The sequence below is a fragment of the Strix uralensis genome, unplaced genomic scaffold, assembly GCF_047716275.1.
Source record: "Strix uralensis isolate ZFMK-TIS-50842 unplaced genomic scaffold, bStrUra1 scaffold_41, whole genome shotgun sequence".
Taxonomy (NCBI): domain Eukaryota; kingdom Metazoa; phylum Chordata; class Aves; order Strigiformes; family Strigidae; genus Strix; species Strix uralensis.
The window spans coordinates 291,835-361,681 of record NW_027436712.1 but is presented as its reverse complement, the minus strand read 5'-3'; positions in this window follow the sequence as shown (position 1 = coordinate 361,681).

Below are 69,847 nucleotides of genomic sequence, written 5' to 3'. Positions count from 1 at the left end.
AACAGAAGTGTTCCCATTGCTTCGCAAAATCGCTTTTGTGCAGAAAACAGTAACACTTGTTCAGAACGAAAGAAAGCACAGAGCCCCAGATTTTATGTTGTCCTGGAGAGCTTGCAGAGCACTGGGGAAAGGCAGGCAGAGAATTCTCTGCTAGCACCTTCTCTGTGCCTGGGAAGCAGAAGTGTTCACATTGCTTCGCAGAATCGCTTTTGTGCAGAAAACAGTAACACTTGTTCAGAACGAAAGAAAGCACAGAGCCCCAGATTTTATGTTGTCCTGGAGAGCTTGCAGAGCACTGGGGAAAAGCAGGCAGAGAATTCCCTGCTAGCACCTTGTCTGTGCCTGGGAAACAGAAGTGTTCACATTGCTTGGCAGAATCGCTTTTGTGCAGAAAACAGTAACACTTGTTCAGAACGAAAGAAAGCACAGAGCCCCAGATTCTATGTTGTCCTGGAGAGCTTGCAGAGCACTGGGGAAAGGCAGGCAGAGAATTCCCTGCTAGCACCTTCTCTGTGCCTGGGAAGCAGAAGTGTTCACATTGCTTCGCAGAATCGCTTTTGTGCAGAAAACAATAACAGTTGTTCAGAAGGAAAGAAAGCACAGACCCCCAGATTTTATGTTGTCCTGGAGAGCTTGCAGAGCACTGGGGAAAAGCAGGCAGAGAATTCCCTGCTAGCACCTTCTCTGTGCCTGTTCACATTGCTTCGCAGAATCGCTTTTGTGCAGAAAACAGTAACACTTGTTCAGACGAAAGAAAGCACAGAGCCCCAGATTTTATGTTGTCCTGGAGAGCATGCAGAGCACTGGGGAAAGGCAGGCAGAGAATTCCCTGCTAGCACCTTCTCTGTGCCTGTTCACATTGCTTCGCAGAATCGCTTTTGTGCAGAAAACAGTAACACTTGTTCAGAACGAAAGAAAGCACAGAGCCCCAGATTTTATGTTGTCCTGGAGAGCTTGCAGAGCACTGGGGAAAGGCAGGCAGAGAATTCCCTGCTAGCACCTTCTCTGTGCCTGGGAAGCAGAAGTCTTCACATTGCTTCGCAGAATCACTTTTGTGCAGAAAACAGTAACACTTGTTCACAACAAAAGAAAGCACAGAGCCCCAGATTTTATGTTTTCCTGGAGAGCTTGCAGAGCACTGGGGAAAAGCAGGCAGAGAATTCCCTGCTAGCACCTTGTCTGTGCCTGGGAAACAGAAGTGTTCCCATGGCTTCGCAGAATCGCTTTTGTGCAGAAAACAGTAACACTTGTTCAGAACGAAAGAAAGCACAGAGCCCCAGATTTTATGTTGTCCTGGAGAGCTTGCAGAGCACTGGGGAAAGGCAGGCAGAGAATTCTCTGCTAGCACCTTCTCTGTGCCTGGGAAGCAGAAGTGTTCACATTGCTTCGCAGAATCGCTTTTGTGCAGAAAACAGTAACACTTGTTCAGAACGAAAGAAAGCACAGAGCCCCAGATTTTATGTTGTCCTGGAGAGCTTGCAGAGCACTGGGGAAAAGCAGGCAGAGAATTCCCTGCTAGCACCTTCTCTGTGCCTGGGAAGCAGAAGTGTTCACATTGCTTCGCAGAATCGCTTTTGTGCAGAAAACAGTAACACTTGTTGAGAACGAAAGAAAGCACAGAGCCCCAGATTTTATGTTGTCCTGGAGAGCTTGCAGAGCACTGGGGAAAAGCAGGCAGAGAATTCCCTGCTAGCACCTTCTCTGTGCCTGGGAAACAGAAGTGTTCACATTGCTTCGCAGAATCACTTTTGTGCAGAAAACAGTAACACTTGTTCAGAACGAAAGAAAGCACAGAGCCCCAGATTCTATGTTGTCCTGGAGAGCTTGCAGAGCACTGGGGAAAGGCAGGCAGAGAACTCCCTGCTAGCACCTTCTCTGTGCCTGGGAAGCAGAAGTGTTCACATTGCTTCGCAGAATCGCTTTTGTGCAGAAAACAATAACACTTGTTCAGAAGCAAAGAAAGCACAGAGCCCCAGATTTTATGTTGTCCTGGAGAGCTTGCAGAGCACTGGGGAAAGGCAGGCAGAGAATTCCCTGCTAGCACCTTCTCTGTGCCTGGGAAACAGAAGTGTTCCCATTCCTTCGCAGAATCGCTTTTGTGCAGAAAACAGTAACACTTGTTCAGAACGAAAGAAAGCACAGAGCCCCAGACTTTACGTTGTCCTGGAGAGCTTGCAGAGCACTGGGGAAAAGCAGGCAGAGAATTCCCTGCTAGCACCTTCTCTGTGCCTGGGAAGCAGAAGTGTTCACATTGCTTCGCAGAATCGCTTTTGTGCAGAAAACAGTAACACTTGTTCAGAACGAAAGAAAGCACAGAGCCCCAGATTTGCTGTTGTCCTGGAGAGCTTGCAGAGCACTGGGTAAAGGCAGGCAGAGAATTCCCTGCTAGCACCTTCTCTGTGCCTGTTCACATTGCTTCGCAGAATCGCTTTTGTGCAGAAAACAGTAACACTTGTTCAGAACTAAAGAAAGAACAGAGCCCCAGATTTTATGTTGTCCTGGAGAGCTTGCAGAGCACTGGGGAAAGGCAGGCAGAGAATTCCCTGCTAGCACCTTCTCTGTGCCTGGGAAGCAGAAGTCTTCACATTGCTTCGCAGAATCACTTTTGTGCAGAAAACAGTAACACTTGTTCACAACAAAAGAAAGCACAGAGCCCCAGATTTTATGTTTTCCTGGAGAGCTTGCAGAGCACTGGGGAAAAGCAGGCAGAGAATTCCCTGCTAGCACCTTGTCTGTGCCTGGGAAACAGAAGTGTTCCCATTGCTTCGCAGAATCGCTTTTGTGCAGAAAACAGTAACACTTGTTCAGAACGAAAGAAAGCACAGAGCCCCAGATTTTATGTTGTCCTGGAGAGCTTGCAGAGCACTGGGGAAAGGCAGGCAGAGAATTCTCTGCTAGCACCTTCTCTGTGCCTGGGAAGCAGAAGTGTTCACATTGCTTCGCAGAATCGCTTTTGTGCAGAAAACAGTAACACTTGTTCAGAACGAAAGAAAGCACAGAGCCCCAGATTTTATGTTGTCCTGGAGAGCTTGCAGAGCACTGGGGAAAAGCAGGCAGAGAATTCCCTGCTAGCACCTTCTCTGTGCCTGGGAAGCAGAAGTGTTCACATTGCTTCGCAGAATCGCTTTTGTGCAGAAAACAGTAACACTTGTTGAGAACGAAAGAAAGCACAGAGCCCCAGATTTTATGTTGTCCTGGAGAGCTTGCAGAGCACTGGGGAAAAGCAGGCAGAGAATTCCCTGCTAGCACCTTCTCTGTGCCTGGGAAACAGAAGTGTTCACATTGCTTCGCAGAATCACTTTTGTGCAGAAAACAGTAACACTTGTTCAGAACGAAAGAAAGCACAGAGCCCCAGATTCTACGTTGTCCTGGAGAGCTTGCAGAGCACTGGGGAAAGGCAGGCAGAGAATTCCCTGCTAGCACCTTCTCTGTGCCTGGGAAACAGAAGTGTTCACATTGCTTCGCAGAATCGCTTTTGTGCAGAAAACAGTAACACTTGTTCAGAACGAAAGAAAGCACAGAGCCCCAGATTTGCTGTTGTCCTGGAGAGCTTGCAGAGCACTGGGGAAAGGCAGGCAGAGAATTCCCTGCTAGCACCTTCTCTGTGCCTGGGAAGCAGAATTCTTCACATTGCTTCGCAGAATCGCTTTTGTGCAGAAAACAGTAACACTTGTTCAGAACGAAAGAAAGCACAGAGCCCCAGATTCTATGTTGTCCTGGAGAGCTTGCAGAGCACTGGGGAAAAGCAGGCAGAGATTTCCCTGCTAGCACGTTCTCTGTGCCTGGGAAACAGAAGTGTTCCCATTGCTTCGCAGAATCACTTTTGTGCAGAAAACAGTAACACTTGTTCAGAACGAAAGAAAGCACAGAGCTTCAGATTTGCTGTTGTCCTGGAGAGCTTGCAGAGCACTGGGGAAAGGCAGACAGAGAATTCCCTGCTAGCACCTTCTCTGTGCCTGGGAAGCAGAATTCTTCACATTGCTTCGCAGAATCGCTTTTGTGCAGAAAACAATAACACTTGTTCAGAAGGAAAGAAAGCACAGAGCCCCAGATTTTATTTTGTCCTGGAGAGCTTGCAGAGCACTGGGGAAAAGCAGGCAGAGAATTCCCTGCTAGCACCTTGTCTGTGCCTGGGAAACAGAAGTGTTCCCATTGCTTCGCAAAATCGCTTTTGTGCAGAAAACAGTAACACTTGTTCAGAACGAAAGAAAGCACAGAGCCCCAGATTTTATGTTGTCCTGGAGAGCTTGCAGAGCACTGGGGAAAGGCAGGCAGAGAATTCTCTGCTAGCACCTTCTCTGTGCCTGGGAAGCAGAAGTCTTCACATTGCTTCGCAGAATCGCTTTTGTGCAGAAAACAGTAACACTTGTTCAGAAGGAAAGAAAGCACAGAGCCCCAGATTTTATGTTGTCCTGGAGAGCTTGCAGAGCACTGGGGAAAAGCAGGCAGAGAATTCCCTGCTAGCACCTTGTCTGTGCCTGGGAAACAGAAGTGTTCACATTGCTTGGCAGAATCGCTTTTGTGCAGAAAACAGTAACACTTGTTCAGAACGAAAGAAAGCACAGAGCCCCAGATTCTATGTTGTCCTGGAGAGCTTGCAGAGCACTGGGGAAAGGCAGGCAGAGAATTCCCTGCTAGCACCTTCTCTGTGCCTGGGAAGCAGAAGTGTTCACATTGCTTCGCAGAATCGCTTTTGTGCAGAAAACAATAACAGTTGTTCAGAAGGAAAGAAAGCACAGACCCCCAGATTTTATGTTGTCCTGGAGAGCTTGCAGAGCACTGGGGAAAAGCAGGCAGAGAATTCCCTGCTAGCACCTTCTCTGTGCCTGTTCACATTCCTTCGCAGAATCGCTTTTGTGCAGAAAACAGTAACACTTGTTCAGAACGAAAGAAAGCACAGAGCCCCAGACTTTACGTTGTCCTGGAGAGCTTGCAGAGCACTGGGGAAAAGCAGGCAGAGAATTCCCTGCTAGCACCTTCTCTGTGCCTGGGAAACAGAAGTGTTCCCATTGCTTCGCAGAATCGCTTTTGTGCAGAAAACAGTAACACTTGTTCAGAACGAAAGAAAGCACAGAGCCCCAGATTTTATGTTGTCCTGGAGAGCTTGCAGAGCACTGGGGAAAGGCAGGCAGAGAATTCCCTGCTATCACCTTCTCTGTGCCTGGGAAGCAGAAGTGTTCACATTGCTTCGCAGAATCGCTTTTGTGCAGAAAACAGTAACACTTGTTCAGAACGAAAGAAAGCACAGAGCCCCAGATTTGCTGTTGTCCTGGAGAGCTTGCAGAGCACTGGGGAAAGGCAGGCAGAGAATTCCCTGCTAGCACCTTCTCTGTGCCTGTTCACATTGCTTCGCAGAATCGCTTTTGTGCAGAAAACAGTAACACTTGTTCAGACGAAAGAAAGCACAGAGCCCCAGATTTTATGTTGTCCTGGAGAGCATGCAGAGCACTGGGGAAAGGCAGGCAGAGAATTCCCTGCTAGCACCTTCTCTGTGCCTGTTCACATTGCTTCGCAGAATCGCTTTTGTGCAGAAAACAGTAACACTTGTTCAGAACGAAAGAAAGCACAGAGCCCCAGATTTTATGTTGTCCTGGAGAGCTTGCCAGAGCACTGGGGAAAGGCAGGCAGAGAATTCCCTGCTAGCACCTTCTCTGTGCCTGGGAAGCAGAAGTCTTCACATTGCTTCGCAGAATCACTTTTGTGCAGAAAACAGTAACACTTGTTCACAACAAAAGAAAGCACAGAGCCCCAGATTTTATGTTTTCCTGGAGAGCTTGCAGAGAACTGGGGAAAAGCAGGCAGAGAATTCCCTGCTAGCACCTTGTCTGTGCCTGGGAAACAGAAGTGTTCCCATGGCTTCGCAGAATCGCTTTTGTGCAGAAAACAGTAACACTTGTTCAGAACGAAAGAAAGCACAGAGCCCCAGATTTTATGTTGTCCTGGAGAGCTTGCAGAGCACTGGGGAAAGGCAGGCAGAGAATTCTCTGCTAGCACCTTCTCTGTGCCTGGGAAGCAGAAGTGTTCACATTGCTTCGCAGAATCGCTTTTGTGCAGAAAACAGTAACACTTGTTCAGAACGAAAGAAAGCACAGAGCCCCAGATTTTATGTTGTCCTGGAGAGCTTGCAGAGCACTGGGGAAAAGCAGGCAGAGAATTCCCTGCTAGCACCTTCTCTGTGCCTGGGAAGCAGAAGTGTTCACATTGCTTCGCAGAATCACTTTTGTGCAGAAAACAGTAACACTTGTTCAGAACGAAAGAAAGCACAGAGCCCCAGATTCTATGTTGTCCTGGAGAGCTTGCAGAGCACTGGGGAAAGGCAGGCAGAGAACTCCCTGCTAGCACCTTCTCTGTGCCTGGGAAGCAGAAGTGTTCACATTGCTTCGCAGAATCGCTTTTGTGCAGAAAACAATAACACTTGTTCAGAAGCAAAGAAAGCACAGAGCCCCAGATTTTATGTTGTCCTGGAGAGCTTGCAGAGCACTGGGGAAAGGCAGGCAGAGAATTCTCTGCTAGCACCTTCTCTGTGCCTGGGAAACAGAAGTGTTCCCATTCCTTCGCAGAATCGCTTTTGTGCAGAAAACAGTAACACTTGTTCAGAACGAAAGAAAGCACAGAGCCCCAGATTCTATGTTGTCCTGGAGAGCTTGCAGAGCACTGGGGAAAAGCAGGCAGAGAATTCCCTGCTAGCACCTTCTCTGTGCCTGGGAAGCAGAAGTGTTCCCATTGCTTCGCAGAATCGCTTTTGTGCAGAAAACAGTAACAGTTGTTCAGAACGAAAGAAAGCACAGAGCCCCAGATTTGCTGTTGTCCTGGAGAGCTTGCAGAGCACTGGGGAAAGGCAGGCAGAGAATTCCCTGCTAGCACCTTCTCTGTGCCTGTTCACATTGCTTCGCAGAATCGCTTTTGTGCAGAAAACAGTAACACTTGTTCAGAACGAAAGAAAGCACAGAGCCCCAGATTTTATGTTGTCCTGGAGAGCTTGCAGAGCACTGGGGAAAGGCAGGCAGAGAATTCCCTGCTAGCACCTTCTCTGTGCCTGGGAAGCAGAAGTCTTCACATTGCTTCGCAGAATCACTTTTGTGCAGAAAACAGTAACACTTGTTCACAACAAAAGAAAGCACAGAGCCCCAGATTTTATGTTTTCCTGGAGAGCTTGCAGAGCACTGGGGAAAAGCAGGCAGAGAATTCCCTGCTAGCACCTTGTCTGTGCCTGGGAAACAGAAGTGTTCCCATTGCTTCGCAGAATCGCTTTTGTGCAGAAAACAGTAACACTTGTTCAGAACGAAAGAAAGCACAGAGCCCCAGATTTTATGTTGTCCTGGAGAGCTTGCAGAGCACTGGGGAAAGGCAGGCAGAGAATTCTCTGCTAGCACCTTCTCTGTGCCTGGGAAGCAGAAGTGTTCACATTGCTTCGCAGAATCGCTTTTGTGCAGAAAACAGTAACACTTGTTCAGAACGAAAGAAAGCACAGAGCCCCAGATTTTATGTTGTCCTGGAGAGCTTGCAGAGCACTGGGGAAAAGCAGGCAGAGAATTCCCTGCTAGCACCTTCTCTGTGCCTGGGAAGCAGAAGTGTTCACATTGCTTCGCAGAATCGCTTTTGTGCAGAAAACAGTAACACTTGTTGAGAACGAAAGAAAGCACAGAGCCCCAGATTTTATGTTGTCCTGGAGAGCTTGCAGAGCACTGGGGAAAAGCAGGCAGAGAATTCCCTGCTAGCACCTTCTCTGTGCCTGGGAAACAGAAGTGTTCACATTGCTTCGCAGAATCACTTTTGTGCAGAAAACAGTAACACTTGTTCAGAACGAAAGAAAGCACAGAGCCCCAGATTCTACGTTGTCCTGGAGAGCTTGCAGAGCACTGGGGAAAGGCAGGCAGAGAATTCCCTGCTAGCACCTTCTCTGTGCCTGGGAAACAGAAGTGTTCCCATTGCTTCGCAGAATCGCTTTTGTGCAGAAAACAGTAACACTTGTTCAGAACGAAAGAAAGCACAGAGCCCCAGATTTGCTGTTGTCCTGGAGAGCTTGCAGAGCACTGGGGAAAGGCAGGCAGAGAATTCCCTGCTAGCACCTTCTCTGTGCCTGGGAAGCAGAATTCTTCACATTGCTTCGCAGAATCGCTTTTGTGCAGAAAACAGTAACACTTGTTCAGAACGAAAGAAAGCACAGAGCCCCAGATTCTATGTTGTCCTGGAGAGCTTGCAGAGCACTGGGGAAAAGCAGGCAGAGATTTCCCTGCTAGCACGTTCTCTGTGCCTGGGAAACAGAAGTGTTCCCATTGCTTCGCAGAATCACTTTTGTGCAGAAAACAGTAACACTTGTTCAGAACGAAAGAAAGCACAGAGCTTCAGATTTGCTGTTGTCCTGGAGAGCTTGCAGAGCACTGGGGAAAGGCAGACAGAGAATTCCCTGCTAGCACCTTCTCTGTGCCTGGGAAGCAGAATTCTTCACATTGCTTCGCAGAATCGCTTTTGTGCAGAAAACAATAACACTTGTTCAGAAGGAAAGAAAGCACAGAGCCCCAGATTTTATTTTGTCCTGGAGAGCTTGCAGAGCACTGGGGAAAAGCAGGCAGAGAATTCCCTGCTAGCACCTTGTCTGTGCCTGGGAAACAGAAGTGTTCCCATTGCTTCGCAGAATCGCTTTTGTGCAGAAAACAGTAACACTTGTTCAGAACGAAAGAAAGCACAGAGCCCCAGATTTTATGTTGTCCTGGAGAGCTTGCAGAGCACTGGGGAAAGGCAGGCAGAGAATTCTCTGCTAGCACCTTCTCTGTGCCTGGGAAGCAGAAGTCTTCACATTGCTTCGCAGAATCGCTTTTGTGCAGAAAACAGTAACACTTGTTCAGAAGGAAAGAAAGCACAGAGCCCCAGATTTTATGTTGTCCTGGAGAGCTTGCAGAGCACTGGGGAAAAGCAGGCAGAGAATTCCCTGCTAGCACCTTGTCTGTGCCTGGGAAACAGAAGTGTTCACATTGCTTGGCAGAATCGCTTTTGTGCAGAAAACAGTAACACTTGTTCAGAACGAAAGAAAGCACAGAGCCCCAGATTCTATGTTGTCCTGGAGAGCTTGCAGAGCACTGGGGAAAGGCAGGCAGAGAATTCCCTGCTAGCACCTTCTCTGTGCCTGGGAAGCAGAAGTGTTCACATTGCTTCGCAGAATCGCTTTTGTGCAGAAAACAATAACAGTTGTTCAGAAGGAAAGAAAGCACAGACCCCCAGATTTTATGTTGTCCTGGAGAGCTTGCAGAGCACTGGGGAAAAGCAGGCAGAGAATTCCCTGCTAGCACCTTCTCTGTGCCTGTTCACATTCCTTCGCAGAATCGCTTTTGTGCAGAAAACAGTAACACTTGTTCAGAACGAAAGAAAGCACAGAGCCCCAGACTTTACGTTGTCCTGGAGAGCTTGCAGAGCACTGGGGAAAAGCAGGCAGAGAATTCCCTGCTAGCACCTTCTCTGTGCCTGGGAAACAGAAGTGTTCCCATTGCTTCGCAGAATCGCTTTTGTGCAGAAAACAGTAACACTTGTTCAGAACGAAAGAAAGCACAGAGCCCCAGATTTTATGTTGTCCTGGAGAGCTTGCAGAGCACTGGGGAAAAGCAGGCAGAGAATTCCCTGCTAGCACCTTCTCTGTGCCTGGGAAGCAGAAGTGTTCACATTGCTTCGCAGAATCACTTTTGTGCAGAAAACAGTAACACTTGTTCAGAACGAAAGAAAGCACAGAGCCCCAGATTCTATGTTGTCCTGGAGAGCTTGCAGAGCACTGGGGAAAGGCAGGCAGAGAACTCCCTGCTAGCACCTTCTCTGTGCCTGGGAAGCAGAAGTGTTCACATTGCTTCGCAGAATCGCTTTTGTGCAGAAAACAATAACACTTGTTCAGAAGCAAAGAAAGCACAGAGCCCCAGATTTTATGTTGTCCTGGAGAGCTTGCAGAGCACTGGGGAAAGGCAGGCAGAGAATTCTCTGCTAGCACCTTCTCTGTGCCTGGGAAACAGAAGTGTTCCCATTCCTTCGCAGAATCGCTTTTGTGCAGAAAACAGTAACACTTGTTCAGAACGAAAGAAAGCACAGAGCCCCAGATTCTATGTTGTCCTGGAGAGCTTGCAGAGCACTGGGGAAAAGCAGGCAGAGAATTCCCTGCTAGCACCTTCTCTGTGCCTGGGAAGCAGAAGTGTTCCCATTGCTTCGCAGAATCGCTTTTGTGCAGAAAACAGTAACAGTTGTTCAGAACGAAAGAAAGCACAGAGCCCCAGATTTGCTGTTGTCCTGGAGAGCTTGCAGAGCACTGGGGAAAGGCAGGCAGAGAATTCCCTGCTAGCACCTTCTCTGTGCCTGGGAAGCAGAAGTCTTCACATTGCTTCGCAGAATCACTTTTGTGCAGAAAACAGTAACACTTGTTCACAACAAAAGAAAGCACAGAGCCCCAGATTTTATGTTTTCCTGGAGAGCTTGCAGAGCACTGGGGAAAAGCAGGCAGAGAATTCCCTGCTAGCACCTTGTCTGTGCCTGGGAAACAGAAGTGTTCCCATTGCTTCGCAGAATCGCTTTTGTGCAGAAAACAGTAACACTTGTTCAGAACGAAAGAAAGCACAGAGCCCCAGATTTTATGTTGTCCTGGAGAGCTTGCAGAGCACTGGGGAAAGGCAGGCAGAGAATTCTCTGCTAGCACCTTCTCTGTGCCTGGGAAGCAGAAGTGTTCACATTGCTTCGCAGAATCGCTTTTGTGCAGAAAACAGTAACACTTGTTCAGAACGAAAGAAAGCACAGAGCCCCAGATTTTATGTTGTCCTGGAGAGCTTGCAGAGCACTGGGGAAAAGCAGGCAGAGAATTCCCTGCTAGCACCTTCTCTGTGCCTGGGAAGCAGAAGTGTTCACATTGCTTCGCAGAATCGCTTTTGTGCAGAAAACAGTAACACTTGTTGAGAACGAAAGAAAGCACAGAGCCCCAGATTTTATGTTGTCCTGGAGAGCTTGCAGAGCACTGGGGAAAAGCAGGCAGAGAATTCCCTGCTAGCACCTTCTCTGTGCCTGGGAAACAGAAGTGTTCACATTGCTTCGCAGAATCACTTTTGTGCAGAAAACAGTAACACTTGTTCAGAACGAAAGAAAGCACAGAGCCCCAGATTCTACGTTGTCCTGGAGAGCTTGCAGAGCACTGGGGAAAGGCAGGCAGAGAATTCCCTGCTAGCACCTTCTCTGTGCCTGGGAAACAGAAGTGTTCCCATTGCTTCGCAGAATCGCTTTTGTGCAGAAAACAGTAACACTTGTTCAGAACGAAAGAAAGCACAGAGCCCCAGATTTGCTGTTGTCCTGGAGAGCTTGCAGAGCACTGGGGAAAGGCAGGCAGAGAATTCCCTGCTAGCACCTTCTCTGTGCCTGGGAAGCAGAATTCTTCACATTGCTTCGCAGAATCGCTTTTGTGCAGAAAACAGTAACACTTGTTCAGAACGAAAGAAAGCACAGAGCCCCAGATTCTATGTTGTCCTGGAGAGCTTGCAGAGCACTGGGGAAAAGCAGGCAGAGATTTCCCTGCTAGCACGTTCTCTGTGCCTGGGAAACAGAAGTGTTCCCATTGCTTCGCAGAATCACTTTTGTGCAGAAAACAGTAACACTTGTTCAGAACGAAAGAAAGCACAGAGCTTCAGATTTGCTGTTGTCCTGGAGAGCTTGCAGAGCACTGGGGAAAGGCAGACAGAGAATTCCCTGCTAGCACCTTCTCTGTGCCTGGGAAGCAGAATTCTTCACATTGCTTCGCAGAATCGCTTTTGTGCAGAAAACAATAACACTTGTTCAGAAGGAAAGAAAGCACAGAGCCCCAGATTTTATTTTGTCCTGGAGAGCTTGCAGAGCACTGGGGAAAAGCAGGCAGAGAATTCCCTGCTAGCACCTTGTCTGTGCCTGGGAAACAGAAGTGTTCCCATTGCTTCGCAGAATCGCTTTTGTGCAGAAAACAGTAACACTTGTTCAGAACGAAAGAAAGCACAGAGCCCCTGATTTTATGTTGTCCTGGAGAGCTTGCAGAGCACTGGGGAAAGGCAGGCAGAGAATTCTCTGCTAGCACCTTCTCTGTGCCTGGGAAGCAGAAGTCTTCACATTGCTTCGCAGAATCGCTTTTGTGCAGAAAACAGTAACACTTGTTCAGAAGGAAAGAAAGCACAGAGCCCCAGATTTTATGTTGTCCTGGAGAGCTTGCAGAGCACTGGGGAAAAGCAGGCAGAGAATTCCCTGCTAGCACCTTGTCTGTGCCTGGGAAACAGAAGTGTTCACATTGCTTGGCAGAATCGCTTTTGTGCAGAAAACAGTAACACTTGTTCAGAACGAAAGAAAGCACAGAGCCCCAGATTCTATGTTGTCCTGGAGAGCTTGCAGAGCACTGGGGAAAGGCAGGCAGAGAATTCCCTGCTAGCACCTTCTCTGTGCCTGGGAAGCAGAAGTGTTCACATTGCTTCGCAGAATCGCTTTTGTGCAGAAAACAATAACAGTTGTTCAGAAGGAAAGAAAGCACAGACCCCCAGATTTTATGTTGTCCTGGAGAGCTTGCAGAGCACTGGGGAAAAGCAGGCAGAGAATTCCCTGCTAGCACCTTCTCTGTGCCTGTTCACATTCCTTCGCAGAATCGCTTTTGTGCAGAAAACAGTAACACTTGTTCAGAACGAAAGAAAGCACAGAGCCCCAGACTTTACGTTGTCCTGGAGAGCTTGCAGAGCACTGGGGAAAAGCAGGCAGAGAATTCCCTGCTAGCACCTTCTCTGTGCCTGGGAAACAGAAGTGTTCCCATTGCTTCGCAGAATCGCTTTTGTGCAGAAAACAGTAACACTTGTTCAGAACGAAAGAAAGCACAGAGCCCCAGATTTTATGTTGTCCTGGAGAGCTTGCAGAGCACTGGGGAAAGGCAGGCAGAGAATTCCCTGCTATCACCTTCTCTGTGCCTGGGAAGCAGAAGTGTTCACATTGCTTCGCAGAATCGCTTTTGTGCAGAAAACAGTAACACTTGTTCAGAACGAAAGAAAGCACAGAGCCCCAGATTTGCTGTTGTCCTGGAGAGCTTGCAGAGCACTGGGGAAAGGCAGGCAGAGAATTCCCTGCTAGCACCTTCTCTGTGCCTGTTCACATTGCTTCGCAGAATCGCTTTTGTGCAGAAAACAGTAACACTTGTTCAGACGAAAGAAAGCACAGAGCCCCAGATTTTATGTTGTCCTGGAGAGCATGCAGAGCACTGGGGAAAGGCAGGCAGAGAATTCCCTGCTAGCACCTTCTCTGTGCCTGTTCACATTGCTTCGCAGAATCGCTTTTGTGCAGAAAACAGTAACACTTGTTCAGAACGAAAGAAAGCACAGAGCCCCAGATTTTATGTTGTCCTGGAGAGCTTGCCAGAGCACTGGGGAAAGGCAGGCAGAGAATTCCCTGCTAGCACCTTCTCTGTGCCTGGGAAGCAGAAGTCTTCACATTGCTTCGCAGAATCACTTTTGTGCAGAAAACAGTAACACTTGTTCACAACAAAAGAAAGCACAGAGCCCCAGATTTTATGTTTTCCTGGAGAGCTTGCAGAGAACTCGGGAAAAGCAGGCAGAGAATTCCCTGCTAGCACCTTGTCTGTGCCTGGGAAACAGAAGTGTTCCCATGGCTTCGCAGAATCGCTTTTGTGCAGAAAACAGTAACACTTGTTCAGAACGAAAGAAAGCACAGAGCCCCAGATTTTATGTTGTCCTGGAGAGCTTGCAGAGCACTGGGGAAAGGCAGGCAGAGAATTCTCTGCTAGCACCTTCTCTGTGCCTGGGAAGCAGAAGTGTTCACATTGCTTCGCAGAATCGCTTTTGTGCAGAAAACAGTAACACTTGTTCAGAACGAAAGAAAGCACAGAGCCCCAGATTTTATGTTGTCCTGGAGAGCTTGCAGAGCACTGGGGAAAAGCAGGCAGAGAATTCCCTGCTAGCACCTTCTCTGTGCCTGGGAAGCAGAAGTGTTCACATTGCTTCGCAGAATCACTTTTGTGCAGAAAACAGTAACACTTGTTCAGAACGAAAGAAAGCACAGAGCCCCAGATTCTATGTTGTCCTGGAGAGCTTGCAGAGCACTGGGGAAAGGCAGGCAGAGAACTCCCTGCTAGCACCTTCTCTGTGCCTGGGAAGCAGAAGTGTTCACATTGCTTCGCAGAATCGCTTTTGTGCAGAAAACAATAACACTTGTTCAGAAGCAAAGAAAGCACAGAGCCCCAGATTTTATGTTGTCCTGGAGAGCTTGCAGAGCACTGGGGAAAGGCAGGCAGAGAATTCTCTGCTAGCACCTTCTCTGTGCCTGGGAAACAGAAGTGTTCCCATTCCTTCGCAGAATCGCTTTTGTGCAGAAAACAGTAACACTTGTTCAGAACGAAAGAAAGCACAGAGCCCCAGATTCTATGTTGTCCTGGAGAGCTTGCAGAGCACTGGGGAAAAGCAGGCAGAGAATTCCCTGCTAGCACCTTCTCTGTGCCTGGGAAGCAGAAGTGTTCCCATTGCTTCGCAGAATCGCTTTTGTGCAGAAAACAGTAACAGTTGTTCAGAACGAAAGAAAGCACAGAGCCCCAGATTTGCTGTTGTCCTGGAGAGCTTGCAGAGCACTGGGGAAAGGCAGGCAGAGAATTCCCTGCTAGCACCTTCTCTGTGCCTGTTCACATTGCTTCGCAGAATCGCTTTTGTGCAGAAAACAGTAACACTTGTTCAGAACGAAAGAAAGCACAGAGCCCCAGATTTTATGTTGTCCTGGAGAGCTTGCAGAGCACTGGGGAAAGGCAGGCAGAGAATTCCCTGCTAGCAGCTTCTCTGTGCCTGGGAAGCAGAAGTCTTCACATTGCTTCGCAGAATCACTTTTGTGCAGAAAACAGTAACACTTGTTCACAACAAAAGAAAGCACAGAGCCCCAGATTTTATGTTTTCCTGGAGAGCTTGCAGAGCACTGGGGAAAAGCAGGCAGAGAATTCCCTGCTAGCACCTTGTCTGTGCCTGGGAAACAGAAGTGTTCCCATTGCTTCGCAGAATCGCTTTTGTGCAGAAAACAGTAACACTTGTTCAGAACGAAAGAAAGCACAGAGCCCCAGATTCTATGTTGTCCTGGAGAGCTTGCAGAGCATTGGGGAAAGGCAGGCAGAGAATTCCCTGCTAGCACCTTCTCTGTGCCTGTTCACATTGCTTCGCAGAATCGCTTTTGTGCAGAAAACAGTAACACTTGTTCAGAATGAAAGAAAGCACAGAGCCCCAGACTTTACGTTGTCCTGGAGAGCTTGTAGAGCACTGGGGAAAGGCAGGCAGAGAATTCCCTGCTAGCACCTTCTCTGTGCCTGGGAAACAGAAGTGTTCCCATTGCTTCGCAGAATCGCTTTTGTGCAGAAAACAGTAACACTTGTTCAGAACGAAAGAAAGCACAGAGCCCCAGATTTTATGTTGTCCTGGAGAGCTTTCAGAGCACTGGGGAAAGGCAGGCAGAGAATTCTCTGCTAGCACCTTCTCTGTGCCTGGGAAGCAGAAGTGTTCACATTGCTTCGCAGAATCGCTTTTGTGCAGAAAACAGTAACACTTGTTCAGAACGAAAGAAAGCACAGAGCCCCAGATTTTATGTTGTCCTGGAGAGCTTGCAGAGCACTGGGGAAAAGCAGGCAGAGAATTCCCTGCTAGCACCTTCTCTGTGCCTGGGAAGCAGAAGTGTTCACATTGCTTCGCAGAATCGCTTTTGTGCAGAAAACAATAACAGTTGTTCAGAAGGAAAGAAAGCACAGACCCCCAGATTTTATGTTGTCCTGGAGAGCTTGCAGAGCACTGGGGAAAAGCAGGCAGAGAATTCCCTGCTAGCACCTTCTCTGTGCCTGGGAAGCAGAAGTGTTCACATTGCTTCGCAGAATCGCTTTTGTGCAGAAAACAGTAACAGTTGTTCAGAACGAAAGAAAGCACAGAGCCCCAGATTTTATGTTGTCCTGGAGAGCTTGCAGAGCACTGGGGAAAGGCAGGCAGAGAATTCCCTGCTAGCACCTTCTCTGTGCCTGGGAAACAGAAGTGTTCCCATTGCTTCGCAGAATCGCTTTTGTGCAGAAAACAGTAACAGTTGTTCAGAACGAAAGAAAGCACAGAGCCCCAGATTTGCTGTTGTCCTGGAGAGCTTGCAGAGCACTGGGGAAAGGCAGGCAGAGAATTCCCTGCTAGCACCTTCTCTGTGCCTGGGAAGCAGAATTCTTCACATTGCTTCGCAGAATCGCTTTTGTGCAGAAAACAATAACACTTGTTCAGAAGGAAAGAAAGCACAGAGCCCCAGATTTGCTGTTGTCCTGGAGAGCTTGCAGAGCACTGGGGAAAAGCAGGCAGAGATTTCCCTGCTAGCACCTTCTCTGTGCCTGGGAAACAGAAGTGTTCACATTGCTTCGCAGAATCGCTTTTGTGCAGAAAACAGTAACACTTGTTCAGAACGAAAGAAAGCACAGAGCCCCAGATTCTATGTTGTCCTGGAGAGCTTGCAGAGCATTGGGGAAAGGCAGGCAGAGAATTCCCTGCTAGCACCTTCTCTGTGCCTGTTCACATTGCTTCGCAGAATCGCTTTTGTGCAGAAAACAGTAACACTTGTTCAGAACGAAAGAAAGCACAGAGCCCCAGACTTTACGTCGTCCTGGAGAGCTTGCAGAGCACTGGGGAAAGGCAGGCAGAGAATTCCCTGCTAGCACCTTCTCTGTGCCTGGGAAGCAGAAGTGTTCACATTGCTTCGCAGAATCGCTTTTGTGCAGAAAACAGTAACACTTGTTCAGAACGAAAGAAAGCACAGAGCCCCAGATTTGCTGTTGTCCTGGAGAGCTTGCAGAGCACTGGGGAAAGGCAGGCAGAGAATTCCCTGCTAGCACCTTCTCTGTGCCTGTTCACATTGCTTCGCAGAATCGCTTTTGTGCAGAAAACAGTAACACTTGTTCAGAACGAAAGAAAGCACAGAGCCCCAGATTTGCTGTTGTCCTGGAGAGCTTGCAGAGCACTGGGGAAAGGCAGGCAGAGAATTCCCTGCTAGCACCTTCTCTGTGCCTGTTCACATTGCTTCGCAGAATCGCTTTTGTGCAGAAAACAGTAACAGTTGTTCAGAACGAAAGAAAGCACAGAGCCCCAGATTTTATGTTGTCCTGGAGAGCTTGCAGAGCACTGGGGAAAAGCAGGCAGAGATTTCCCTGCTAGCACGTTCTCTGTGCCTGGGAAACAGAAGTGTTCACATTGCTTCGCAGAATCGCTTTTGTGCAGAAAACAGTAACACTTGTTCAGAACGAAAGAAAGCACAGAGCCCCAGATTCTATGTTGTGCTGGAGAGCTTGCAGAGCACTGGGGAAAAGCAGGCAGAGAATTCCCTGCTAGCACCTTGTCTGTGCCTGGGAAACAGAAGTGTTCACATTGCTTCGCAGAATCACTTTTGTGCAGAAAACAGTAACACTTGTTCAGAACGAAAGAAAGCACAGAGCCCCAGATTCTATGTTGTCCTGGAGAGCTTGCAGAGCATTGGGGAAAGGCAGGCAGAGAATTCCCTGCTAGCACCTTCTCTGTGCCTGTTCACATTGCTTCGCAGAATCGCTTTTGTGCAGAAAACAGTAACACTTGTTCAGAACGAAAGAAAGCACAGAGCCCCAGACTTTACGTTGTCCTGGAGAGCTTGCAGAGCACTGGGGAAAGGCAGGCAGAGAATTCCCTGCTAGCACCTTCTCTGTGCCTGGGAAGCAGAAGTGTTCACATTGCTTCGCAGAATCGCTTTTGTGCAGAAAACAGTAACACTTGTTCAGAACGAAAGAAAGCACAGAGCCCCAGATTTGCTGTTGTCCTGGAGAGCTTGCAGAGCACTGGGGAAAGGCAGGCAGAGAATTCCCTGCTAGCACCTTCTCTGTGCCTGTTCACATTGCTTCGCAGAATCGCTTTTGTGCAGAAAACAGTAACACTTGTTCAGAACGAAAGAAAGCACAGAGCCCCAGATTTTATGTTGTCCTGGAGAGCTTGCAGAGCACTGGGGAAAGGCAGGCAGAGAATTCCCTGCTAGCACCTTCTCTGTGCCTGGGAAGCAGAATTCTTCACATTGCTTCGCAGAATCGCTTTTGTGCAGAAAACAGTAACACTTGTTCAGAACGAAAGAAAGCACAGAGCCCCAGATTTTATGTTGTCCTGGAGAGCTTGCAGAGCACTGGGGAAAGGCAGGCAGAGAATTCTCTGCTAGCACCTTCTCTGTGCCTGGGAAGCAGAAGTGTTCACATTGCTTCGCAGAATCGCTTTTGTGCAGAAAACAGTAACACTTGTTCAGAACGAAAGAAAGCACAGAGCCCCAGATTTTATGTTGTCCTGGAGAGCTTGCAGAGCACTGGGGAAAAGCAGGCAGAGAATTCCCTGCTAGCACCTTCTCTGTGCCTGGGAAGCAGAATTCTTCACATTGCTTCGCAGAATCGCTTTTGTGCAGAAAACAGTAACACTTGTTCAGAACGAAAGAAAGCACAGAGCCCCAGATTTTATGTTGTCCTGGAGAGCTTGCAGAGCACTGGGGAAAAGCAGGCAGAGAATTCCCTGCTAGCACCTTCTCTGTGCCTGGGAAACAGAAGTGTTCCCATTGCTTCGCAGAATCGCTTTTGTGCAGAAAACAGTAACACTTGTTCAGAACGAAAGAAAGCACAGAGCCCCAGATTTTATGTTGTCCTGGAGAGCTTGCAGAGCACTGGGGAAAAGCAGGCAGAGAATTCCCTGCTAGCACCTTCTCTGTGCCTGGGAAGCAGAAGTGTTCACATTGCTTCGCAGAATCGCTTTTGTGCAGAAAACAATAACAGTTGTTCAGAAGGAAAGAAAGCACAGAGCCCCAGATTTTATGTTGTCCTGGAGAGCTTGCAGAGCACTGGGGAAAAGCAGGCAGAGAATTCCCTGCTAGCACCTTCTCTGTGCCTGGGAAGCAGAAGTGTTCACATTGCTTCGCAGAATCGCTTTTGTGCAGAAAACAGTAACAGTTGTTCAGAACGAAAGAAAGCACAGAGCCCCAGATTTTATGTTGTCCTGGAGAGCTTGCAGAGCACTGGGGAAAGGCAGGCAGAGAATTCCCTGCTAGCACCTTCTCTGTGCCTGGGAAACAGAAGTGTTCCCATTGCTTCGCAGAATCGCTTTTGTGCAGAAAACAGTAACACTTGTTCAGAACGAAAGAAAGCACAGAGCCCCAGATTTTATGTTGTCCTGGAGAGCTTGCAGAGCACTGGGGAAAGGCAGGCAGAGAATTCCCTGCTAGCACCTTCTCTGTGCCTGGGAAGCAGAATTCTTCACATTGCTTCGCAGAATCGCTTTTGTGCAGAAAACAATAACACTTGTTCAGAAGGAAAGAAAGCACAGAGCCCCAGATTTTATGTTGTCCTGGAGAGCTTGCAGAGCACTGGGGAAAAGCAGGCAGAGATTTCCCTGCTAGCACCTTCTCTGTGCCTGGGAAACAGAAGTGTTCACATTGCTTCGCAGAATCGCTTTTGTGCAGAAAACAGTAACACTTGTTCAGAACGAAAGAAAGCACAGAGCCCCAGATTCTATGTTGTCCTGGAGAGCTTGCAGAGCACTGGGGAAAAGCAGGCAGAGAATTCCCTGCTAGCACCTTGTCTGTGCCTGGGAAACAGAAGTGTTCACATTGCTTCGCAGAATCACTTTTGTGCAGAAAACAGTAACACTTGTTCAGAACGAAAGAAAGCACAGAGCCCCAGATTCTATGTTGTCCTGGAGAGCTTGCAGAGCATTGGGGAAAGGCAGGCAGAGAATTCCCTGCTAGCACCTTCTCTGTGCCTGTTCACATTGCTTCGCTGAATCGCTTTTGTGCAGAAAACAGTAACACTTGTTCAGAACGAAAGAAAGCACAGAGCCCCAGACTTTACGTTGTCCTGGAGAGCTTGCAGAGCACTGGGGAAAGGCAGGCAGAGAATTCCCTGCTAGCACCTTCTCTGTGCCTGGGAAGCAGAAGTGTTCACATTGCTTCGCAGAATCGCTTTTGTGCAGAAAACAGTAACACTTGTTCAGAACGAAAGAAAGCACAGAGCCCCAGATTTGCTGTTGTCCTGGAGAGCTTGCAGAGCACTGGGGAAAGGCAGGCAGAGAATTCCCTGCTAGCACCTTCTCTGTGCCTGGGAAGCAGAAGTCTTCACATTGCTTCGCAGAATCACTTTTGTGCAGAAAACAGTAACACTTGTTCACAACAAAAGAAAGCACAGAGCCCCAGATTTTATGTTTTCCTGGAGAGCTTGCAGAGCACTGGGGAAAAGCAGGCAGAGAATTCCCTGCTAGCACCTTGTCTGTGCCTGGGAAACAGAAGTGTTCCCATTGCTTCGCAGAATCGCTTTTGTGCAGAAAACAGTAACACTTGTTCAGAACGAAAGAAAGCACAGAGCCCCAGATTTTATGTTGTCCTGGAGAGCTTGCAGAGCACTGGGGAAAGGCAGGCAGAGAATTCTCTGCTAGCACCTTCTCTGTGCCTGGGAAGCAGAAGTGTTCCCATGGCTTCGCAGAATCGCTTTTGTGCAGAAAACAGTAACACTTGTTCAGAACGAAAGAAAGCACAGAGCCCCAGATTTTATGTTGTCCTGGAGAGCTTGCAGAGCACTGGGGAAAAGCAGGCAGAGAATTCCCTGCTAGCACCTTCTCTGTGCCTGGGAAGCAGAATTCTTCACATTGCTTCGCAGAATCGCTTTTGTGCAGAAAACAGTAACACTTGTTCAGAACGAAAGAAAGCACAGAGCCCCAGATTCTATGTTGTCCTGGAGAGCTTGCAGAGCACTGGGGAAAGGCAGGCAGAGAATTCCCTGCTAGCACCTTCTCTGTGCCTGGGAAACAGAAGTGTTCCCATTGCTTCGCAGAATCGCTTTTGTGCAGAAAACAGTAACAGTTGTTCAGAACGAAAGAAAGCACAGAGCCCCAGATTTGCTGTTGTCCTGGAGAGCTTGCAGAGCACTGGGGAAAGGCAGGCAGAGAATTCCCTGCTAGCACCTTCTCTGTGCCTGGGAAGCAGAATTCTTCACATTGCTTCGCAGAATCGCTTTTGTGCAGAAAACAATAACACTTGTTCAGAAGGAAAGAAAGCACAGAGCCCCAGATTTGCTGTTGTCCTGGAGAGCTTGCAGAGCACTGGGGAAAAGCAGGCAGAGATTTCCCTGCTAGCACCTTCTCTGTGCCTGGGAAACAGAAGTGTTCACATTGCTTCGCAGAATCGCTTTTGTGCAGAAAACAGTAACACTTGTTCAGAACGAAAGAAAGCACAGAGCCCCAGATTTTATGTTGTCCTGGAGAGCTTGCAGAGCACTGGGGAAAGGCAGGCAGAGAATTCCCTGCTAGCACCTTCTCTGTGCCTGGGAAGCAGAATTCTTCACATTGCTTCGCAGAATCGCTTTTGTGCAGAAAACAATAACACTTGTTCAGAAGGAAAGAAAGCACAGAGCCCCAGATTTTATGTTGTCCTGGAGAGCTTGCAGAGCACTGGGGAAAAGCAGGCAGAGATTTCCCTGCTAGCACCTTCTCTGTGCCTGGGAAACAGAAGTGTTCACATTGCTTCGCAGAATCGCTTTTGTGCAGAAAACAGTAACACTTGTTCAGAACGAAAGAAAGCACAGACCCCCAGATTCTATGTTGTCCTGGAGAGCTTGCAGAGCACTGGGGAAAAGCAGGCAGAGAATTCCCTGCTAGCACCTTGTCTGTGCCTGGGAAACAGAAGTGTTCACATTGCTTCGCAGAATCACTTTTGTGCAGAAAACAGTAACACTTGTTCAGAACGAAAGAAAGCACAGAGCCCCAGATTCTATGTTGTCCTGGAGAGCTTGCAGAGCATTGGGGAAAGGCAGGCAGAGAATTCCCTGCTAGCACCTTCTCTGTGCCTGTTCACATTGCTTCGCTGAATCGCTTTTGTGCAGAAAACAGTAACACTTGTTCAGAACGAAAGAAAGCACAGAGCCCCAGACTTTACGTTGTCCTGGAGAGCTTGCAGAGCACTGGGGAAAGGCAGGCAGAGAATTCCCTGCTAGCACCTTCTCTGTGCCTGGGAAGCAGAAGTGTTCACATTGCTTCGCAGAATCGCTTTTGTGCAGAAAACAGTAACACTTGTTCAGAACGAAAGAAAGCACAGAGCCCCAGATTTGCTGTTGTCCTGGAGAGCTTGCAGAGCACTGGGGAAAGGCAGGCAGAGAATTCCCTGCTAGCACCTTCTCTGTGCCTGGGAAGCAGAAGTGTTCACATTGCTTCGCAGAATCACTTTTGTGCAGAAAACAGTAACACTTGTTCACAACAAAAGAAAGCACAGAGCCCCAGATTTTATGTTTTCCTGGAGAGCTTGCAGAGCACTGGGGAAAGGCAGGCAGAGAATTCTCTGCTAGCACCTTCTCTGTGCCTGGGAAGCAGAAGTGTTCCCATGGCTTCGCAGAATCGCTTTTGTGCAGAAAACAGTAACACTTGTTCAGAACGAAAGAAAGCACAGAGCCCCAGATTTTATGTTGTCCTGGAGAGCTTGCAGAGCACTGGGGAAAAGCAGGCAGAGAATTCCCTGCTAGCACCTTCTCTGTGCCTGGGAAGCAGAATTCTTCACATTGCTTCGCAGAATCGCTTTTGTGCAGAAAACAGTAACACTTGTTCAGAACGAAAGAAAGCACAGAGCCCCAGATTCTATGTTGTCCTGGAGAGCTTGCAGAGCACTGGGGAAAGGCAGGCAGAGAATTCCCTGCTAGCACCTTCTCTGTGCCTGGGAAACAGAAGTGTTCCCATTGCTTCGCAGAATCGCTTTTGTGCAGAAAACAGTAACAGTTGTTCAGAACGAAAGAAAGCACAGAGCCCCAGATTTGCTGTTGTCCTGGAGAGCTTGCAGAGCACTGGGGAAAGGCAGGCAGAGAATTCCCTGCTAGCACCTTCTCTGTGCCTGGGAAGCAGAATTCTTCACATTGCTTCGCAGAATCGCTTTTGTGCAGAAAACAATAACACTTGTTCAGAAGGAAAGAAAGCACAGAGCCCCAGATTTGCTGTTGTCCTGGAGAGCTTGCAGAGCACTGGGGAAAAGCAGGCAGAGATTTCCCTGCTAGCACCTTCTCTGTGCCTGGGAAACAGAAGTGTTCACATTGCTTCGCAGAATCGCTTTTGTGCAGAAAACAGTAACACTTGTTCAGAACGAAAGAAAGCACAGAGCCCCAGACTTTACGTCGTCCTGGAGAGCTTGCAGAGCACTGGGGAAAGGCAGGCAGAGAATTCCCTGCTAGCACCTTCTCTGTGCCTGGGAAGCAGAAGTGTTCACATTGCTTCGCAGAATCGCTTTTGTGCAGAAAACAGTAACACTTGTTCAGAACGAAAGAAAGCACAGAGCCCCAGATTTGCTGTTGTCCTGGAGAGCTTGCAGAGCACTGGGGAAAGGCAGGCAGAGAATTCCCTGCTAGCACCTTCTCTGTGCCTGTTCACATTGCTTCGCAGAATCGCTTTTGTGCAGAAAACAGTAACAGTTGTTCAGAACGAAAGAAAGCACAGAGCCCCAGATTTTATGTTGTCCTGGAGAGCTTGCAGAGCACTGGGGAAAAGCAGGCAGAGATTTCCCTGCTAGCACGTTCTCTGTGCCTGGGAAACAGAAGTGTTCACATTGCTTCGCAGAATCGCTTTTGTGCAGAAAACAGTAACACTTGTTCAGAACGAAAGAAAGCACAGAGCCCCAGATTCTATGTTGTGCTGGAGAGCTTGCAGAGCACTGGGGAAAAGCAGGCAGAGAATTCCCTGCTAGCACCTTGTCTGTGCCTGGGAAACAGAAGTGTTCACATTGCTTCGCAGAATCACTTTTGTGCAGAAAACAGTAACACTTGTTCAGAACGAAAGAAAGCACAGAGCCCCAGATTCTATGTTGTCCTGGAGAGCTTGCAGAGCATTGGGGAAAGGCAGGCAGAGAATTCCCTGCTAGCACCTTCTCTGTGCCTGTTCACATTGCTTCGCAGAATCGCTTTTGTGCAGAAAACAGTAACACTTGTTCAGAACGAAAGAAAGCACAGAGCCCCAGACTTTACGTTGTCCTGGAGAGCTTGCAGAGCACTGGGGAAAGGCAGGCAGAGAATTCCCTGCTAGCACCTTCTCTGTGCCTGGGAAGCAGAAGTGTTCACATTGCTTCGCAGAATCGCTTTTGTGCAGAAAACAGTAACACTTGTTCAGAACGAAAGAAAGCACAGAGCCCCAGATTTGCTGTTGTCCTGGAGAGCTTGCAGAGCACTGGGTAAAGGCAGGCAGAGAATTCCCTGCTAGCACCTTCTCTGTGCCTGTTCACATTGCTTCGCAGAATCGCTTTTGTGCAGAAAACAGTAACACTTGTTCAGAACGAAAGAAAGCACAGAGCCCCAGATTTTATGTTGTCCTGGAGAGCTTGCAGAGCACTGGGGAAAGGCAGGCAGAGAATTCCCTGCTAGCACCTTCTCTGTGCCTGGGAAGCAGAATTCTTCACATTGCTTCGCAGAATCGCTTTTGTGCAGAAAACAGTAACACTTGTTCAGAACGAAAGAAAGCACAGAGCCCCAGATTTTATGTTGTCCTGGAGAGCTTGCAGAGCACTGGGGAAAGGCAGGCAGAGAATTCTCTGCTAGCACCTTCTCTGTGCCTGGGAAGCAGAAGTGTTCACATTGCTTCGCAGAATCGCTTTTGTGCAGAAAACAGTAACACTTGTTCAGAACGAAAGAAAGCACAGAGCCCCAGATTTTATGTTGTCCTGGAGAGCTTGCAGAGCACTGGGGAAAAGCAGGCAGAGAATTCCCTGCTAGCACCTTCTCTGTGCCTGGGAAGCAGAATTCTTCACATTGCTTCGCAGAATCGCTTTTGTGCAGAAAACAGTAACACTTGTTCAGAACGAAAGAAAGCACAGAGCCCCAGATTTTATGTTGTCCTGGAGAGCTTGCAGAGCACTGGGGAAAAGCAGGCAGAGAATTCCCTGCTAGCACCTTCTCTGTGCCTGGGAAACAGAAGTGTTCCCATTGCTTCGCAGAATCGCTTTTGTGCAGAAAACAGTAACACTTGTTCAGAACGAAAGAAAGCACAGAGCCCCAGATTTTATGTTGTCCTGGAGAGCTTGCAGAGCACTGGGGAAAAGCAGGCAGAGAATTCCCTGCTAGCACCTTCTCTGTGCCTGGGAAGCAGAAGTGTTCACATTGCTTCGCAGAATCGCTTTTGTGCAGAAAACAATAACAGTTGTTCAGAAGGAAAGAAAGCACAGAGCCCCAGATTTTATGTTGTCCTGGAGAGCTTGCAGAGCACTGGGGAAAAGCAGGCAGAGAATTCCCTGCTAGCACCTTCTCTGTGCCTGGGAAGCAGAAGTGTTCACATTGCTTCGCAGAATCGCTTTTGTGCAGAAAACAGTAACAGTTGTTCAGAACGAAAGAAAGCACAGAGCCCCAGATTTTATGTTGTCCTGGAGAGCTTGCAGAGCACTGGGGAAAGGCAGGCAGAGAATTCCCTGCTAGCACCTTCTCTGTGCCTGGGAAACAGAAGTGTTCCCATTGCTTCGCAGAATCGCTTTTGTGCAGAAAACAGTAACACTTGTTCAGAACGAAAGAAAGCACAGAGCCCCAGATTTTATGTTGTCCTGGAGAGCTTGCAGAGCACTGGGGAAAGGCAGGCAGAGAATTCCCTGCTAGCACCTTCTCTGTGCCTGGGAAGCAGAATTCTTCACATTGCTTCGCAGAATCGCTTTTGTGCAGAAAACAATAACACTTGTTCAGAAGGAAAGAAAGCACAGAGCCCCAGATTTTATGTTGTCCTGGAGAGCTTGCAGAGCACTGGGGAAAAGCAGGCAGAGATTTCCCTGCTAGCACCTTCTCTGTGCCTGGGAAACAGAAGTGTTCACATTGCTTCGCAGAATCGCTTTTGTGCAGAAAACAGTAACACTTGTTCAGAACGAAAGAAAGCACAGAGCCCCAGATTCTATGTTGTCCTGGAGAGCTTGCAGAGCACTGGGGAAAAGCAGGCAGAGAATTCCCTGCTAGCACCTTGTCTGTGCCTGGGAAACAGAAGTGTTCACATTGCTTCGCAGAATCACTTTTGTGCAGAAAACAGTAACACTTGTTCAGAACGAAAGAAAGCACAGAGCCCCAGATTCTATGTTGTCCTGGAGAGCTTGCAGAGCACTGGGGAAAGGCAGGCAGAGAATTCCCTGCTAGCACCTTCTCTGTGCCTGTTCACATTGCTTCGCTGAATCGCTTTTGTGCAGAAAACAGTAACACTTGTTCAGAACGAAAGAAAGCACAGAGCCCCAGACTTTACGTTGTCCTGGAGAGCTTGCAGAGCACTGGGGAAAGGCAGGCAGAGAATTCCCTGCTAGCACCTTCTCTGTGCCTGGGAAGCAGAAGTGTTCACATTGCTTCGCAGAATCGCTTTTGTGCAGAAAACAGTAACACTTGTTCAGAACGAAAGAAAGCACAGAGCCCCAGATTTGCTGTTGTCCTGGAGAGCTTGCAGAGCACTGGGGAAAGGCAGGCAGAGAATTCCCTGCTAGCACCTTCTCTGTGCCTGGGAAGCAGAAGTCTTCACATTGCTTCGCAGAATCACTTTTGTGCAGAAAACAGTAACACTTGTTCACAACAAAAGAAAGCACAGAGCCCCAGATTTTATGTTTTCCTGGAGAGCTTGCAGAGCACTGGGGAAAAGCAGGCAGAGAATTCCCTGCTAGCACCTTGTCTGTGCCTGGGAAACAGAAGTGTTCCCATTGCTTCGCAGAATCGCTTTTGTGCAGAAAACAGTAACACTTGTTCAGAACGAAAGAAAGCACAGAGCCCCAGATTTTATGTTGTCCTGGAGAGCTTGCAGAGCACTGGGGAAAGGCAGGCAGAGAATTCTCTGCTAGCACCTTCTCTGTGCCTGGGAAGCAGAAGTGTTCCCATGGCTTCGCAGAATCGCTTTTGTGCAGAAAACAGTAACACTTGTTCAGAACGAAAGAAAGCACAGAGCCCCAGATTTTATGTTGTCCTGGAGAGCTTGCAGAGCACTGGGGAAAAGCAGGCAGAGAATTCCCTGCTAGCACCTTCTCTGTGCCTGGGAAGCAGAATTCTTCACATTGCTTCGCAGAATCGCTTTTGTGCAGAAAACAGTAACACTTGTTCAGAACGAAAGAAAGCACAGAGCCCCAGATTCTATGTTGTCCTGGAGAGCTTGCAGAGCACTGGGGAAAGGCAGGCAGAGAATTCCCTGCTAGCACCTTCTCTGTGCCTGGGAAACAGAAGTGTTCACATTGCTTCGCAGAATCGCTTTTGTGCAGAAAACAATAATAGTTGTTCAGAGGGAAAGAAAGCACAGACCCCCAGATTTTATGTTGTCCTGGAGAGCTTGCAGAGCACTGGGGAAAAGCAGGCAGAGAATTCCCTGCTAGCACCTTCTCTGTGCCTGTTCACATTCCTTCGCAGAATCGCTTTTGTGCATAAAACAGTAACACTTGTTCAGAATGAAAGAAAGCACAGAGCCCCAGACTTTACGTTGTCCTGGAGAGCTTGCAGAGCACTGGGGAAAAGCAGGCAGAGAATTCCCTGCTAGCACCTTCTCTGTGCCTGGGAAACAGAAGTGTTCCCATTGCTTGGCAGAATCGCTTTTGTGCAGAAAACAGTAACACTTGTTCAGAACGAAAGGAAGCACAGAGCCCCAGATTTTATGTTGTCCTGGAGAGCTTGCAGAGCACTGGGGAAAGGCAGGCAGAGAATTCCCTGCTAGCACCTTCTCTGTGCCTGTTCACATTGCTTCGCAGAATCGCTTTTGTGCAGAAAACAGTAACACTTGTTCAGACGAAAGAAAGCACAGAGCCCCAGATTTTATGTTGTCCTGGAGAGCATGCAGAGCACTGGGGAAAGGCAGGCAGAGAATTCCCTGCTAGCACCTTCTCTGTGCCTGTTCACATTGCTTCGCAGAATCGCTTTTGTGCAGAAAACAGTAACACTTGTTCAGAACGAAAGAAAGCACAGAGCCCCAGATTTTATGTTGTCCTGGAGAGCTTGCAGAGCACTGGGGAAAGGCAGGCAGAGAATTCCCTGCTAGCACCTTCTCTGTGCCTGGGAAGCAGAAGTCTTCACATTGCTTCGCAGAATCACTTTTGTGCAGAAAACAGTAACACTTGTTCACAACAAAAGAAAGCACAGAGCCCCAGATTTTATGTTTTCCTGGAGAGCTTGCAGAGCACTGGGGAAAAGCAGGCAGAGAATTCCCTGCTAGCACCTTGTCTGTGCCTGGGAAACAGAAGTGTTCCCATGGCTTCGCAGAATCGCTTTTGTGCAGAAAACAGTAACACTTGTTCAGAACGAAAGAAAGCACAGAGCCCCAGATTTTATGTTGTCCTGGAGAGCTTGCAGAGCACTGGGGAAAGGCAGGCAGAGAATTCTCTGCTAGCACCTTCTCTGTGCCTGGGAAGCAGAAGTGTTCACATTGCTTCGCAGAATCGCTTTTGTGCAGAAAACAGTAACACTTGTTCAGAACGAAAGAAAGCACAGAGCCCCAGATTCTATGTTGTGCTGGAGAGCTTGCAGAGCACTGGGGAAAAGCAGGCAGAGAATTCCCTGCTAGCACCTTGTCTGTGCCTGGGAAACAGAAGTGTTCACATTGCTTCGCAGAATCACTTTTGTGCAGAAAACAGTAACACTTGTTCAGAACGAAAGAAAGCACAGAGCCCCAGATTCTATGTTGTCCTGGAGAGCTTGCAGAGCATTGGGGAAAGGCAGGCAGAGAATTCCCTGCTAGCACCTTCTCTGTGCCTGTTCACATTGCTTCGCAGAATCGCTTTTGTGCAGAAAACAGTAACACTTGTTCAGAACGAAAGAAAGCACAGAGCCCCAGACTTTACGTTGTCCTGGAGAGCTTGCAGAGCACTGGGGAAAGGCAGGCAGAGAATTCCCTGCTAGCACCTTCTCTGTGCCTGGGAAGCAGAAGTGTTCACATTGCTTCGCAGAATCGCTTTTGTGCAGATAACAGTAACACTTGTTCAGAACAAAAGAAAGCACAGAGCCCCAGATTTGCTGTTGTCCTGGAGAGCTTGCAGAGCACTGGGGAAAGGCAGGCAGAGAATTCCCTGCTAGCACCTTCTCTGTGCCTGTTCACATTGCTTCGCAGAATCGCTTTTGTGCAGAAAACAGTAACACTTGTTCAGAACGAAAGAAAGCACAGAGCCCCAGATTTTATGTTGTCCTGGAGAGCTTGCAGAGCACTGGGGAAAGGCAGGCAGAGAATTCCCTGCTAGCACCTTCTCTGTGCCTGGGAAGCAGAAGTCTTCACATTGCTTCGCAGAATCACTTTTGTGCAGAAAACAGTAACACTTGTTCACAACAAAAGAAAGCACAGAGCCCCAGATTTTATGTTTTCCTGGAGAGCTTGCAGAGCACTGGGGAAAAGCAGGCAGAGAATTCCCTGCTAGCACCTTGTCTGTGCCTGGGAAACAGAAGTGTTCCCATTGCTTCGCAGAATCGCTTTTGTGCAGAAAACAGTAACACTTGTTCAGAACGAAAGAAAGCACAGAGCCCCAGATTTTATGTTGTCCTGGAGAGCTTGCAGAGCACTGGGGAAAGGCAGGCAGAGAATTCTCTGCTAGCACCTTCTCTGTGCCTGGGAAGCAGAAGTGTTCACATTGCTTCGCAGAATCGCTTTTGTGCAGAAAACAGTAACACTTGTTCAGAACGACAGAAAGCACAGAGCCCCAGATTTTATGTTGTCCTGGAGAGCTTGCAGAGCACTGGGGAAAAGCAGGCAGAGAATTCCCTGCTAGCACCTTCTCTGTGCCTGGGAAGCAGAATTCTTCACATTGCTTCGCAGAATCGCTTTTGTGCAGAAAACAGTAACACTTGTTCAGAACGAAAGAAAGCACAGAGCCCCAGATTTTATGTTGTCCTGGAGAGCTTGCAGAGCACTGGGGAAAAGCAGGCAGAGAATTCCCTGCTAGCACCTTCTCTGTGCCTGGGAAACAGAAGTGTTCCCATTGCTTCGCAGAATCGCTTTTGTGCAGAAAACAGTAACACTTGTTCAGAACGAAAGAAAGCACAGAGCCCCAGATTTTATGTTGTCCTGGAGAGCTTGCAGAGCACTGGGGAAAGGCAGGCAGAGAATTCTCTGCTAGCACCTTCTCTGTGCCTGGGAAGCAGAAGTGTTCACATTGCTTCGCAGAATCGCTTTTGTGCAGAAAACAGTAACACTTGTTCAGAACGAAAGAAAGCACAGAGCCCCAGATTTTATGTTGTCCTGGAGAGCTTGCAGAGCACTGGGGAAAAGCAGGCAGAGAATTCCCTGCTAGCACCTTCTCTGTGCCTGGGAAGCAGAAGTGTTCACATTGCTTCGCAGAATCGCTTTTGTGCAGAAAACAATAACAGTTGTTCAGAAGGAAAGAAAGCACAGACCCCCAGATTTTATGTTGTCCTGGAGAGCTTGCAGAGCACTGGGGAAAAGCAGGCAGAGAATTCCCTGCTAGCACCTTCTCTGTGCCTGGGAAGCAGAAGTGTTCACATTGCTTCGCAGAATCGCTTTTGTGCAGAAAACAGTAACAGTTGTTCAGAACGAAAGAAAGCACAGAGCCCCAGATTTTATGTTGTCCTGGAGAGCTTGCAGAGCACTGGGGAAAGGCAGGCAGAGAATTCCCTGCTAGCACCTTCTCTGTGCCTGGGAAACAGAAGTGTTCCCATTGCTTCGCAGAATCGCTTTTGTGCAGAAAACAGTAACACTTGTTCAGAACGAAAGAAAGCACAGAGCCCCAGATTTGCTGTTGTCCTGGAGAGCTTGCAGAGCACTGGGGAAAGGCAGGCAGAGAATTCCCTGCTAGCACCTTCTCTGTGCCTGGGAAGCAGAATTCTTCACATTGCTTCGCAGAATCGCTTTTGTGCAGAAAACAATAACACTTGTTCAGAAGGAAAGAAAGCACAGAGCCCCAGATTTTATGTTGTCCTGGAGAGCTTGCAGAGCACTGGGGAAAAGCAGGCAGAGATTTCCCTGCTAGCACCTTCTCTGTGCCTGGGAAACAGAAGTGTTCACATTGCTTCGCAGAATCGCTTTTGTGCAGAAAACAGTAACACTTGTTCAGAACGAAAGAAAGCACAGAGCCCCAGATTCTATGTTGTCCTGGAGAGCTTGCAGAGCACTGGGGAAAAGCAGGCAGAGAATTCCCTGCTAGCACCTTGTCTGTGCCTGGGAAACAGAAGTGTTCACATTGCTTCGCAGAATCACTTTTGTGCAGAAAACAGTAACACTTGTTCAGAACGAAAGAAAGCACAGAGCCCCAGATTCTATGTTGTCCTGGAGAGCTTGCAGAGCATTGGGGAAAGGCAGGCAGAGAATTCCCTGCTAGCACCTTCTCTGTGCCTGTTCACATTGCTTCGCAGAATCGCTTTTGTGCAGAAAACAGTAACACTTGTTCAGAACGAAAGAAAGCACAGAGCCCCAGACTTTACGTTGTCCTGGAGAGCTTGCAGAGCACTGGGGAAAGGCAGGCAGAGAATTCCCTGCTAGCACCTTCTCTGTGCCTGGGAAGCAGAAGTGTTCACATTGCTTCGCAGAATCGCTTTTGTGCAGAAAACAGTAACACTTGTTCAGAACGAAAGAAAGCACAGAGCCCCAGATTTGCTGTTGTCCTGGAGAGCTTGCAGAGCACTGGGGAAAGGCAGGCAGAGAATTCCCTGCTAGCACCTTCTCTGTGCCTGTTCACATTGCTTCGCAGAATCGCTTTTGTGCAGAAAACAGTAACACTTGTTCAGAACGAAAGAAAGCACAGAGCCCCAGATTTGCTGTTGTCCTGGAGAGCTTGCAGAGCACTGGGGAAAGGCAGGCAGAGAATTCCCTGCTAGCACCTTCTCTGTGCCTGGGAAGCAGAAGTCTTCACATTGCTTCGCAGAATCACTTTTGTGCAGAAAACAGTAACACTTGTTCACAACAAAAGAAAGCACAGAGCCCCAGATTTTATGTTTTCCTGGAGAGCTTGCAGAGCACTGGGGAAAAGCAGGCAGAGAATTCCCTGCTAGCACCTTGTCTGTGCCTGGGAAACAGAAGTGTTCCCATTGCTTCGCAGAATCGCTTTTGTGCAGAAAACAGTAACACTTGTTCAGAACGAAAGAAAGCACAGAGCCCCAGATTCTATGTTGTCCTGGAGAGCTTGCAGAGCACTGGGGAAAGGCAGGCAGAGAATTCCCTGCTAGCACCTTCTCTGTGCCTGGGAAACAGAAGTGTTCACATTGCTTCGCAGAATCGCTTTTGTGCAGAAAACAATAATAGTTGTTCAGAGGGAAAGAAAGCACAGACCCCCAGATTTTATGTTGTCCTGGAGAGCTTGCAGAGCACTGGGGAAAAGCAGGCAGAGAATTCCCTGCTAGCACCTTCTCTGTGCCTGTTCACATTCCTTCGCAGAATCGCTTTTGTGCATAAAACAGTAACACTTGTTCAGAACGAAAGAAAGCACAGAGCCCCAGACTTTACGTTGTCCTGGAGAGCTTGCAGAGCACTGGGGAAAAGCAGGCAGAGAATTCCCTGCTAGCACCTTCTCTGTGCCTGGGAAACAGAAGTGTTCCCATTGCTTCGCAGAATCGCTTTTGTGCAGAAAACAGTAACACTTGTTCAGAACGAAAGAAAGCACAGAGCCCCAGATTTTATGTTGTCCTGGAGAGCTTGCAGAGCACTGGGGAAAGGCAGGCAGAGAATTCCCTGCTAGCACCTTCTCTGTGCCTGGGAAGCAGAAGTGTTCACATTGCTTCGCAGAATCGCTTTTGTGCAGAAAACAGTAACACTTGTTCAGAACGAAAGAAAGCACAGAGCCCCAGATTTGCTGTTGTCCTGGAGAGCTTGCAGAGCACTGGGGAAAGGCAGGCAGAGAATTCCCTGCTAGCACCTTCTCTGTGCCTGTTCACATTGCTTCGCAGAATCGCTTTTGTGCAGAAAACAGTAACACTTGTTCAGACGAAAGAAAGCACAGAGCCCCAGATTTTATGTTGTCCTGGAGAGCATGCAGAGCACTGGGGAAAGGCAGGCAGAGAATTCCCTGCTAGCACCTTCTCTGTGCCTGTTCACATTGCTTCGCAGAATCGCTTTTGTGCAGAAAACAATAACAGTTGTTCAGAAGGAAAGAAAGCACAGACCCCCAGATTTTATGTTGTCCTGGAGAGCTTGCAGAGCACTGGGGAAAAGCAGGCAGAGAATTCCCTGCTAGCACCTTCTCTGTGCCTGTTCACATTGCTTCGCAGAATCGCTTTTGTGCAGAAAACAGTAACACTTGTTCAGACGAAAGAAAGCACAGAGCCCCAGATTTTATGTTGTCCTGGAGAGCATGCAGAGCACTGGGGAAAGGCAGGCAGAGAATTCCCTGCTAGCACCTTCTCTGTGCCTGTTCACATTGCTCTGCAGAATCGCTTTTGTGCAGAAAACAGTAACACTTGTTCAGAACGAAAGAAAGCACAGAGCCCCAGATTTTATGTTGTCCTGGAGAGCTTGCAGAGCACTGGGGAAAGGCAGGCAGAGAATTCCCTGCTAGCACCTTCTCTGTGCCTGGGAAGCAGAAGTCTTCACATTGCTTCGCAGAATCACTTTTGTGCAGAAAACAGTAACACTTGTTCACAACAAAAGAAAGCACAGAGCCCCAGATTTTATGTTTTCCTGGAGAGCTTGCAGAGCACTGGGGAAAAGCAGGCAGAGAATTCCCTGCTAGCACCTTGTCTGTGCCTGGGAAACAGAAGTGTTCCCATGGCTTCGCAGAATCGCTTTTGTGCAGAAAACAGTAACACTTGTTCAGAACGAAAGAAAGCACAGAGCCCCAGATTTTATGTTGTCCTGGAGAGCTTGCAGAGCACTGGGGAAAGGCAGGCAGAGAATTCTCTGCTAGCACCTTCTCTGTGCCTGGGAAGCAGAAGTGTTCACATTGCTTCGCAGAATCGCTTTTGTGCAGAAAACAGTAACACTTGTTCACAACAAAAGAAAGCACAGAGCCCCAGATTTTATGTTGTCCTGGAGAGCTTGCAGAGCACTGGGGAAAAGCAGGCAGAGAATTCCCTGCTAGCACCTTCTCTGTGCCTGGGAAGCAGAAGTGTTCACATTGCTTCGCAGAATCGCTTTTGTGCAGAAAACAGTAACACTTGTTGAGAACGAAAGAAAGCACAGAGCCCCAGATTTTATGTTGTCCTGGAGAGCTTGCAGAGCACTGGGGAAAAGCAGGCAGAGAATTCCCTGCTAGCACCTTCTCTGTGCCTGGGAAACAGAAGTGTTCACATTGCTTCGCAGAATCACTTTTGTGCAGAAAACAGTAACACTTGTTCAGAACGAAAGAAAGCACAGAGCCCCAGATTCTATGTTGTCCTGGAGAGCTTGCAGAGCACTGGGGAAAGGCAGGCAGAGAACTCCCTGCTAGCACCTTCTCTGTGCCTGGGAAGCAGAAGTGTTCACATTGCTTCGCAGAATCGCTTTTGTGCAGAAAACAATAACACTTGTTCAGAAGCAAAGAAAGCACAGAGCCCCAGATTTTATGTTGTCCTGGAGAGCTTGCAGAGCATTGGGGAAAGGCAGGCAGAGAATTCCCTGCTAGCACCTTCTCTGTGCCTGGGAAACAGAAGTGTTCCCATTCCTTCGCAGAATCGCTTTTGTGCAGAAAACAGTAACACTTGTTCAGAACGAAAGAAAGCACAGAGCCCCAGACTTTACGTTGTCCTGGAGAGCTTGCAGAGCACTGGGGAAAAGCAGGCAGAGAATTCCCTGCTAGCACCTTCTCTGTGCCTGGGAAGCAGAAGTGTTCACATTGCTTCGCAGAATCGCTTTTGTGCAGAAAACAGTAACACTTGTTCAGAACGAAAGAAAGCACAGAGCCCCAGATTTGCTGTTGTCCTGGAGAGCTTGCAGAGCACTGGGGAAAGGCAGGCAGAGAATTCCCTGCTAGCACCTTCTCTGTGCCTGTTCACATTGCTTCGCAGAATCGCTTTTGTGCAGAAAACAGTAACACTTGTTCAGAACGAAAGAAAGCACAGAGCCCCAGATTTTATGTTGTCCTGGAGAGCTTGCAGAGCACTGGGGAAAAGCAGGCAGAGAATTCCCTGCTAGCACCTTCTCTGTGCCTGGGAAACAGAAGTGTTCCCATTGCTTCGCAGAATCACTTTTGTGCAGAAAACAGTAACACTTGTTCAGAACGAAAGAAAGCACAGAGCCCCAGATTCTACGTTGTCCTGGAGAGCTTGCAGAGCACTGGGGAAAGGCAGGCAGAGAATTCCCTGCTAGCACCTTCTCTGTGCCTGGGAAACAGAAGTGTTCCCATTGCTTCGCAGAATCGCTTTTGTGCAGAAAACAGTAACACTTGTTCAGAACGAAAGAAAGCACAGAGCCCCAGATTTGCTGTTGTCCTGGAGAGCTTGCAGAGCACTGGGGAAAGGCAGGCAGAGAATTCCCTGCTAGCACCTTCTCTGTGCCTGGGAAGCAGAATTCTTCACATTGCTTCGCAGAATCGCTTTTGTGCAGAAAACAGTAACACTTGTTCAGAACGAAAGAAAGCACAGAGCCCCAGATTCTATGTTGTCCTGGAGAGCTTGCAGAGCACTGGGGAAAAGCAGGCAGAGATTTCCCTGCTAGCACGTTCTCTGTGCCTGGGAAACAGAAGTGTTCCCATTGCTTCGCAGAATCACTTTTGTGCAGAAAACAGTAACACTTGTTCAGAACGAAAGAAAGCACAGAGCTTCAGATTTGCTGTTGTCCTGGAGAGCTTGCAGAGCACTGGGGAAAGGCAGACAGAGAATTCCCTGCTAGCACCTTCTCTGTGCCTGGGAAGCAGAATTCTTCACATTGCTTCGCAGAATCGCTTTTGTGCAGAAAACAGTAACACTTGTTCAGAACGAAAGAAAGCACAGAGCCCCAGATTTTATGTTGTCCTGGAGAGCTTGCAGAGCACTGGGGAAAGGCAGGCAGAGAATTCCCTGCTAGCACCTTCTCTGTGCCTGGGAAGCAGAAGTGTTTACATTGCTTCGCAGAATCGCTTTTGTGCAGAAAACAATAACAGTTGTTCAGAAGGAAAGAAAGCACAGACGCCCAGATTTTATGTTGTCCTGGAGAGCTTGCAGAGCACTGGGGAAAAGCAGGCAGAGAATTCCCTGCTAGCACCTTCTCTGTGCCTGGGAAGCAGAAGTGTTCACATTGCTTCGCAGAATCGCTTTTGTGCAGAAAACAGTAACAGTTGTTCAGAACGACAGAAAGCACAGAGCCCCAGATTTTATGTTGTCCTGGAGAGCTTGCAGAGCACTGGGGAAAGGCAGGCAGAGAATTCCCTGCTAGCACCTTCTCTGTGCCTGGGAAACAGAAGTGTTCCCATTGCTTCGCAGAATTGCTTTTGTGCAGAAAACAGTAACACTTGTTCAGAACGAAAGAAAGCACAGAGCCCCAGATTTGCTGTTGTCCTGGAGAGCTTGCAGAGCACTGGGGAAAGGCAGGCAGAGAATTCCCTGCTAGCACCTTGTCTGTGCCTGGGAAACAGAAGTGTTCACATTGCTTCGCAGAATCGCTTTTGTGCAGAAAACAGTAACACTTGTTCAGAAGCAAAGAAAGCACAGAGCCCCAGATTTTATGTTGTCCTGGAGAGCTTGCAGAGCATTGGGGAAAGGCAGGCAGAGAATTCCCTGCTAGCACCTTCTCTGTGCCTGTTCACATTCCTTCGCAGAATCGCTTTTGTGCAGAAAACAGTAACACTTGTTCAGAACGAAAGAAAGCACAGAGCCCCAGACTTTACGTTGTCCTGGAGAGCTTGCAGAGCACTGGGGAAAGGCAGGCAGAGAATTCCCTGCTAGCACCTTCTCTGTGCCTGGGAAACAGAAGTGTTCACATTGCTTCGCAGAATCGCTTTTGTGCAGAAAACAGTAACACTTGTTCAGAACGAAAGAAAGCACAGAGCCCCAGATTTTATGTTGTCCTGGAGAGCTTGCAGAGCACTGGGGAAAGGCAGGCAGAGAATTCCCTGCTAGCACCTTCTCTGTGCCTGGGAAGCAGAAGTGTTTACATTGCTTCGCAGAATCGCTTTTGTGCAGAAAACAGTAACACTTGTTCAGAACGAAAGAAAGCACAGAGCCCCAGATTCTATGTTGTCCTGGAGAGCTTGCAGAGCACTGGGGAAAAGCAGGCAGAGAATTCCCTGCTAGCACCTTCTCTGTGCCTGGGAAACAGAAGTGTTCACATTGCTTCGCAGAATCACTTTTGTGCAGAAAACAGTAACACTTGTTCAGAACGAAAGAAAGCACAGAGCCCCAGATTCTACGTTGTCCTGGAGAGCTTGCAGAGCACTGGGGAAAGGCAGGCAGAGAATTCCCTGCTAGCACCTTGTCTGTGCCTGGGAAACAGAAGTGTTCCCATTGGTTCGCAGAATCGCTTTTGTGCAGAAAACAGTAACACTTGTTCAGAACGAAAGAAAGCACAGAGCCCCAGATTTGCTGTTGTCCTGGAGAGCTTGCAGAGCACTGGGGAAAGGCAGGCAGAGAATTCCCTGCTAGCACCTTCTCTGTGCCTGGGAAGCAGAATTCTTCACATTGCTTCGCAGAATCGCTTTTGTGCAGAAAACAGTAACACTTGTTCAGAACGAAAGAAAGCACAGAGCCCCAGATTCTATGTTGTCCTGGAGAGCTTGCAGAGCACTGGGGAAAAGCAGGCAGAGATTTCCCTGCTAGCACGTTCTCTGTGCCTGGGAAACAGAAGTGTTCCCATTGCTTCGCAGAATCACTTTTGTGCAGAAAACAGTAACACTTGTTCAGAACGAAAGAAAGCACAGAGCCCCAGATTTTATGTTGTCCTGGAGAGCTTGCAGAGCACTGGGGAAAGGCAGACAGAGAATTCCCTGCTAGCACCTTCTCTGTGCCTGGGAAGCAGAATTCTTCACATTGCTTCGCAGAATCGCTTTTGTGCAGAAAACAGTAACACTTGTTCAGAACGAAAGAAAGCACAGAGCCCCAGATTTTATGTTGTCCTGGAGAGCTTGCAGAGCACTGGGGAAAGGCAGGCAGAGAATTCCCTGCTAGCACCTTCTCTGTGCCTGGGAAGCAGAAGTGTTTACATTGCTTCGCAGAATCGCTTTTGTGCAGAAAACAATAACAGTTGTTCAGAAGGAAAGAAAGCACAGAGCCCCAGACTTTACGTTGTCCTGGAGAGCTTGCAGAGCACTGGGGAAAAGCAGGCAGAGAATTCCCTGCTAGCACCTTCTCTGTGCCTGGGAAGCAGAAGTGTTCACATTGCTTCGCAGAATCGCTTTTGTGCAGAAAACAGTAACACTTGTTCAGAACGAAAGAAAGCACAGAGCCCCAGATTTTATGTTGTCCTGGAGAGCTTGCAGAGCACTGGGGAAAGGCAGGCAGAGAATTCCCTGCTAGCACCTTCTCTGTGCCTGGGAAACAGAAGTGTTCCCATTGCTTCGCAGAATCGCTTTTGTGCAGAAAACAGTAACACTTGTTCAGAACGAAAGAAAGCACAGAGCCCCAGATTTTATGTTGTCCTGGAGAGCTTGCAGAGCACTGGGGAAAGGCAGGCAGAGAATTCCCTGCTAGCACCTTCTCTGTGCCTGGGAAACAGAAGTGTTCCCATTGCTTCGCAGAATCGCTTTTGTGCAGAAAACAGTAACACTTGTTCAGAAGCAAAGAAAGCACAGAGCCCCAGATTTTATGTTGTCCTGGAGAGCTTGCAGAGCATTGGGGAAAGGCAGGCAGAGAATTCCCTGCTAGCACCTTCTCTGTGCCTGTTCACATTCCTTCGCAGAATCGCTTTTGTGCAGAAAACAGTAACACTTGTTCAGAACGAAAGAAAGCACAGAGCCCCAGACTTTACGTTGTCCTGGAGAGCTTGCAGAGCACTGGGGAAAGGCAGGCAGAGAATTCCCTGCTAGCACCTTCTCTGTGCCTGGGAAACAGAAGTGTTCACATTGCTTCGCAGAATCGCTTTTGTGCAGAAAACAGTAACACTTGTTCAGAACGAAAGAAAGCACAGAGCCCCAGATTTTATGTTGTCCTGGAGAGCTTGCAGAGCACTGGGGAAAGGCAGGCAGAGAATTCCCTGCTAGCACCTTCTCTGTGCCTGGGAAGCAGAAGTGTTTACATTGCTTCGCAGAATCGCTTTTGTGCAGAAAACAATAACAGTTGTTCAGAAGGAAAGAAAGCACAGACCCCCAGATTTTATGTTGTCCTGGAGAGCTTGCAGAGCACTGGGGAAAAGCAGGCAGAGAATTCCCTGCTAGCACCTTCTCTGTGCCTGGGAAGCAGAAGTGTTCACATTGCTTCGCAGAATCGCTTTTGTGCAGAAAACAGTAACAGTTGTTCAGAACGACAGAAAGCACAGAGCCCCAGATTTTATGTTGTCCTGGAGAGCTTGCAGAGCACTGGGGAAAGGCAGGCAGAGAATTCCCTGCTAGCACCTTCTCTGTGCCTGGGAAACAGAAGTGTTCCCATTGCTTCGCAGAATCGCTTTTGTGCAGAAAACAGTAACACTTGTTCAGAACGAAAGAAAGCACAGAGCCCCAGATTTTATGTTGTCCTGGAGAGCTTGCAGAGCACTGGGGAAAGGCAGGCAGAGAATTCCCTGCTAGCACCTTCTCTGTGCCTGGGAAACAGAAGTGTTCCCATTGCTTCGCAGAATCGCTTTTGTGCAGAAAACAGTAACACTTGTTCAGAACGAAAGAAAGCACAGAGCCCCAGATTTGCTGTTGTCCTGGAGAGCTTGCAGAGCACTGGGGAAAGGCAGGCAGAGAATTCCCTGCTAGCACCTTGTCTGTGCCTGGGAAACAGAAGTGTTCACATTGCTTCGCAGAATCGCTTTTGTGCAGAAAACAGTAACACTTGTTCAGAAGCAAAGAAAGCACAGAGCCCCAGATTTTATGTTGTCCTGGAGAGCTTGCAGAGCATTGGGGAAAGGCAGGCAGAGAATTCCCTGCTAGCACCTTCTCTGTGCCTGTTCACATTCCTTCTTAGAATCGCTTTTGTGCAGAAAACAGTAACACTTGTTCAGAACGAAAGAAAGCACAGAGCCCCAGACTTTACGTTGTCCTGGAGAGCTTGCAGAGCACTGGGGAAAAGCAGGCAGAGAATTCCCTGCTAGCACCTTGTCTGTGCCTGGGAAACAGAAGTGTTCACATTGCTTCGCAGAATCGCTTTTGTGCAGAAAACAGTAACACTTGTTCAGAAGCAAAGAAAGCACAGAGCCCCAGATTTTATGTTGTCCTGGAGAGCTTGCAGAGCACTGGGGAAAGGCAGGCAGAGAATTCTCTGCTAGCACCTTCTCTGTGCCTGGGAAGCAGAAGTGTTCACATTGCTTCGCAGAATCGCTTTTGTGCAGAAAACAGTAACACTTGTTCAGAACGAAAGAAAGCACAGAGCCCCAGATTCTATGTTGTCCTGGAGAGCTTGCAGAGCACTGGGGAAAGGCAGGCAGAGAATTCCCTGCTAGCACCTTCTCTGTGCCTGTTCACATTGCTTCGCAGAATCGCTTTTGTGCAGAAAACAGTAACACTTGTTCAGACGAAAGAAAGCACAGAGCCCCAGATTTTATGTTGTCCTGGAGAGCATGCAGAGCACTGGGGAAAGGCAGGCAGAGAATTCCCTGCTAGCACCTTCTCTGTGCCTGTTCACATTGCTTCGCAGAATCGCTTTTGTGCAGAAAACAGTAACACTTGTTCAGAACGAAAGAAAGCACAGAGCCCCAGATTTGCTGTTGTCCTGGAGAGCTTGCAGAGCACTGGGGAAAGGCAGGCAGAGAATTCCCTGCTAGCAGCTTCTCTGTGCCTGGGAAGCAGAAGTCTTCACATTGCTTCGCAGAATCACTTTTGTGCAGAAAACAGTAACACTTGTTCACAACAAAAGAAAGCACAGAGCCCCAGATTTTATGTTGTCCTGGAGAGCTTGCAGAGCACTGGGGAAAGGCAGGCAGAGAATTCTCTGCTAGCACCTTCTCTGTGCCTGGGAAGCAGAAGTGTTCACATTGCTTCGCAGAATCGCTTTTGTGCAGAAAACAGTAACACTTGTTCAGAACGAAAGAAGGCACAGAGCCCCAGATTTTATGTTGTCCTGGAGAGCTTGCAGAGCACTGAGGAAAAGCAGGCAGAGAATTCTCTGCTAGCACCTTCTCTGTGCCTGTTCAAATTGCTTCGCAGAATCGCTTTTGTGCAGAAAACAGTAACACTTGTTCAGACGAAAGAAAGCACAGAGCCCCAGATTTTATGTTGTCCTGGAGAGCATGCAGAGCACTGGGGAAAGGCAGGCAGAGAATTCCCTGCTAGCACCTTCTCTGTGCCTGTTCACATTGCTTCGCAGAATCGCTTTTGTGCAGAAAACAGTAACACTTGTTCAGAACGAAAGAAAGCACAGAGCCCCAGATTTGCTGTTGTCCTGGAGAGCTTGCAGAGCACTGGGGAAAGGCAGGCAGAGAATTCCCTGCTAGCAGCTTCTCTGTGCCTGGGAAGCAGAAGTCTTCACATTGCTTCGCAGAATCACTTTTGTGCAGAAAACAGTAACACTTGTTCACAACAAAAGAAAGCACAGAGCCCCAGATTTTATGTTGTCCTGGAGAGCTTGCAGAGCACTGGGGAAAGGCAGGCAGAGAATTCTCTGCTAGCACCTTCTCTGTGCCTGGGAAGCAGAAGTGTTCACATTGCTTCGCAGAATCGCTTTTGTGCAGAAAACAGTAACACTTGTTCAGAACGAAAGAAGGCACAGAGCCCCAGATTTTATGTTGTCCTGGAGAGCTTGCAGAGCACTGAGGAAAAGCAGGCAGAGAATTCTCTGCTAGCACCTTCTCTGTGCCTGGGAAACAGAAGTGTTCCCATTGCTTCGCAGAATCACTTTTGTGCAGAAAACAGTAACACTTGTTCAGAACGAAAGAAAGCACAGAGCTTCAGATTTGCTGTTGTCCTGGAGAGCTTGCAGAGCACTGGGGAAAAGCAGGCAGAGAATTCCCTGCTAGCACCTTCTCTGTGCCTGGGAAGCAGAATTCTTCACATTGCTTCGCAGAATCGCTTTTGTGCAGAAAACAATAACACTTGTTCAGAAGGAAAGAAAGCACAGAGCCCCAGATTTTATGTTGTCCTGGAGAGCTTGCAGAGCACTGGGGAAAAGCAGGCAGAGAATTCCCTGCTAGCACCTTGTCTGTGCCTGGGAAACAGAAGTGTTCACATTGCTTGGCAGAATCGCTTTTGTGCAGAAAACAGTAACACTTGTTCAGAACGAAAGAAAGCACAGAGCCCCAGATTCTATGTTGTCCTGGAGAGCTTGCAGAGCACTGGGGAAAGGCAGGCAGAGAATTCCCTGCTAGCACCTTCTCTGTGCCTGGGAAGCAGAAGTGTTCACATTGCTTCGCAGAATCGCTTTTGTGCAGAAAACAATAACAGTTGTTCAGAAGGAAAGAAAGCACAGACCCCCAGATTTTATGTTGTCCTGGAGAGCTTGCAGAGCACTGGGGAAAAGCAGGCAGAGAATTCCCTGCTAGCACCTTCTCTGTGCCTGTTCACATTGCTTCGCAGAATCGCTTTTGTGCAGAAAACAGTAACACTTGTTCAGACGAAAGAAAGCACAGAGCCCCAGATTTTATGTTGTCCTGGAGAGCATGCAGAGCACTGGGGAAAGGCAGGCAGAGAATTCCCTGCTAGCACCTTCTCTGTGCCTGTTCACATTGCTTCGCAGAATCGCTTTTGTGCAGAAAACAGTAACACTTGTTCAGAACGAAAGAAAGCACAGAGCCCCAGATTTTATGTTGTCCTGGAGAGCTTGCAGAGCACTGGGGAAAGGCAGGCAGAGAATTCCCTGCTAGCACCTTCTCTGTGCCTGGGAAGCAGAAGTCTTCACATTGCTTCGCAGAATCACTTTTGTGCAGAAAACAGTAACACTTGTTCACAACAAAAGAAAGCACAGAGCCCCAGATTTTATGTTTTCCTGGAGAGCTTGCAGAGCACTGGGGAAAAGCAGGCAGAGAATTCCCTGCTAGCACCTTGTCTGTGCCTGGGAAACAGAAGTGTTCCCATGGCTTCGCAGAATCGCTTTTGTGCAGAAAACAGTAACACTTGTTCAGAACGAAAGAAAGCACAGAGCCCCAGATTTTATGTTGTCCTGGAGAGCTTGCAGAGCACTGGGGAAAGGCAGGCAGAGAATTCCCTGCTAGCACCTTCTCTGTGCCTGGGAAGCAGAAGTCTTCACATTGCTTCGCAGAATCGCTTTTGTGCAGAAAACAGTAACACTTGTTCAGAACGAAAGAAAGCACAGAGCCCCAGATTTTATGTTGTCCTGGAGAGCTTGCAGAGCACTGGGGAAAAGCAGGCAGAGAATTCCCTGCTAGCACCTTCTCTGTGCCTGGGAAGCAGAAGTGTTCACATTGCTTCGCAGAATCGCTTTTGTGCAGAAAACAGTAACACTTGTTGAGAACGAAAGAAAGCACAGAGCCCCAGATTTTATGTTGTCCTGGAGAGCTTGCAGAGCACTGGGGAAAAGCAGGCAGAGAATTCCCTGCTAGCACCTTCTCTGTGCCTGGGAAACAGAAGTGTTCACATTGCTTCGCAGAATCGCTTTTGTGCAGAAAACAGTAACACTTGTTCAGAACGAAAGAAAGCACAGAGCCCCAGATTCTATGTTGTCCTGGAGAGCTTGCAGAGCACTGGGGAAAGGCAGGCAGAGAACTCCCTGCTAGCACCTTCTCTGTGCCTGGGAAGAAGAAGTGTTCACATTGCTTCGCAGAATCGCTTTTGTGCAGAAAACAATAACACTTGTTCAGAAGCAAAGAAAGCACAGAGCCCCAGATTTTATGTTGTCCTGGAGAGCTTGCAGAGCATTGGGGAAAGGCAGGCAGAGAATTCCCTGCTAGCACCTTCTCTGTGCCTGGGAAACAGAAGTGTTCCCATTCCTTCGCAGAATCGCTTTTGTGCAGAAAACAGTAACACTTGTTCAGAACGAAAGAAAGCACAGAGCCCCAGACTTTACGTTGTCCTGGAGAGCTTGCAGAGCACTGGGGAAAAGCAGGCAGAGAATTCCCTGCTAGCACCTTCTCTGTGCCTGGGAAGCAGAAGTGTTCACATTGCTTCGCAGAATCGCTTTTGTGCAGAAAACAGTAACACTTGTTCAGAACGAAAGAAAGCACAGAGCCCCAGATTTGCTGTTGTCCTGGAGAGCTTGCAGAGCACTGGGGAAAGGCAGGCAGAGAATTCCCTGCTAGCACCTTCTCTGTGCCTGTTCACATTGCTTCGCAGAATCGCTTTTGTGCAGAAAACAGTAACACTTGTTCAGAACGAAAGAAAGCACAGAGCCCCAGATTTTATGTTGTCCTGGAGAGCTTGCAGAGCACTGGGGAAAGGCAGGCAGAGAATTCCCTGCTAGCACCTTCTCTGTGCCTGGGAAGCAGAAGTCTTCACATTGCTTCGCAGAATCACTTTTGTGCAGAAAACAGTAACACTTGTTCACAACAAAAGAAAGCACAGAGCCCCAGATTTTATGTTTTCCTGGAGAGCTTGCAGAGCACTGGGGAAAAGCAGGCAGAGAATTCCCTGCTAGCACCTTCTCTGTGCCTGGGAAGCAGAAGTCTTCACATTGCTTCGCAGAATCGCTTTTGTGCAGAAAACAGTAACACTTGTTCAGAACGAAAGAAAGCACAGAGCCCCAGATTTTATGTTGTCCTGGAGAGCTTGCAGAGCACTGGGGAAAAGCAGGCAGAGAATTCCCTGCTAGCACCTTCTCTGTGCCTGGGAAGCAGAATTCTTCACATTGCTTCGCAGAATCGCTTTTGTGCAGAAAACAGTAACACTTGTTCAGAACGAAAGAAAGCACAGAGCCCCAGATTTTATGTTGTCCTGGAGAGCTTGCAGAGCACTGGGGAAAAGCAGGCAGAGAATTCCCTGCTAGCACCTTCTCTGTGCCTGGGAAACAGAAGTGTTCACATTGCTTCGCAGAATCACTTTTGTGCAGAAAACAGTAACACTTGTTCAGAACGAAAGAAAGCACAGAGCCCCAGATTCTATGTTGTCCTGGAGAGCTTGCAGAGCACTGGGGAAAAGCAGGCAGAGAATTCCCTGCTAGCACCTTGTCTGTGCCTGGGAAACAGAAGTGTTCCCATTGCTTCGCAAAATCGCTTTTGTGCAGAAAACAGTAACACTTGTTCAGAACGAAAGAAAGCACAGAGCCCCAGATTTTATGTTGTCCTGGAGAGCTTGCAGAGCACTGGGGAAAAGCAGGCAGAGAATTCCCTGCTAGCACCTTGTCTGTGCCTGGGAAACAGAAGTGTTCACATTGCTTCGCAGAATCGCTTTTGTGCAGAAAACAGTAACACTTGTTCAGAACGAAAGAAAGCACAGAGCCCCAGATTCTATGTTGTCCTGGAGAGCTTGCAGAGCACTGGGGAAAGGCAGGCAGAGAATTCCCTGCTAGCACCTTCTCTGTGCCTGGGAAGCAGAAGTGTTCACATTGCTTCGCAGAATCGCTTTTGTGCAGAAAACAATAACAGTTGTTCAGAAGGAAAGAAAGCACAGACCCCCAGATTTTATGTTGTCCTGGAGAGCTTGCAGAGCACTGGGGAAAAGCAGGCAGAGAATTCCCTGCTAGCACCTTCTCTGTGCCTGTTCACATTCCTTCGCAGAATCGCTTTTGTGCAGAAAACAGTAACACTTGTTCAGAACGAAAGAAAGCACAGAGCCCCAGACTTTACGTTGTCCTGGAGAGCTTGCAGAGCACTGGGGAAAAGCAGGCAGAGAATTCCCTGCTAGCACCTTCTCTGTGCCTGGGAAACAGAAGTGTTCCCATTGCTTCGCAGAATCGCTTTTGTGCAGAAAACAGTAACACTTGTTCAGAACGAAAGAAAGCACAGAGCCCCAGATTTTATGTTGTCCTGGAGAGCTTGCAGAGCACTGGGGAAAGGCAGGCAGAGAATTCTCTGCTAGCACCTTCTCTGTGCCTGGGAAGCAGAAGTCTTCACATTGCTTTGCAGAATCGCTTTTGTGCAGAAAACAGTAACACTTGTTCAGAACGAAAGAAAGCACAGAGCCCCAGATTTTATGTTGTCCTGGAGAGCTTGCAGAGCACTGGGGAAAAGCAGGCAGAGAATTCCCTGCTAGCACCTTGTCTGTGCCTGGGAAACAGAAGTGTTCACATTGCTTGGCAGAATCGCTTTTGTGCAGAAAACAGTAACACTTGTTCAGAACGAAAGAAAGCACAGAGCCCCAGATTTTATGTTGTCCTGGAGAGCTTGCAGAGCACTGGGGAAAGGCAGGCAGAGAATTCCCTGCTAGCACCTTCTCTGTGCCTGGGAAGCAGAAGTCTTCACATTGCTTCGCAGAATCACTTTTGTGCAGAAAACAGTAACACTTGTTCACAACAAAAGAAAGCACAGAGCCCCAGATTTTATGTTTTCCTGGAGAGCTTGCAGAGCACTGGGGAAAAGCAGGCAGAGAATTCCCTGCTAGCACCTTGTCTGTGCCTGGGAAACAGAAGTGTTCCCATTGCTTCGCAGAATCGCTTTTGTGCAGAAAACAGTAACACTTGTTCAGAACGAAAGAAAGCACAGAGCCCCAGATTCTATGTTGTCCTGGAGAGCTTGCAGAGCACTGGGGAAAGGCAGGCAGAGAATTCCCTGCTAGCACCTTCTCTGTGCCTGGGAAACAGAAGTGTTCACATTGCTTCGCAGAATCGCTTTTGTGCAGAAAACAATAATAGTTGTTCAGAGGGAAAGAAAGCACAGACCCCCAGATTTTATGTTGTCCTGGAGAGCTTGCAGAGCACTGGGGAAAAGCAGGCAGAGAATTCCCTGCTAGCACCTTCTCTGTGCCTGTTCACATTCCTTCGCAGAATCGCTTTTGTGCATAAAACAGTAACACTTGTTCAGAATGAAAGAAAGCACAGAGCCCCAGACTTTACGTTGTCCTGGAGAGCTTGCAGAGCACTGGGGAAAAGCAGGCAGAGAATTCCCTGCTAGCACCTTCTCTGTGCCTGGGAAACAGAAGTGTTCCCATTGCTTCGCAGAATCGCTTTTGTGCAGAAAACAGTAACACTTGTTCAGAACGAAAGAAAGCACAGAGCCCCAGATTTTATGTTGTCCTGGAGAGCTTGCAGAGCACTGGGGAAAGGCAGGCAGAGAATTCCCTGCTAGCACCTTCTCTGTGCCTGGGAAGCAGAAGTGTTCACATTGCTTCGCAGAATCGCTTTTGTGCAGAAAACAGTAACACTTGTTCAGAACGAAAGAAAGCACAGAGCCCCAGATTTGCTGTTGTCCTGGAGAGCTTGCAGAGCACTGGGGAAAGGCAGGCAGAGAATTCCCTGCTAGCACCTTCTCTGTGCCTGTTCACATTGCTTCGCAGAATCGCTTTTGTGCAGAAAACAGTAACACTTGTTCAGACGAAAGAAAGCACAGAGCCCCAGATTTTATGTTGTCCTGGAGAGCATGCAGAGCACTGGGGAAAGGCAGGCAGAGAATTCCCTGCTAGCACCTTCTCTGTGCCTGTTCACATTGCTTCGCAGAATCGCTTTTGTGCAGAAAACAATAACAGTTGTTCAGAAGGAAAGAAAGCACAGACCCCCAGATTTTATGTTGTCCTGGAGAGCTTGCAGAGCACTGGGGAAAAGCAGGCAGAGAATTCCCTGCTAGCACCTTCTCTGTGCCTGTTCACATTGCTTCGCAGAATCGCTTTTGTGCAGAAAACAGTAACACTTGTTCAGACGAAAGAAAGCACAGAGCCCCAGATTTTATGTTGTCCTGGAGAGCATGCAGAGCACTGGGGAAAGGCAGGCAGAGAATTCCCTGCTAGCACCTTCTCTGTGCCTGTTCACATTGCTCTGCAGAATCGCTTTTGTGCAGAAAACAGTAACACTTGTTCAGAACGAAAGAAAGCACAGAGCCCCAGATTTTATGTTGTCCTGGAGAGCTTGCAGAGCACTGGGGAAAGGCAGGCAGAGAATTCCCTGCTAGCACCTTCTCTGTGCCTGGGAAGCAGAAGTCTTCACATTGCTTCGCAGAATCACTTTTGTGCAGAAAACAGTAACACTTGTTCACAACAAAAGAAAGCACAGAGCCCCAGATTTTATGTTTTCCTGGAGAGCTTGCAGAGCACTGGGGAAAAGCAGGCAGAGAATTCCCTGCTAGCACCTTGTCTGTGCCTGGGAAACAGAAGTGTTCCCATGGCTTCGCAGAATCGCTTTTGTGCAGAAAACAGTAACACTTGTTCAGAACGAAAGAAAGCACAGAGCCCCAGATTTTATGTTGTCCTGGAGAGCTTGCAGAGCACTGGGGAAAGGCAGGCAGAGAATTCCCTGCTAGCACCTTCTCTGTGCCTGGGAAGCAGAAGTCTTCACATTGCTTCGCAGAATCACTTTTGTGCAGAAAACAGTAACACTTGTTCACAACAAAAGAAAGCACAGAGCCCCAGATTTTATGTTTTCCTGGAGAGCTTGCAGAGCACTGGGGAAAAGCAGGCAGAGAATTCCCTGCTAGCACCTTCTCTGTGCCTGGGAAGCAGAAGTGTTCACATTGCTTCGCAGAATCGCTTTTGTGCAGAAAACAGTAACACTTGTTCAGAACGAAAGAAAGCACAGAGCCCCAGATTTTATGTTGTCCTGGAGAGCTTGCAGAGCACTGGGGAAAAGCAGGCAGAGAATTCCCTGCTAGCACCTTCTCTGTGCCTGGGAAGCAGAATTCTTCACATTGCTTCGCAGAATCGCTTTTGTGCAGAAAACAGTAACACTTGTTCAGAACGAAAGAAAGCACAGAGCCCCAGATTTTATGTTGTCCTGGAGAGCTTGCAGAGCACTGGGGAAAAGCAGGCAGAGAATTCCCTGCTAGCACCTTCTCTGTGCCTGGGAAACAGAAGTGTTCACATTGCTTCGCAGAATCACTTTTGTGCAGAAAACAGTAACACTTGTTCAGAACGAAAGAAAGCACAGAGCCCCAGATTCTATGTTGTCCTGGAGAGCTTGCAGAGCACTGGGGAAAAGCAGGCAGAGAATTCCCTGCTAGCACCTTGTCTGTGCCTGGGAAACAGAAGTGTTCCCATTGCTTCGCAAAATCGCTTTTGTGCAGAAAACAGTAACACTTGTTCAGAACGAAAGAAAGCACAGAGCCCCAGATTTTATGTTGTCCTGGAGAGCTTGCAGAGCACTGGGGAAAAGCAGGCAGAGAATTCCCTGCTAGCACCTTGTCTGTGCCTGGGAAACAGAAGTGTTCACATTGCTTCGCAGAATCGCTTTTGTGCAGAAAACAGTAACACTTGTTCAGAACGAAAGAAAGCACAGAGCCCCAGATTCTATGTTGTCCTGGAGAGCTTGCAGAGCACTGGGGAAAGGCAGGCAGAGAATTCCCTGCTAGCACCTTCTCTGTGCCTGGGAAGCAGAAGTGTTCACATTGCTTCGCAGAATCGCTTTTGTGCAGAAAACAATAACAGTTGTTCAGAAGGAAAGAAAGCACAGACCCCCAGATTTTATGTTGTCCTGGAGAGCTTGCAGAGCACTGGGGAAAAGCAGGCAGAGAATTCCCTGCTAGCACCTTCTCTGTGCCTGTTCACATTCCTTCGCAGAATCGCTTTTGTGCAGAAAACAGTAACACTTGTTCAGAACGAAAGAAAGCACAGAGCCCCAGACTTTACGTTGTCCTGGAGAGCTTGCAGAGCACTGGGGAAAAGCAGGCAGAGAATTCCCTGCTAGCACCTTCTCTGTGCCTGGGAAACAGAAGTGTTCCCATTGCTTCGCAAAATCGCTTTTGTGCAGAAAACAGTAACACTTGTTCAGAACGAAAGAAAGCACAGAGCCCCAGATTTTATGTTGTCCTGGAGAGCTTGCAGAGCACTGGGGAAAGGCAGGCAGAGAATTCTCTGCTAGCACCTTCTCTGTGCCTGGGAAGCAGAAGTCTTCACATTGCTTTGCAGAATCGCTTTTGTGCAGAAAACAGTAACACTTGTTCAGAACGAAAGAAAGCACAGAGCCCCAGATTTTATGTTGTCCTGGAGAGCTTGCAGAGCACTGGGGAAAAGCAGGCAGAGAATTCCCTGCTAGCACCTTGTCTGTGCCTGGGAAACAGAAGTGTTCACATTGCTTGGCAGAATCGCTTTTGTGCAGAAAACAGTAACACTTGTTCAGAACGAAAGAAAGCACAGAGCCCCAGATTTTATGTTGTCCTGGAGAGCTTGCAGAGCACTGGGGAAAGGCAGGCAGAGAATTCCCTGCTAGCACCTTCTCTGTGCCTGGGAAGCAGAAGTCTTCACATTGCTTCGCAGAATCACTTTTGTGCAGAAAACAGTAACACTTGTTCACAACAAAAGAAAGCACAGAGCCCCAGATTTTATGTTTTCCTGGAGAGCTTGCAGAGCACTGGGGAAAAGCAGGCAGAGAATTCCCTGCTAGCACCTTGTCTGTGCCTGGGAAACAGAAGTGTTCCCATTGCTTCGCAGAATCGCTTTTGTGCAGAAAACAGTAACACTTGTTCAGAACGAAAGAAAGCACAGAGCCCCAGATTCTATGTTGTCCTGGAGAGCTTGCAGAGCACTGGGGAAAGGCAGGCAGAGAATTCCCTGCTAGCACCTTCTCTGTGCCTGGGAAACAGAAGTGTTCACATTGCTTCGCAGAATCGCTTTTGTGCAGAAAACAATAATAGTTGTTCAGAGGGAAAGAAAGCACAGACCCCCAGATTTTATGTTGTCCTGGAGAGCTTGCAGAGCACTGGGGAAAAGCAGGCAGAGAATTCCCTGCTAGCACCTTCTCTGTGCCTGTTCACATTCCTTCGCAGAATCGCTTTTGTGCATAAAACAGTAACACTTGTTCAGAATGAAAGAAAGCACAGAGCCCCAGACTTTACGTTGTCCTGGAGAGCTTGCAGAGCACTGGGGAAAAGCAGGCAGAGAATTCCCTGCTAGCACCTTCTCTGTGCCTGGGAAACAGAAGTGTTCCCATTGCTTCGCAGAATCGCTTTTGTGCAGAAAACAGTAACACTTGTTCAGAACGAAAGAAAGCACAGAGCCCCAGATTTTATGTTGTCCTGGAGAGCTTGCAGAGCACTGGGGAAAGGCAGGCAGAGAATTCCCTGCTAGCACCTTCTCTGTGCCTGGGAAGCAGAAGTGTTCACATTGCTTCGCAGAATCGCTTTTGTGCAGAAAACAGTAACACTTGTTCAGAACGAAAGAAAGCACAGAGCCCCAGATTTGCTGTTGTCCTGGAGAGCTTGCAGAGCACTGGGGAAAGGCAGGCAGAGAATTCCCTGCTAGCACCTTCTCTGTGCCTGTTCACATTGCTTCGCAGAATCGCTTTTGTGCAGAAAACAGTAACACTTGTTCAGACGAAAGAAAGCACAGAGCCCCAGATTTTATGTTGTCCTGGAGAGCATGCAGAGCACTGGGGAAAGGCAGGCAGAGAATTCCCTGCTAGCACCTTCTCTGTGCCTGTTCACATTGCTTCGCAGAATCGCTTTTGTGCAGAAAACAATAACAGTTGTTCAGAAGGAAAGAAAGCACAGACCCCCAGATTTTATGTTGTCCTGGAGAGCTTGCAGAGCACTGGGGAAAAGCAGGCAGAGAATTCCCTGCTAGCACCTTCTCTGTGCCTGTTCACATTGCTTCGCAGAATCGCTTTTGTGCAGAAAACAGTAACACTTGTTCAGACGAAAGAAAGCACAGAGCCCCAGATTTTATGTTGTCCTGGAGAGCATGCAGAGCACTGGGGAAAGGCAGGCAGAGAATTCCCTGCTAGCACCTTCTCTGTGCCTGTTCACATTGCTCTGCAGAATCGCTTTTGTGCAGAAAACAGTAACACTTGTTCAGAACGAAAGAAAGCACAGAGCCCCAGATTTTATGTTGTCCTGGAGAGCTTGCAGAGCACTGGGGAAAGGCAGGCAGAGAATTCCCTGCTAGCACCTTCTCTGTGCCTGGGAAGCAGAAGTCTTCACATTGCTTCGCAGAATCACTTTTGTGCAGAAAACAGTAACACTTGTTCACAACAAAAGAAAGCACAGAGCCCCAGATTTTATGTTTTCCTGGAGAGCTTGCAGAGCACTGGGGAAAAGCAGGCAGAGAATTCCCTGCTAGCACCTTGTCTGTGCCTGGGAAACAGAAGTGTTCCCATGGCTTCGCAGAATCGCTTTTGTGCAGAAAACAGTAACACTTGTTCAGAACGAAAGAAAGCACAGAGCCCCAGATTTTATGTTGTCCTGGAGAGCTTGCAGAGCACTGGGGAAAGGCAGGCAGAGAATTCTCTGCTAGCACCTTCTCTGTGCCTGGGAAGCAGAAGTGTTCACATTGCTTCGCAGAATCGCTTTTGTGCAGAAAACAGTAACACTTGTTCAGACGAAAGAAAGCACAGAGCCCCAGATTTTATGTTGTCCTGGAGAGCATGCAGAGCACTGGGGAAAGGCAGGCAGAGAATTCCCTGCTAGCACCTTCTCTGTGCCTGTTCACATTGCTTCGCAGAATCGCTTTTGTGCAGAAAACAATAACAGTTGTTCAGAAGGAAAGAAAGCACAGACCCCCAGATTTTATGTTGTCCTGGAGAGCTTGCAGAGCACTGGGGAAAAGCAGGCAGAGAATTCCCTGCTAGCACCTTCTCTGTGCCTGTTCACATTGCTTCGCAGAATCGCTTTTGTGCAGAAAACAGTAACACTTGTTCAGACGAAAGAAAGCACAGAGCCCCAGATTTTATGTTGTCCTGGAGAGCATGCAGAGCACTGGGGAAAGGCAGGCAGAGAATTCCCTGCTAGCACCTTCTCTGTGCCTGTTCACATTGCTCTGCAGAATCGCTTTTGTGCAGAAAACAGTAACACTTGTTCAGAACGAAAGAAAGCACAGAGCCCCAGATTTTATGTTGTCCTGGAGAGCTTGCAGAGCACTGGGGAAAGGCAGGCAGAGAATTCCCTGCTAGCACCTTCTCTGTGCCTGGGAAGCAGAAGTCTTCACATTGCTTCGCAGAATCACTTTTGTGCAGAAAACAGTAACACTTGTTCACAACAAAAGAAAGCACAGAGCCCCAGATTTTATGTTTTCCTGGAGAGCTTGCAGAGCACTGGGGAAAAGCAGGCAGAGAATTCCCTGCTAGCACCTTGTCTGTGCCTGGGAAACAGAAGTGTTCCCATGGCTTCGCAGAATCGCTTTTGTGCAGAAAACAGTAACACTTGTTCAGAACGAAAGAAAGCACAGAGCCCCAGATTTTATGTTGTCCTGGAGAGCTTGCAGAGCACTGGGGAAAGGCAGGCAGAGAATTCTCTGCTAGCACCTTCTCTGTGCCTGGGAAGCAGAAGTGTTCACATTGCTTCGCAGAATCGCTTTTGTGCAGAAAACAGTAACACTTGTTCACAACAAAAGAAAGCACAGAGCCCCAGATTTTATGTTGTCCTGGAGAGCTTGCAGAGCACTGGGGAAAAGCAGGCAGAGAATTCCCTGCTAGCACCTTCTCTGTGCCTGGGAAGCAGAAGTGTTCACATTGCTTCGCAGAATCGCTTTTGTGCAGAAAACAGTAACACTTGTTGAGAACGAAAGAAAGCACAGAGCCCCAGATTTTATGTTGTCCTGGAGAGCTTGCAGAGCACTGGGGAAAAGCAGGCAGAGAATTCCCTGCTAGCACCTTCTCTGTGCCTGGGAAACAGAAGTGTTCACATTGCTTCGCAGAATCACTTTTGTGCAGAAAACAGTAACACTTGTTCAGAACGAAAGAAAGCACAGAGCCCCAGATTCTATGTTGTCCTGGAGAGCTTGCAGAGCACTGGGGAAAGGCAGGCAGAGAACTCCCTGCTAGCACCTTCTCTGTGCCTGGGAAGCAGAAGTGTTCACATTGCTTCGCAGAATCGCTTTTGTGCAGAAAACAATAACACTTGTTCAGAAGCAAAGAAAGCACAGAGCCCCAGATTTTATGTTGTCCTGGAGAGCTTGCAGAGCACTGGGGAAAAGCAGGCAGAGAATTCCCTGCTAGCACCTTCTCTGTGCCTGGGAAGCAGAAGTGTTCACATTGCTTCGCAGAATCGCTTTTGTGCAGAAAACAGTAACACTTGTTCAGAACGAAAGAAAGCACAGAGCCCCAGATTTGCTGTTGTCCTGGAGAGCTTGCAGAGCACTGGGGAAAGGCAGGCAGAGAATTCCCTGCTAGCACCTTCTCTGTGCCTGTTCACATTGCTTCGCAGAATCGCTTTTGTGCAGAAAACAGTAACACTTGTTCAGAACGAAAGAAAGCACAGAGCCCCAGATTTTATGTTGTCCTGGAGAGCTTGCAGAGCACTGGGGAAAAGCAGGCAGAGAATTCCCTGCTAGCACCTTCTCTGTGCCTGGGAAACAGAAGTGTTCACATTGCTTCGCAGAATCACTTTTGTGCAGAAAACAGTAACACTTGTTCAGAACGAAAGAAAGCACAGAGCCCCAGATTCTACGTTGTCCTGGAGAGCTTGCAGAGCACTGGGGAAAGGCAGGCAGAGAATTCCCTGCTAGCACCTTCTCTGTGCCTGGGAAACAGAAGTGTTCCCATTGCTTCGCAGAATCGCTTTTGTGCAGAAAACAGTAACACTTGTTCAGAACGAAAGAAAGCACAGAGCCCCAGATTTGCTGTTGTCCTGGAGAGCTTGCAGAGCACTGGGGAAAGGCAGGCAGAGAATTCCCTGCTAGCACCTTCTCTGTGCCTGGGAAGCAGAATTCTTCACATTGCTTCGCAGAATCGCTTTTGTGCAGAAAACAGTAACACTTGTTCAGAACGAAAGAAAGCACAGAGCCCCAGATTCTATGTTGTCCTGGAGAGCTTGCAGAGCACTGGGGAAAAGCAGGCAGAGATTTCCCTGCTAGCACGTTCTCTGTGCCTGGGAAACAGAAGTGTTCCCATTGCTTCGCAGAATCACTTTTGTGCAGAAAACAGTAACACTTGTTCAGAACGAAAGAAAGCACAGAGCTTCAGATTTGCTGTTGTCCTGGAGAGCTTGCAGAGCACTGGGGAAAGGCAGACAGAGAATTCCCTGCTAGCACCTTCTCTGTGCCTGGGAAGCAGAATTCTTCACATTGCTTCGCAGAATCGCTTTTGTGCAGAAAACAGTAACACTTGTTCAGAACGAAAGAAAGCACAGAGCCCCAGATTTTATGTTGTCCTGGAGAGCTTGCAGAGCACTGGGGAAAGGCAGGCAGAGAATTCCCTGCTAGCACCTTCTCTGTGCCTGGGAAGCAGAAGTGTTTACATTGCTTCGCAGAATCGCTTTTGTGCAGAAAACAATAACAGTTGTTCAGAAGGAAAGAAAGCACAGACGCCCAGATTTTATGTTGTCCTGGAGAGCTTGCAGAGCACTGGGGAAAAGCAGGCAGAGAATTCCCTGCTAGCACCTTCTCTGTGCCTGGGAAGCAGAAGTGTTCACATTGCTTCGCAGAATCGCTTTTGTGCAGAAAACAGTAACAGTTGTTCAGAACGACAGAAAGCACAGAGCCCCAGATTTTATGTTGTCCTGGAGAGCTTGCAGAGCACTGGGGAAAGGCAGGCAGAGAATTCCCTGCTAGCACCTTCTCTGTGCCTGGGAAACAGAAGTGTTCCCATTGCTTCGCAGAATCGCTTTTGTGCAGAAAACAGTAACACTTGTTCAGAACGAAAGAAAGCACAGAGCCCCAGACTTTACGTTGTCCTGGAGAGCTTGCAGAGCACTGGGGAAAGGCAGGCAGAGAATTCCCTGCTAGCACCTTCTCTGTGCCTGGGAAACAGAAGTGTTCACATTGCTTCGCAGAATCGCTTTTGTGCAGAAAACAGTAACACTTGTTCAGAACGAAAGAAAGCACAGAGCCCCAGATTTTATGTTGTCCTGGAGAGCTTGCAGAGCACTGGGGAAAGGCAGGCAGAGAATTCCCTGCTAGCACCTTCTCTGTGCCTGGGAAGCAGAAGTGTTTACATTGCTTCGCAGAATCGCTTTTGTGCAGAAAACAGTAACACTTGTTCAGAACGAAAGAAAGCACAGAGCCCCAGATTCTATGTTGTCCTGGAGAGCTTGCAGAGCACTGGGGAAAAGCAGGCAGAGAATTCCCTGCTAGCACCTTCTCTGTGCCTGGGAAACAGAAGTGTTCACATTGCTTCGCAGAATCACTTTTGTGCAGAAAACAGTAACACTTGTTCAGAACGAAAGAAAGCACAGAGCCCCAGATTCTACGTTGTCCTGGAGAGCTTGCAGAGCACTGGGGAAAGGCAGGCAGAGAATTCCCTGCTAGCACCTTGTCTGTGCCTGGGAAACAGAAGTGTTCCCATTGCTTCGCAGAATCGCTTTTGTGCAGAAAACAGTAACACTTGTTCAGAACGAAAGAAAGCACAGAGCCCCAGATTTGCTGTTGTCCTGGAGAGCTTGCAGAGCACTGGGGAAAGGCAGGCAGAGAATTCCCTGCTAGCACCTTCTCTGTGCCTGGGAAGCAGAATTCTTCACATTGCTTCGCAGAATCGCTTTTGTGCAGAAAACAGTAACACTTGTTCAGAACGAAAGAAAGCACAGAGCCCCAGATTCTATGTTGTCCTGGAGAGCTTGCAGAGCACTGGGGAAAAGCAGGCAGAGATTTCCCTGCTAGCACGTTCTCTGTGCCTGGGAAACAGAAGTGTTCCCATTGCTTCGCAGAATCACTTTTGTGCAGAAAACAGTAACACTTGTTCAGAACGAAAGAAAGCACAGAGCTTCAGATTTGCTGTTGTCCTGGAGAGCTTGCAGAGCACTGGGGAAAGGCAGACAGAGAATTCCCTGCTAGCACCTTCTCTGTGCCTGGGAAGCAGAATTCTTCACATTGCTTCGCAGAATCGCTTTTGTGCAGAAAACAGTAACACTTGTTCAGAACGAAAGAAAGCACAGAGCCCCAGATTTTATGTTGTCCTGGAGAGCTTGCAGAGCACTGGGGAAAGGCAGGCAGAGAATTCCCTGCTAGCACCTTCTCTGTGCCTGGGAAGCAGAAGTGTTTACATTGCTTCGCAGAATCGCTTTTGTGCAGAAAACAATAACAGTTGTTCAGAAGGAAAGAAAGCACAGACCCCCAGATTTTATGTTGTCCTGGAGAGCTTGCAGAGCACTGGGGAAAAGCAGGCAGAGAATTCCCTGCTAGCACCTTCTCTGTGCCTGGGAAGCAGAAGTGTTCACATTGCTTCGCAGAATCGCTTTTGTGCAGAAAACAGTAACAGTTGTTCAGAACGACAGAAAGCACAGAGCCCCAGATTTTATGTTGTCCTGGAGAGCTTGCAGAGCACTGGGGAAAGGCAGGCAGAGAATTCCCTGCTAGCACCTTCTCTGTGCCTGGGAAACAGAAGTGTTCCCATTGCTTCGCAGAATCGCTTTTGTGCAGAAAACAGTAACACTTGTTCAGAACGAAAGAAAGCACAGAGCCCCAGATTTTATGTTGTCCTGGAGAGCTTGCAGAGCACTGGGGAAAGGCAGGCAGAGAATTCCCTGCTAGCACCTTCTCTGTGCCTGGGAAACAGAAGTGTTCCCATTGCTTCGCAGAATCGCTTTTGTGCAGAAAACAGTAACACTTGTTCAGAACGAAAGAAAGCACAGAGCCCCAGATTTGCTGTTGTCCTGGAGAGCTTGCAGAGCACTGGGGAAAGGCAGGCAGAGAATTCCCTGCTAGCACCTTGTCTGTGCCTGGGAAACAGAAGTGTTCACATTGCTTCGCAGAATCGCTTTTGTGCAGAAAACAGTAACACTTGTTCAGAAGCAAAGAAAGCACAGAGCCCCAGATTTTATGTTGTCCTGGAGAGCTTGCAGAGCATTGGGGAAAGGCAGGCAGAGAATTCCCTGCTAGCACCTTCTCTGTGCCTGTTCACATTCCTTCGCAGAATCGCTTTTGTGCAGAAAACAGTAACACTTGTTCAGAACGAAAGAAAGCACAGAGCCCCAGACTTTACGTTGTCCTGGAGAGCTTGCAGAGCACTGGGGAAAGGCAGGCAGAGAATTCCCTGCTAGCACCTTCTCTGTGCCTGGGAAACAGAAGTGTTCACATTGCTTCGCAGAATCGCTTTTGTGCAGAAAACAGTAACACTTGTTCAGAACGAAAGAAAGCACAGAGCCCCAGATTTTATGTTGTCCTGGAGAGCTTGCAGAGCACTGGGGAAAGGCAGGCAGAGAATTCCCTGCTAGCACCTTCTCTGTGCCTGGGAAGCAGAAGTGTTTACATTGCTTCGCAGAATCGCTTTTGTGCAGAAAACAATAACAGTTGTTCAGAAGGAAAGAAAGCACAGAGCCCCAGATTTTATGTTGTCCTGGAGAGCTTGCAGAGCACTGGGGAAAAGCAGGCAGAGAATTCCCTGCTAGCACCTTCTCTGTGCCTGGGAAGCAGAAGTGTTCACATTGCTTCGCAGAATCGCTTTTGTGCAGAAAACAGTAACAGTTGTTCAGAACGACAGAAAGCACAGAGCCCCAGATTTTATGTTGTCCTGGAGAGCTTGCAGAGCACTGGGGAAAGGCAGGCAGAGAATTCCCTGCTAGCACCTTCTCTGTGCCTGGGAAACAGAAGTGTTCCCATTGCTTCGCAGAATCGCTTTTGTGCAGAAAACAGTAACACTTGTTCAGAACGAAAGAAAGCACAGAGCCCCAGATTTTATGTTGTCCTGGAGAGCTTGCAGAGCACTGGGGAAAGGCAGGCAGAGAATTCCCTGCTAGCACCTTCTCTGTGCCTGGGAAACAGAAGTGTTCCCATTGCTTCGCAGAATCGCTTTTGTGCAGAAAACAGTAACACTTGTTCAGAACGAAAGAAAGCACAGAGCCCCAGATTTGCTGTTGTCCTGGAGAGCTTGCAGAGCACTGGGGAAAGGCAGGCAGAGAATTCCCTGCTAGCACCTTCTCTGTGCCTGGGAAGCAGAAGTCTTCACATTGCTTCGCAGAATCGCTTTTGTGCAGAAAACAGTAACACTTGTTCAGAAGCAAAGAAAGCACAGAGCCCCAGATTTTATGTTGTCCTGGAGAGCTTGCAGAGCATTGGGGAAAGGCAGGCAGAGAATTCCCTGCTAGCACCTTCTCTGTGCCTGTTCACATTCCTTCTTAGAATCGCTTTTGTGCAGAAAACAGTAACACTTGTTCAGAACGAAAGAAAGCACAGAGCCCCAGACTTTACGTTGTCCTGGAGAGCTTGCAGAGCACTGGGGAAAAGCAGGCAGAGAATTCCCTGCTAGCACCTTGTCTGTGCCTGGGAAACAGAAGTGTTCACATTGCTTCGCAGAATCGCTTTTGTGCAGAAAACAGTAACACTTGTTCAGAAGCAAAGAAAGCACAGAGCCCCAGATTTTATGTTGTCCTGGAGAGCTTGCAGAGCACTGGGGAAAGGCAGGCAGAGAATTCTCTGCTAGCACCTTCTCTGTGCCTGGGAAGCAGAAGTGTTCACATTGCTTCGCAGAATCGCTTTTGTGCAGAAAACAGTAACACTTGTTCAGAACGAAAGAAAGCACAGAGCCCCAGATTTGCTGTTGTCCTGGAGAGCTTGCAGAGCACTGGGGAAAGGCAGGCAGAGAATTCCCTGCTAGCACCTTCTCTGTGCCTGTTCACATTGCTTCGCAGAATCGCTTTTGTGCAGAAAACAGTAACACTTGTTCAGACGAAAGAAAGCACAGAGCCCCAGATTTTATGTTGTCCTGGAGAGCATGCAGAGCACTGGGGAAAGGCAGGCAGAGAATTCCCTGCTAGCACCTTCTCTGTGCCTGTTCACATTGCTTCGCAGAATCGCTTTTGTGCAGAAAACAGTAACACTTGTTCAGAACGAAAGAAAGCACAGAGCCCCAGATTTGCTGTTGTCCTGGAGAGCTTGCAGAGCACTGGGGAAAGGCAGGCAGAGAATTCCCTGCTAGCAGCTTCTCTGTGCCTGGGAAGCAGAAGTCTTCACATTGCTTCGCAGAATCACTTTTGTGCAGAAAACAGTAACACTTGTTCACAACAAAAGAAAGCACAGAGCCCCAGATTTTATGTTGTCCTGGAGAGCTTGCAGAGCACTGGGGAAAGGCAGGCAGAGAATTCTCTGCTAGCACCTTCTCTGTGCCTGGGAAGCAGAAGTGTTCACATTGCTTCGCAGAATCGCTTTTGTGCAGAAAACAGTAACACTTGTTCAGAACGAAAGAAGGCACAGAGCCCCAGATTTTATGTTGTCCTGGAGAGCTTGCAGAGCACTGAGGAAAAGCAGGCAGAGAATTCTCTGCTAGCACCTTCTCTGTGCCTGGGAAACAGAAGTGTTCCCATTGCTTCGCAGAATCACTTTTGTGCAGAAAACAGTAACACTTGTTCAGAACGAAAGAAAGCACAGAGCTTCAGATTTGCTGTTGTCCTGGAGAGCTTGCAGAGCACTGGGGAAAAGCAGGCAGAGAATTCCCTGCTAGCACCTTCTCTGTGCCTGGGAAGCAGAATTCTTCACATTGCTTCGCAGAATCGCTTTTGTGCAGAAAACAATAACACTTGTTCAGAAGGAAAGAAAGCACAGAGCCCCAGATTTTATGTTGTCCTGGAGAGCTTGCAGAGCACTGGGGAAAAGCAGGCAGAGAATTCCCTGCTAGCACCTTGTCTGTGCCTGGGAAACAGAAGTGTTCCCATTGCTTCGCAAAATCGCTTTTGTGCAGAAAACAGTAACACTTGTTCAGAACGAAAGAAAGCACAGAGCCCCAGATTTTATGTTGTCCTGGAGAGCTTGCAGAGCACTGGGGAAAAGCAGGCAGAGAATTCCCTGCTAGCACCTTGTCTGTGCCTGGGAAACAGAAGTGTTCACATTGCTTGGCAGAATCGCTTTTGTGCAGAAAACAGTAACACTTGTTCAGAACGAAAGAAAGCACAGAGCCCCAGATTCTATGTTGTCCTGGAGAGCTTGCAGAGCACTGGGGAAAGGCAGGCAGAGAATTCCCTGCTAGCACCTTCTCTGTGCCTGGGAAGCAGAAGTGTTCACATTGCTTCGCAGAATCGCTTTTGTGCAGAAAACAATAACAGTTGTTCAGAAGGAAAGAAAGCACAGACCCCCAGATTTTATGTTGTCCTGGAGAGCTTGCAGAGCAGTGGGGAAAAGCAGGCAGAGAATTCCCTGCTAGCACCTTCTCTGTGCCTGTTCACATTGCTTCGCAGAATCGCTTTTGTGCAGAAAACAGTAACACTTGTTCAGACGAAAGAAAGCACAGAGCCCCAGATTTTATGTTGTCCTGGAGAGCATGCAGAGCACTGGGGAAAGGCAGGCAGAGAATTCCCTGCTAGCACCTTCTCTGTGCCTGTTCACATTGCTTCGCAGAATCGCTTTTGTGCAGAAAACAGTAACACTTGTTCAGAACGAAAGAAAGCACAGAGCCCCAGATTTTATGTTGTCCTGGAGAGCTTGCAGAGCACTGGGGAAAGGCAGGCAGAGAATTCCCTGCTAGCACCTTCTCTGTGCCTGGGAAGCAGAAGTCTTCACATTGCTTCGCAGAATCACTTTTGTGCAGAAAACAGTAACACTTGTTCACAACAAAAGAAAGCACAGAGCCCCAGATTTTATGTTTTCCTGGAGAGCTTGCAGAGCACTGGGGAAAAGCAGGCAGAGAATTCCCTGCTAGCACCTTGTCTGTGCCTGGGAAACAGAAGTGTTCCCATGGCTTCGCAGAATCGCTTTTGTGCAGAAAACAGTAACACTTGTTCAGAACGAAAGAAAGCACAGAGCCCCAGATTTTATGTTGTCCTGGAGAGCTTGCAGAGCACTGGGGAAAGGCAGGCAGAGAATTCCCTGCTAGCACCTTCTCTGTGCCTGGGAAGCAGAAGTCTTCACATTGCTTCGCAGAATCGCTTTTGTGCAGAAAACAGTAACACTTGTTGAGAACGAAAGAAAGCACAGAGCCCCAGATTTTATGTTGTCCTGGAGAGCTTGCAGAGCACTGGGGAAAAGCAGGCAGAGAATTCCCTGCTAGCACCTTCTCTGTGCCTGGGAAACAGAAGTGTTCACATTGCTTCGCAGAATCACTTTTGTGCAGAAAACAGTAACACTTGTTCAGAACGAAAGAAAGCACAGAGCCCCAGATTCTATGTTGTCCTGGAGAGCTTGCAGAGCACTGGGGAAAGGCAGGCAGAGAACTCCCTGCTAGCACCTTCTCTGTGCCTGGGAAGCAGAAGTGTTCACATTGCTTCGCAGAATCGCTTTTGTGCAGAAAACAATAACACTTGTTCAGAAGCAAAGAAAGCACAGAGCCCCAGATTTTATGTTGTCCTGGAGAGCTTGCAGAGCATTGGGGAAAGGCAGGCAGAGAATTCCCTGCTAGCACCTTCTCTGTGCCTGGGAAACAGAAGTGTTCCCATTCCTTCGCAGAATCGCTTTTGTGCAGAAAACAGTAACACTTGTTCAGAACGAAAGAAAGCACAGAGCCCCAGACTTTACGTTGTCCTGGAGAGCTTGCAGAGCACTGGGGAAAAGCAGGCAGAGAATTCCCTGCTAGCACCTTCTCTGTGCCTGGGAAGCAGAAGTGTTCACATTGCTTCGCAGAATCGCTTTTGTGCAGAAAACAGTAACACTTGTTCAGAACGAAAGAAAGCACAGAGCCCCAGATTTGCTGTTGTCCTGGAGAGCTTGCAGAGCACTGGGGAAAGGCAGGCAGAGAATTCCCTGCTAGCACCTTCTCTGTGCCTGTTCACATTGCTTCGCAGAATCGCTTTTGTGCAGAAAACAGTAACACTTGTTCAGAACGAAAGAAAGCACAGAGCCCCAGATTTTATGTTGTCCTGGAGAGCTTGCAGAGCACTGGGGAAAGGCAGGCAGAGAATTCCCTGCTAGCACCTTCTCTGTGCCTGGGAAGCAGAAGTCTTCACATTGCTTCGCAGAATCACTTTTGTGCAGAAAACAGTAACACTTGTTCACAACAAAAGAAAGCACAGAGCCCCAGATTTTATGTTTTCCTGGAGAGCTTGCAGAGCACTGGGGAAAAGCAGGCAGAGAATTCCCTGCTAGCACCTTCTCTGTGCCTGGGAAGCAGAAGTGTTCACATTGCTTCGCAGAATCGCTTTTGTGCAGAAAACAGTAACACTTGTTCAGAACGAAAGAAAGCACAGAGCCCCAGATTTTATGTTGTCCTGGAGAGCTTGCAGAGCACTGGGGAAAAGCAGGCAGAGAATTCCCTGCTAGCACCTTCTCTGTGCCTGGGAAGCAGAATTCTTCACATTGCTTCGCAGAATCGCTTTTGTGCAGAAAACAGTAACACTTGTTGAGAACGAAAGAAAGCACAGAGCCCCAGATTTTATGTTGTCCTGGAGAGCTTGCAGAGCACTGGGGAAAAGCAGGCAGAGAATTCCCTGCTAGCACCTTCTCTGTGCCTGGGAAACAGAAGTGTTCACATTGCTTCGCAGAATCACTTTTGTGCAGAAAACAGTAACACTTGTTCAGAACGAAAGAAAGCACAGAGCCCCAGATTCTATGTTGTCCTGGAGAGCTTGCAGAGCACTGGGGAAAAGCAGGCAGAGAATTCCCTGCTAGCACCTTGTCTGTGCCTGGGAAACAGAAGTGTTCCCATTGCTTCGCAAAATCGCTTTTGTGCAGAAAACAGTAACACTTGTTCAGAACGAAAGAAAGCACAGAGCCCCAGATTTTATGTTGTCCTGGAGAGCTTGCAGAGCACTGGGGAAAAGCAGGCAGAGAATTCCCTGCTAGCACCTTGTCTGTGCCTGGGAAACAGAAGTGTTCACATTGCTTCGCAGAATCGCTTTTGTGCAGAAAACAGTAACACTTGTTCAGAACGAAAGAAAGCACAGAGCCCCAGATTCTATGTTGTCCTGGAGAGCTTGCAGAGCACTGGGGAAAGGCAGGCAGAGAATTCCCTGCTAGCACCTTCTCTGTGCCTGGGAAGCAGAAGTGTTCACATTGCTTCGCAGAATCACTTTTGTGCAGAAAACAATAACAGTTGTTCAGAAGGAAAGAAAGCACAGACCCCCAGATTTTATGTTGTCCTGGAGAGCTTGCAGAGCACTGGGGAAAAGCAGGCAGAGAATTCCCTGCTAGCACCTTCTCTGTGCCTGTTCACATTCCTTCGCAGAATCGCTTTTGTGCAGAAAACAGTAACACTTGTTCAGAACGAAAGAAAGCACAGAGCCCCAGACTTTACGTTGTCCTGGAGAGCTTGCAGAGCACTGGGGAAAAGCAGGCAGAGAATTCCCTGCTAGCACCTTCTCTGTGCCTGGGAAACAGAAGTGTTCCCATTGCTTCGCAAAATCGCTTTTGTGCAGAAAACAGTAACACTTGTTCAGAACGAAAGAAAGCACAGAGCCCCAGACTTTACGTTGTCCTGGAGAGCTTGCAGAGCACTGGGGAAAGGCAGGCAGAGAATTCTCTGCTAGCACCTTCTCTGTGCCTGGGAAGCAGAAGTCTTCACATTGCTTCGCAGAATCGCTTTTGTGCAGAAAACAGTAACACTTGTTCAGAACGAAAGAAAGCACAGAGCCCCAGATTTTATGTTGTCCTGGAGAGCTTGCAGAGCACTGGGGAAAAGCAGGCAGAGAATTCCCTGCTAGCACCTTGTCTGTGCCTGGGAAACAGAAGTGTTCACATTGCTTGGCAGAATCGCTTTTGTGCAGAAAACAGTAACACTTGTTCAGAACGAAAGAAAGCACAGAGCCCCAGATTCTATGTTGTCCTGGAGAGCTTGCAGAGCACTGGGGAAAGGCAGGCAGAGAATTCCCTGCTAGCACCTTCTCTGTGCCTGGGAAGCAGAAGTGTTCACATTGCTTCGCAGAATCGCTTTTGTGCAGAAAACAATAACAGTTGTTCAGAAGGAAAGAAAGCACAGACCCCCAGATTTTATGTTGTCCTGGAGAGCTTGCAGAGCACTGGGGAAAAGCAGGCAGAGAATTCCCTGCTAGCACCTTCTCTGTGCCTGTTCACATTCCTTCGCAGAATCGCTTTTGTGCAGAAAACAGTAACACTTGTTCAGAACGAAAGAAAGCACAGAGCCCCAGACTTTACGTTGTCCTGGAGAGCTTGCAGAGCACTGGGGAAAAGCAGGCAGAGAATTCCCTGCTAGCACCTTCTCTGTGCCTGGGAAACAGAAGGGTTCCCATTGCTTCGCAGAATCGCTTTTGTGCAGAAAACAGTAACACTTGTTCAGAACGAAAGAAAGCACAGAGCCCCAGATTTTATGTTGTCCTGGAGAGCTTGCAGAGCACTGGGGAAAGGCAGGCAGAGAATTCCCTGCTAGCACCTTCTCTGTGCCTGTTCACATTGCTTCGCAGAATCGCTTTTGTGCAGAAAACAGTAACACTTGTTCAGACGAAAGAAAGCACAGAGCCCCAGATTTTATGTTGTCCTGGAGAGCATGCAGAGCACTGGGGAAAGGCAGGCAGAGAATTCCCTGCTAGCACCTTCTCTGTGCCTGTTCACATTGCTTCGCAGAATCGCTTTTGTGCAGAAAACAGTAACACTTGTTCAGAACGAAAGAAAGCACAGAGCCCCAGATTTTATGTTGTCCTGGAGAGCTTGCCAGAGCACTGGGGAAAGGCAGGCAGAGAATTCCCTGCTAGCACCTTCTCTGTGCCTGGGAAGCAGAAGTCTTCACATTGCTTCGCAGAATCACTTTTGTGCAGAAAACAGTAACACTTGTTCACAACAAAAGAAAGCACAGAGCCCCAGATTTTATGTTTTCCTGGAGAGCTTGCAGAGCACTGGGGAAAAGCAGGCAGAGAATTCCCTGCTAGCACCTTGTCTGTGCCTGGGAAACAGAAGTGTTCCCATGGCTTTGCAGAATCGCTTTTGTGCAGAAAACAGTAACACTTGTTCAGAACGAAAGAAAGCACAGAGCCCCAGATTTTATGTTGTCCTGGAGAGCTTGCAGAGCACTGGGGAAAGGCAGGCAGAGAATTCTCTGCTAGCACCTTCTCTGTGCCTGGGAAGCAGAAGTGTTCACATTGCTTCGCAGAATCGCTTTTGTGCAGAAAACAGTAACACTTGTTCAGAACGAAAGAAAGCACAGAGCCCCAGATTTTATGTTGTCCTGGAGAGCTTGCAGAGCACTGGGGAAAAGCAGGCAGAGAATTCCCTGCTAGCACCTTCTCTGTGCCTGGGAAGCAGAAGTGTTCACATTGCTTCGCAGAATCACTTTTGTGCAGAAAACAGTAACACTTGTTCAGAACGAAAGAAAGCACAGAGCCCCAGATTCTATGTTGTCCTGGAGAGCTTGCAGAGCACTGGGGAAAGGCAGGCAGAGAACTCCCTGCTAGCACCTTCTCTGTGCCTGGGAAGCAGAAGTGTTCACATTGCTTCGCAGAATCGCTTTTGTGCAGAAAACAATAACACTTGTTCAGAAGCAAAGAAAGCACAGAGCCCCAGATTTTATGTTGTCCTGGAGAGCTTGCAGAGCACTGGGGAAAGGCAGGCAGAGAATTCCCTGCTAGCACCTTCTCTGTGCCTGGGAAGCAGAAGTGTTCCCATTGCTTCGCAGAATCGCTTTTGTGCAGAAAACAGTAACAGTTGTTCAGAACGAAAGAAAGCACAGAGCCCCAGATTTGCTGTTGTCCTGGAGAGCTTGCAGAGCACTGGGGAAAGGCAGGCAGAGAATTCCCTGCTAGCACCTTCTCTGTGCCTGTTCACATTGCTTCGCAGAATCGCTTTTGTGCAGAAAACAGTAACACTTGTTCAGAACGAAAGAAAGCACAGAGCCCCAGATTTTATGTTGTCCTGGAGAGCTTGCAGAGCACTGGGGAAAGGCAGGCAGAGAATTCCCTGCTAGCACCTTCTCTGTGCCTGGGAAGCAGAATTCTTCACATTGCTTCGCAGAATCGCTTTTGTGCAGAAAACAGTAACACTTGTTCACAACAAAAGAAAGCACAGAGCCCCAGATTCTATGTTGTGCTGGAGAGCTTGCAGAGCACTGGGGAAAAGCAGGCAGAGATTTCCCTGCTAGCACGTTCTCTGTGCCTGGGAAACAGAAGTGTTCCCATTGCTTCGCAGAATCGCTTTTGTGCAGAAAACAGTAACACTTGTTCAGAACGAAAGAAAGCACAGAGCCCCAGATTCTATGTTGTGCTGGAGAGCTTGCAGAGCACTGGGGAAAAGCAGGCAGAGAATTCCCTGCTAGCACCTTGTCTGTGCCTGGGAAACAGAAGTGTTCACATTGCTTCGCAGAATCACTTTTGTGCAGAAAACAGTAACACTTGTTCAGAACGAAAGAAAGCACAGAGCCCCAGATTCTATGTTGTCCTGGAGAGCTTGCAGAGCACTGGGGAAAAGCAGGCAGAGAATTCCCTGCTAGCACCTTCTCTGTGCCTGTTCACATTGCTTCGCAGAATCGCTTTTGTGCAGAAAACAGTAACACTTGTTCAGAACGAAAGAAAGCACAGAGCCCCAGACTTTACGTTGTCCTGGAGAGCTTGCAGAGCACTGGGGAAAGGCAGGCAGAGAATTCCCTGCTAGCACCTTCTCTGTGCCTGGGAAGCAGAAGTGTTCACATTGCTTCGCAGAATCGCTTTTGTGCAGAAAACAGTAACACTTGTTCAGAACGAAAGAAAGCACAGAGCCCCAGATTTTATGTTGTCCTGGAGAGCTTGCAGAGCACTGGGGAAAGGCAGGCAGAGAATTCCCTGCTAGCACCTTCTCTGTGCCTGGGAAGCAGAAGTGTTCACATTGCTTCGCAGAATCACTTTTGTGCAGAAAACAGTAACACTTGTTCAGAACGAAAGAAAGCACAGAGCCCCAGATTCTATGTTGTCCTGGAGAGCTTGCAGAGCATTGGGGAAAGGCAGGCAGAGAATTCCCTGCTAGCACCTTCTCTGTGCCTGTTCACATTGCTTCGCAGAATCGCTTTTGTGCAGAAAACAGTAACACTTGTTCAGAACGAAAGAAAGCACAGAGCCCCAGACTTTACGTTGTCCTGGAGAGCTTGCAGAGCACTGGGGAAAGGCAGGCAGAGAATTCCCTGCTAGCACCTTCTCTGTGCCTGGGAAGCAGAAGTGTTCACATTGCTTCGCAGAATCGCTTTTGTGCAGAAAACAGTAACACTTGTTCAGAACGAAAGAAAGCACAGAGCCCCAGATTTGCTGTTGTCCTGGAGAGCTTGCAGAGCACTGGGGAAAGGCAGGCAGAGAATTCCCTGCTAGCACCTTCTCTGTGCCTGTTCACATTGCTTCGCAGAATCGCTTTTGTGCAGAAAACAGTAACACTTGTTCAGAACGAAAGAAAGCACAGAGCCCCAGATTTTATGTTGTCCTGGAGAGCTTGCAGAGCACTGGGGAAAGGCAGGCAGAGAATTCCCTGCTAGCACCTTCTCTGTGCCTGGGAAGCAGAAGTCTTCACATTGCTTCGCAGAATCACTTTTGTGCAGAAAACAGTAACACTTGTTCACAACAAAAGAAAGCACAGAGCCCCAGATTTTATGTTTTCCTGGAGAGCTTGCAGAGCACTGGGGAAAAGCAGGCAGAGAATTCCCTGCTAGCACCTTCTCTGTGCCTGGGAAACAGAAGTGTTAACATTGCTTCGCAGAATCGCTTTTGTGCAGAAAACAGTAACACTTGTTCAGAACGAAAGAAAGCACAGAGCCCCAGATTTGCTGTTGTCCTGGAGAGCTTGCAGAGCACTGGGGAAAGGCAGGCAGAGAATTCCCTGCTAGCACCTTCTCTGTGCCTGTTCACATTGCTTCGCAGAATCGCTTTTGTGCAGAAAACAGTAACACTTGTTCAGAACGAAAGAAAGCACAGAGCCACAGATTTGCTGTTGTCCTGGAGAGCTTGCAGAGCACTGGGGAAAGGCAGGCAGAGAATTCCCTGCTAGCACCTTCTCTGTGCCTGTTCACATTGCTTCGCAGAATCGCTTTTGTGCAGAAAACAGTAACAGTTGTTCAGAACGAAAGAAAGCACAGAGCTCCAGATTTTATGTTGTCCTGGAGAGCTTGCAGAGCACTGGGGAAAGGCAGGCAGAGAATTCCCTGCTAGCACCTTCTCTGTGCCTGGGAAACAGAAGTGTTCCCATTGCTTCGCAGAATCGCTTTTGTGCAGAAAACAGTAACACTTGTTCAGAACGAAAGAAAGCACAGAGCCCCAGATTTGCTGTTGTCCTGGAGAGCTTGCAGAGCACTGGGGAAAGGCAGGCAGAGAATTCCCTGCTAGCACCTTCTCTGTGCCTGGGAAGCAGAATTCTTCACATTGCTTCGCAGAATCGCTTTTGTGCAGAAAACAGTAACACTTGTTCAGAACGAAAGAAAGCACAGAGCCCCAGATTCTATGTTGTGCTGGAGAGCTTGCAGAGCACTGGGGAAAAGCAGGCAGAGATTTCCCTGCTAGCACGTTCTCTGTGCCTGGGAAACAGAAGTGTTCACATTGCTTCGCAGAATCGCTTTTGTGCAGAAAACAGTAACACTTGTTCAGAACGAAAGAAAGCACAGAGCCCCAGATTCTATGTTGTGCTGGAGAGCTTGCAGAGCACTGGGGAAAAGCAGGCAGAGAATTCCCTGCTAGCACCTTGTCTGTGCCTGGGAAACAGAAGTGTTCACATTGCTTCGCAGAATCACTTTTGTGCAGAAAACAGTAACACTTGTTCAGAACGAAAGAAAGCACAGAGCCCCAGATTCTATGTTGTCCTGGAGAGCTTGCAGAGCACTGGGGAAAAGCAGGCAGAGAATTCCCTGCTAGCACCTTCTCTGTGCCTGTTCACATTGCTTCGCAGAATCGCTTTTGTGCAGAAAACAGTAACACTTGTTCAGAACGAAAGAAAGCACAGAGCCCCAGACTTTACGTTGTCCTGGAGAGCTTGCAGAGCACTGGGGAAAGGCAGGCAGAGAATTCCCTGCTAGCACCTTCTCTGTGCCTGGGAAGCAGAAGTGTTCACATTGCTTCGCAGAATCGCTTTTGTGCAGAAAACAGTAACACTTGTTCAGAACGAAAGAAAGCACAGAGCCCCAGATTTTATGTTGTCCTGGAGAGCTTGCAGAGCACTGGGGAAAGGCAGGCAGAGAATTCCCTGCTAGCACCTTCTCTGTGCCTGGGAAGCAGAAGTGTTCACATTGCTTCGCAGAATCACTTTTGTGCAGAAAACAGTAACACTTGTTCAGAACGAAAGAAAGCACAGAGCCCCAGATTCTATG